Here is a 72,089-nt window from a genome sequence, read left to right on the forward strand (position 1 = left end):
AAACGTATGCTAGCACAAGTTGAGTGCCGTTGGATAGTGCAGCTGGGGACTATGACCCCCAACGGCCTCAACGAAAAACTATCTTTCGTCCCATTCTTATAGATGTACAGTGGGTGGAATACCACCATTTGTCCTCTGTTTCATTTATTTTAATTCGTGTTTTTAATCATTATTCTTTTTCTTTTGGTTTCAGTTTTTTATATAATCTTTTCACATTTACCTGCTGGTGAGGCCATTTCTAATTACCCTGATCTGGAAGAGTATATTTGCTTCAATGGGAGACTTCGTGGACTATACATCAGAAGGAAAAATGGCAGTATCCGTCGTTCTCCCAATATTTGTATAATAGAACGTATATGTTTATGATGTATAGATTAGGCCTTTATGTTAAATATATCATGAAGTGCTGTATTTGTATTGCTCATGAATTATCCTGGTGAATGGTAATGACTGACTTCAGCCAAACCACTTATGGTAGCCCGATCTAGGTTAACATACAGTTATATTTACCTATATTCCCGGTTTGCCAGCATCTTCTCCCTCTTCCAAAATGGCCGCTAGTGGTGCGCATGCGCGATTGACTCTTGGCTAAGTCACGTCTCCGGACGGCATCCCTCAATAGCGACGCCCAGACGGTTTTACGTCAGGGGGACATTTCCCCTCTCTGGGCGCCGCTAGGACAGCCGGAAGGAGCGTGATACCGCCGAAGTTGTCTGTCCGCATGCGCCGCTTTCATTAACTATAACCAACAGCAGCTGGCATAACGATATAAAAACACCTTTTGTTGCGCCACATTTATACAGCCTCACGAAGAAGCGACATATCGCGAAACGTGCGTCGGGGCTCTTTCTGTGGACACCGCACATAGGACACTGCATATATGGGTGAGTTCAATCAGGGACATATAGCTTTATTATGCAGTCATCTCATTTTCGGGCAGTTGCAATAGGGATAGGATTAGATTGTATGGTATTTCCTCTTCATTGAGGACTCTGGTCATTGACCTTAGATCTAGTACCCCCCCTGCTACCTTACATTATATATATTGTTGCCTTTGCACAAATACTGTTCGTTATTTGTATTTTGCACATTATATGGCTCCATGATTGTACCCCTGTACTTCTATATGTGTGCATTCCTTTGTGTGGTGGACGCAGTTGTCACACACCATATCCTCATATTACTGTGTTTTTAACAATTTTTTGTAGTACACTAATAAAATTTAAGTTTATAAATTATTTGATCATGTTGTTTATTTGCTGGTCCTGGGGCACCATGCTCTTTCTAATTTATTAATACATGTTGATTTGGGAGTTTTGCCCCTCCCCTTTTCCCTATTGGAGTGCAATGGGCACGTCCTGTACAAGGGATCTTACTATAAATGAGTATATCCGCAAGATTGGTATTTATTTTGGTGCCTTTTAAGAAGTATGTCAGCCTTTCTGTCCATGGGATCGCCCAAATTGGATGAGTCCTCAAAGGGTATGGCAGTCTTTTTGACGACCTTTGCCACCGGAACGTCTATCTTGGGTATTTCCTCCCATAACTTAACTTCCTCAGGATCGAATGGTAAGCGAGCCTTAAAGTCACGAGACAGTACCAGCCGACGTTCAGCCTCCTTCCACTCTTCCAGTATCATAGCTTTAATATGTTCGCTAACGGGAAAGACTGTCTGTCAACGTTACCTGAACATCAGGTCCTGTCTGGATTGTGGCTTGGATGTCTCTTCTATCTGCATCGTGCTTCTCACTGCCTGCACGAGCTCGTTCATCTCCTCAGCCTGGAAGAGGTATTTTCTATGGTCTTGGCTCCCTGAGGGGAGCTCCCCCTCTTCTTCTGAGACTGAGCCCTCTGGGTCGGACCTGTCCTCAGAACTAAACTCCAGCTCTCTCAGGTCTCGCTCCCGTCTGGCTCTTGCAGCCTGGGATGGGGCTGGACTGCCCTGAAATGCTGGACATGGAAGCCTGAACCTCTTCCCGGATTAAGGACCTCATTTTTTAAAGAAGTGAAGAAGATTGTTCATCCCTCATAACCTTAGATGTGCAAGATGCACACAAGGTCTTGCTGTGGGAGTCCGGGAGTTTCACGTGTCATATGGGGCATCTGTTAGACTTTGTAGAGACCTTGCTGGGTTTTTTAGCTGGTGCGGGGGGGGATAGCGGGGGTTCCCTTACCCTTAAATGACATAAGATAGGGAGTAAATAGGATAGGCCTGAATTTTCGGAAGTGCAGTGAGGGAAGTCTGCGCTATGCGCACTTACCCCTTCATCGCCGAGCATGTCTCCTTCCATGGCACAATTGCTGTGGTAGACAGAAGGTCCCAGTGACTCTAGACGCTGGGATGGAGCGCCCTTGCTGCTATGCGTTCCAACGCTGGAGCGCACGCACTTCCCCGCTTTACGTCACCGGAAGTGACGATTACCGGATGACGCGATACCAGAATTGACGCGGTTCCCTCGGAGTTCCGGAAGACGCCATGCAGGACTAGCACCGCCCTGGATGCCGCGACTCCCTGCCACATGGAACCGCATCCGCAGCCGAGAGCCTCCCCCTGGGAGGAGCAGCTGCCACCAGGAGCCTTGTCCCGCTCCTGGTCTTTGGAGCAGAGGGACTCCCCACCCGGAGTTTCTACTCTGAGCCACTTGGCAGGGGGAAGGGTATTGGCAAGCCACACGATCCCCGAGCTCTGGTAAGCCTGCGCAGCTTCTCTCGTGAGTCCCTCCTTGCAGGGACAGGAAAAACACTGAGGATTTGGGGGTGGGACATGACCTTTTAAACTCTCGTGTGTTTCCTGTCCCAGCAAGGGGAGGAGGACGTCCTCCATGGTGCTGTCAGGAGGGACGTCCTGGAAAATGGAGTTGAGGTAAAAAGTGCAATAAGTTAACTACTACAAGTATGAACCTTCACATGAGCAAGTAACATGCTTTACTGTGGGAATCCCACTGCGCAAAAATGCAGACCAGAAGACCTCAACAACCATCAGCTGCCCCATCAATCGCATCTGCTGCTTCTTCCTCCCCCTGTTACCGTGCCAACTATTGAGATGCAGGTCTTCGTCCACAGAACCGTGGCTTTTTTACCCACTTCTGTCACGCTTAGAGCCCGTCATCAGTTGTAATGGAAGCGTACATGCATGCTGTTTTTGTCCGATCTCAGAGAACGAGCACACCACAGCTTTCTTAATTCACCATAACATCTCCACCTGCACCTCTCTCATGGTCCAGCAGTTTGTCCGGTTCACCACTCGGCCTTCTCTTAGTACTGCAGCCAGCCCATGGTTCCGCAGCTATGGTGATCTAAAAGATGGTTTCCTCCTATGCATGACAAAGCGAAGAGGTTGAACTCTACCATCTCCAATCTGTTGGCCACAGAAATGCTGCCTTTGCGCCTGGTAGATACACATGGAATCCCCAAGGCTTGCAGGACAAACCTCTACATTTAACACTTGCTCCACTGCTCTGCCTCCGCAATCTTCTCTAGGGTCTCCACCTGCGCCCTGAACCTGTCTTAATGAGACATCCAACAGTGCAGAGTGAATCCCCACCACCTCCATACTGCGCAGCCAGGGCTCACCGCAATCACGTAGTATTAAAATTGGTATGCCTTGGAGATCGCAGTCATACAGCTGAAGAGTTGTGAATAGCTCTACAGGCTGAATTTGATCAATCGCCGTCTCGGTTGAACCTGCATCCAAGGAAGGCCGTGTCCAATAACGGTGCAAACCTGATGGCATCCCTACGGTGAGGCAAGCTCACACACGTGCCTATCATGGCTCACGTCCTTAACCTGGTGGTACAGCGTTTTCTCCACCTGGGTGAGCTGCTCCAGAAAGCACGAAAGCTGTGTGCTCATTTCCGTTCGCACCCCTCAGGTCATCGACTTGCATCGATACAGAGGTCTTTGTCCATGCCAGTTAACAGGTTGATATGCGATGTGCCGACATGGTGGATTTCGACTCTGCACATGTTGCAACAGCAAGGAGCCCTGACTTAGTATGTCATGTTGTATAGCCTGGGCCAACGCAGTACGGATGTGGCACATATCACTTTACAGAGCACAAGAGTCCAAGTCTTACATGTGGTAAACAAATGGAGAGGATGATGCAGGAGTATCTAGAACCGAATATCAATACCATCAGGGAGGGTTTGGACCCTTTCACATTTTGGTCTTCCAAAATGGAGGCGTGGGCTGAGCTCGTCTCACATGCCTTGGAGGTTTTATCGTGCCCGACAGACAGCGTTCTCTCAGTACATGCCTTTAGCGCTGCTGGTGGGGTCCTGATGGATAAGTGCAGCCGGCTGTCCCATGAAAGTGTAAACCGCCTAACTTTCCTTAAGATGAACAAGTTATAAATCTCCAAAGACGTTTGCACCCCAATCGCAGTCTCTACAGACTAGATGATATTGCATATTTTGGTGTGATGCATTAATGTCAAGTAATTGCACTCTGATATCTTTAGTGTGGTTGCTGCCGATAACACAAATTTCAGAAATGTGAAGTCATGTTTGGTCTACATCTGCTGGGTTAGCTGTAGTGGAAGACATGTCAGACCCAATTAAACCATTTCTAGTCTAGTGAGTTATTCCACTTTGGTGGTATCAGGCCCTCATTTGTTAAAAAGTGAAAACCCCAGGTTGGGTGTCCATCTGCTGGACTAGGTGTAGTGGAAGACCTGTCAGTCCCTATTATACTATTTCTATTGTGGTGAAATTGATGCAACTTCTGTGGTGTCTGCCAATAATTTTTGGAAATGTTAACAATCCTGGTTGGCTCTCCTTCATGTGTGTTGCCTGTAGCAGTAGGCCTCCGAGACAGTCAGTCCTCCACTTCCTAGGACTCAACTACCCGTGTTCCTATCCTTAAATTTTTCTGACAGTGGTAGTCTAGAAAACTGATATTTGTCCCACCTAAGTGTAGCTCAGCAAGAAAGCAGGTAGAGGTTTGGCATGTGGTATCAGAGCTCACAGTACAGGAGGCCTACACTGATCCCTCACCCACCTCGTCTTATCCGATTTGTGGTTTTCTTCACAATAGAAAGAAAACCAAAATGCTCAGTTAAAAGCATGTTCTTTACATATACTGATGCAAACCCTCAAAAAACAGGGAAATTAAGGGCTGTGATGTAGCAGAACATGGAACATGCCAAAAGGGGTGAATACTTTCTCAAGGCACTGCACTTTCCCTATTGGATACTTCTGTACTGACCATGCCCACAGTCTGTCAGACTGACTTTTGCAGGAATCCACTTGGTATTTTCTCTGATAGACTGCATCACTGTTAGGCACTATTCACATTTGTTATTTATGTGCTTTATGATTCAGTGACAAGTTGATATCTGGGCTTGATATCCTCATTTTGTTTTCTAAAAAATGTATTAATTTTACTTTTGGCATCTACACTTATGTGTTGCAGGTTTGTGGTTATTTGAGGAGGGTCCTTTACTACTCTGGTGAATTATAGGTATTCACTATTGACCCATAAACTTAGTGGAATCATTCTGACCAAATGAACAATTACACAACAACCACAGAAAAAAAAAGTATCACTGTTTTTTGTAAAATTATGTTTATTTATACAATTAACAACAACAAAAAAGTATAAAATGTACGATGCAGAATATTTCTCACTGTTGTAGCCTTGGTCCAACGTCCTGCACCGTTCCCAAGAACATAAGAATATTTCACCTGGAATATGAGAGAGATCAATTGTGAACAGTACATTGGTGCCTGGTCTGTAAAATCAATACATATGGGGAACCTGTCATTGGATTCATTGCACCTAAACCATGTGGAGCAAGAGTCCGAGCCTGAATGCACTCGCACAGGTATGTTTTACACAAACGATGCAGTATTTCAGGGAAAATAGTTTCAAAGCGGGCTGGTGGCTATAGGGAGAAAGACCCGACTAGCTCAGTGGGAGAGTGTACACAAGGAAAGACCTATCAAACAACTGAGGCAGGATGGGAAGAAGGCGGCTGGGGACATCAGACTAGTCCGGTCTCTCTCCATAGTTCTCAGCTAGATTTCCAACCAATTTTCTCTGTAACAAAGCATTCATGTACAGTCAGTGTCTGATTCATGCTGTTTGACCCACAGACAGCATGAATCTAATGGCAAGCTCCCTTTTTGAAACGGTCACATCACAGTATCATTCAGTAAGTCTTAACAGATGAACCAGAATCTGTAACTGTAGTCGACAAGAATAGTCCTATCAAATGTTTGCCTGTGTAGAGCCATCTAAAATGTTTAAAATATACACCTCCACTCCATTCATTCATTCATTCCGGGATGGAGTCCCAGAGACAACGGACAGTCCGAATAACAATGAAAGGAGCAGATGTATGCATACTCAGCGTTCGTTACTCTGTTAAAAGCTTTGTTCTTGAAATTGGTGGGCTTCTCGGAGGCAGACCCACGATACAAACTTGGCACAATCCCTTTGAGCTATTCTGTGCAGATCAATCAAGCCAAACAGAAGCAGCAAATATACAGCTAGCAAAAAAGTGGGCTATGAACAGTAGACACTAGTGAGGAGTGATCAGTTTGAACTCTCATCCAATTCTACGGAAAAAAAACCAGATTGTCCCGATTCTTAGCATTTGTTTATTTGCATTGTGTGAATTCAGCAAAACGGCAGTCAGCCAACCATTTGCTTAGTGAAGGGACAAAAATGAGAAAAAAAAACACTACTCCTATCACGACATATATCCGCTTACACACGAAAAAGGCCTCAGGAAATGTACATCGGACATCAGTGGTCTACTTAGTGCTGAAAGTCCCTGTGCAGAGTGAGGATGGTGAGGAAGCAAGGAAGAGGCTGCAGAGAGCATTACAGAGGACTGGACAGGGAGCTGCATTTATAATGGTGTGGGCTCTGGCAACCACAGCAAATTCTAAAGGCACATTCAATTCCCAGTGAACACATTTGATGCAAATGTAATTTTCTAACTAAATTGGAGCAAACTGCTAAAAATTCAAATGTCATGAATTCATGGAGACATGCCAGAGTGTAAATGGCAGACGAAAAATGACAAACGGATCATACAACTCTGTTTTGCAAAGGAATTTACATTCCTTATAAGACATCATAAAAAGGACCCCCAGTCAAACAATATGCATATAAAAACCATTTAAAAGGAACCCGTCAGCTCAGATGCAATAAATAAACAGATATAGGGATAGTCTGTAGGTCAACAGCATTAAGGTGACCGGCTGCCTGACAAAGTACGGCTACCGGTGAAAAAGAAGTCTTAATTCCTCCAAAAAACTGCAAACAGACAGTTCATAGCATTGTGAGCGGCAACTGTAAGCACAACCAGCACTTGGACTGATAGACGGCTTTACAGTACCTCTGTGCAGAGCTGGATGTTAGTCAAATGTCCGGGTTGTGCTTACAGCTGCTACCGCTCACAGTGCTGCATGACTGAATAAAATTAATTTTCTCCTGGTAGCCACTTTCTGTACGGCAGTCCGGCAACTTTTTAATGCTATTAGCCATATATTATCTGCAAGTTAATAGTGATTTTTTAAACATTGCCTAAAACAGGGGCTGTCATAAAATACAGTATACACTCGTGCATAAGCAGAGTTTTTCAGCACATTTTTTGTGTGCTAAAAACGCCCCCCTCAGTTTATACATGAGTCATTGTCCCAGGAAGACGGCGGGGAACGGGGAGCAGCTGGTTACCGAGGCAGCAGCTTGCGGCTGCAACTGAGCCCGCTGCTAAAGAGAAATGAAAATGCACTGCGCTGTGAATATTCATTTCTCTTATAGCGCGCAGTTACATCCGAAATCTACATACCTTCCCTTTGCGCCCTCGCTGCATTCTCCTTCCAGTGCCAGTCTTCCAGCCGAGCGATCATTAAGGTAATGAATATTCACCCTTCTCCACTCCCATAGGCATCGAGTGAATATTCATTACTTTAATGAGCGGTGACACGTGATCGTTCGGCCGGAAGAGCTGCTGGCGCCAGAATGAGATGCAGCGAGGGCGTGCAGGCAAGGTAAGTAGGATGTGTTATTTCTTTTTTATAGGCGCCATGCATACAATGACAGGGAGCCATGCATACAAGGACAGGAAGCCATGCATACAAGGACAGGAAGCCATGCATACAAGGACAGGGAGCCATGCATACAAGGACAGGGAGCCATGCATACAAGGACAGGGAGCCATGCATACAAGGACAGGGAGCCATGCATACCAGGATAGGGATGAGGGGACAATACATACTTGGCTTATACTCGAGTTAATAAGCTTACCCAGTTTTTCATGGCAAAATTAGGTGACTCTGCTTATACTCGGGTCTACTTATACTCGAGTATATACAGTAAGTGATACCAGTTACATCCGACTGGTCTTGGTTAACGCTCCTGCTGTGATGATGTGACAACCATGTGCAAAAGACCGCTGCAGCTAATCAGTGGTCTTATGCAGTGTGTACAAGCATCACAGTGGGTGCACTAATTGGCTGCAGGAATCCTATGCGCTTGCAGTTATCAACTGATGTAATCAGGGATTTACCAGGCAACTGCAAGTCATTTTGTAATTTTATCACAATCTCTGCTTTGAGGCATTATTGTTTTAATTCTGAAAAAAAAAACACCACTTTAGTCTGCACATGACCAACATTCTTGCTACTATAAGAAAGTGAAGTAAAACAAAATGACCAGAAATGCACAGGAGCGAAAATATGACCAGGATCTTACATCTGTTCTTCATGTGGGGCTTAAAAAAAAAATCAAATGGAGCAAAAGGATACAACAGGAAAGGATACATTTTTTTTTCATGTCAAACATCAGCTACAAGGCCATCCTTTAAGGAGAAGAATAGCAATTGTTTTTCAGTGCAAGGTCTGTGCTCGACAGAAGACGTAAAGACAAATTACAAACTGCAAAGGATCAAGGCTGCCGTAGATAAACCGTGCCACCTGCAGTATATATAGTCAAAACTACTGGGACATTTGCAAATTAATCCTACAGGAGCTTTTTTGACCTCCCATTCTAAAGGCCCCGTCACACACAGCGACGCTGCAGCGATACAGACAACGATGCTGATCGCTGCAGCGTCGCTGTTTAGTCGTTGTGTGGTCGCTGGGGAGCTGTCACACAGACCGCTCTTCAGCGACCAACGATGCCGAGGTCCCCGGGTAACCAGGGTAAACATCGGGTTACTAAGCGCAGGGCCGCGCTTAGTAACCCGATGTTTACCCTGGTTACCAGCGTAAAAGTAAAAAAAACAAACACTACATACTCACCTTCGCGTCCCCCGGCGTCCGCTTCCTGCACTGACTGAGCGCCGGCCCTAACAGCAGAGCGGTGATGTCACCGCTGTGCTGTACTTTCACTTTACGGCCGGCGCTCACAGTCAGTGCGGGAAGCAGACGGCAAGGGACCTGACGGACACCGGAATGTGAGTATGTACTGGTTTTTTTTTTTACATTTACGCTGGTAACCAGGGTAAACATCGGGTTACTAAGCGCGGCCCTGCGCTTAGTAACCCGATGTTTACCCTGGTTACCAGTGAAGACATCGCTGGATCGGTGTCACACACACCGATTCAGCGATGTCAGCGGGACCTCAATGACCAAAAAAAGGTCCAGGCCATTCCGACACGACCAGCGATCTCGCAGCAGGGGCCTGGTCGCTGGTACGTGTCACACATAGCGAGATCGCTACTGAGGTCGCTGTTGCGTCACAAAACTTGTGACTCAGCAGCGATCTCGCTATGTGAGACGGGGCCTTTAGTCTAAAGACATGAATATGGAGTGGTCCCCCATTGCAGCTGATAAAGCTTCCACTCTTCTGGGAAAGCTTTCAACAAGATTTTGGTGGTATCTGAGAATTTTTGCTCATTCATCCATAAGGTCATTTGTGAAGTCAGACACTGATGTTGGATGAGAGGGCCAAGCCTGCAATTTCCATTCAAGATAATCCTAAAAGCGTTCAATGAGGTTGAGGTCTGGGCTCTGTTATATGCCAGTCCTGTTCCCCAAACTCACCCAGCCATGCCTTCATGGACCGTGTGCTTTCTGTACGGGGACAGAACAGAAAAGGGCCTTCAAACTGTTCCCAGAAACATGGAAGCTAGAATTGTTCAAAACTTCTTCATATGCTGGAGCATTAAGATTTCACTTCACTAGAACTAAGGGTCTAGGCCAACTACAGAAAAACAACCCTATAACATGATCTCTCCTGCACCTAACTGTACACCATGTTCCAAATTATTATGCAAATGATATTTTTCTCTGAGTTTCCTAAATGGTCGGTGCAAATGACAGTCAGTCTAGTAAAAGTCATCACCCATTAGATTATACACCGAATTTTATTGAAGAAACCTCCCAATGATAACAGTATAATCTCCAAAATGAATAAAAACACAAAATGCGCTGTTCCAAATTATTAGGCACAGTAGAATTTCTAAACATTTGATATGTTTTAAAGAACTGAAAATGCTCATTTGTGGAATTTGCAGCATTAAGAGGGTCACATTCACTGAACAAAAAAGCTATTTAACTCCAAAACATCCTAATAGGCCACGTTACATGTTAACATAGGAACCTTTCTTTGATATCACCTTCACAATTCTTGCATCCATTGAACTTGTGAGTTTTTGGAGAGTTTCTGCTTGTATTTCTTTGCATGAAGTCAGAATAGCCTCCCAGAGCTGCTGTTTTGAGGTGAACTGCCTCCCACCCTCATAGATCTTTTGCTTGACGATACTCCAAAGGTTCTCTATAGGGTTGAGGTCAGGGGAAGATGGTGGCCACACTATGAGTTTATCTCCTTTTATGCCCATAGCAGCCAATTACTCAGAGGTATTCTTTGCAGCATGAGATGGTGCATTGTCACGCATGAAGATGATTTTGTTCCTGAAGGCACGTTTCTGCTTGTTATACCATGGAAGAAAGTTGTCAGTCAGAAACTCTATATACTTTGCAGAGGTCATTTTTCACACCTTCAGGAACCTCAAAGGGCCCTATCAGCTGTTTCCCCATGATTCCGGCCTAAAATATGACTCCTCCACCTCCTTGCCGATGTCGCAGCCTTGTTGGGACATGGTGGCCATCCACCAACCATCCACTACTCCATCCATCTGGACCATCCAGGGTTGCTCGACACTCATCAGTAAACAAGACTGTTTGAAAATTAGTCTTCATGTATGTCTGGGCCCACTGCAACCGTTTCTGCTTGTGAACACTGTTTAGGGGTGGCCAAATAGTAGGTTTATGAACCAAAGCAAGCCTTTGAAGGATCCTACACCTTGAGGTTCAAGGGACTCCACAGGCACCAGCAGCATCGAATATCTGTTTGCTGGTTTGTAATACTTTTTAGCAGCTGCTCTCTTCATCCGATGAACTTGCCTGACAGAAACCTTCTTCATTATGCCTTTATCAGCATGAACACGTCTGTGCTCAGATTCAGCCACAAATCTCTTAACAGTACGATGATCGCGCTTAAGTTTTCGGAAATATATAAATGTTTTCATCCCTTGACCAAGGCATTGCACTATTTGATGCTTTTCGGCAGCAGAGAGATCCTTTCTCTTTCCCATGTTACTTGAAATCTGTGGCCTGCTTAATAATGTGGAACATCATTTTTAAGTAGTTTTCCATTAATTAGAATCACCTGGAAAACCAATCACGTGTTTAAGATTGATTTCAGTGATCCATTGAGCCCTGAGACACAATGCCATCCATTAGTTTATTTGAAAAACAAAACAATTAAATCTTTGACACTTAAATCCAATTTGCATAATAATTTGGAACACGGTGTACAGTTGGCACAAAGCAGTAATGCAGGCAACGTTCTCCTTGCCTTCACTAAACACAGACTTGTGCAACAGATGACAGATGTGCAAAATGAATAATGATTTTGTCTATGTTTGCACTGCTCCTGAGTGCCATGGTGATTGCTTTTACATCCCTCCATCCTATGTGTGGCAATGTCAGACTCACGTGCAGCTTCCCGGCTATTGAAACTTTTGCCATAAAGGTCTTGCCATACAGGTTTTGAGCTGAAGTTAATACCAAAGAAAGTTTTGTTCTCTGCTTTATAGCAACTTTTCTGCATAATGCGTCTCATCACTTGGTAATCCCACTCTAACCTAATACGGTCTCCACTTCGTAGCAGAGTTGCTCTAGTCACTAAATGCTTTTCAGTAAAACCATTGGGAGATGACTGAGGAATACTTAAAAGGGTAATCTCGTGAACTATCGTTGCAATGGTGGCATCCTACCATGGTGTCGTACTCCAATTCAGTGAGCTCTTTAGAATGACAACTGTTTGTAAAGGCAGACTGCATGGCGAAGGGATGGACTTTATACACCTGTGACAATGGGATCTTTAAGATAGGTCATGAATATCTGATTGACAGGGAAGTGGCATCGAGTACCCCTGCCGATCAGCTGTTCCGATACCAGCCATATGTGTGCAGTGGCAGAGCGTACAGCTAAGTGAACTGTACAGTGCCTACGACCAGGTAGTCCACACGTGCCCTTATTCAAATTATTAGGGTGTGGACTTATCTGGCTGCAGCTACTGTACAGAAAGCTGTGTAGTTCTGCTCCGCAACTGAGCACATCTGGCCATCTCGTGAAAAAAACAGCCGGCTGAAGACGGTGCAGGGTGTCACGCACCCACCTGTGAGATGTTAATGACCCATCATAAGGATAGATCAGCAATATAAAAAGTCCAGGACAACCCGTTTAAGTGCTGTGTCCTATACTTTTCTCCATATAATGTATCAAAGGACAATTAAAGGGGTTGAAATTTAGAAAGATCTGTTTATGGCCAACAGCTTTGTTACTCCTTGGGAGTTTTCAGTCCTGAAACATACATACTATTAAAGGAAATGTAATAATTAGTGATGAGCGAATATACTCGTTACTCGAGATTCCCCGAGCACGCTCGGGTGTCCTCTGAGTATTTTTTAGTGCTCGGAGATTTAGTTTTATTCGCCGCAGCTGGATGATTTACAGCTACTATCCAGCTTGATTACATGTGGGGATTCCCTAGCAACCAGGCAACCCCCACATGTACTTATGCTGGCTAATAGATGTAAATCATTCAGCTGAGGTGATGAAAACAATCTCCGAGCACTAAAAATACTCGGAGGACACCTGAGCATGCTCGGGAAATCTCGAGTAACGAGTATATTGGCTCATCACTAGTAATAACGTTACCACAATGTAATGGACAAATGCTTCCCTATGTAACTTACAGGCATTCAAGTGGCTGATTCTTAAGACAACTGGGGGCGCCTGATGCTGAGAAATGTAAAGTGTTGCACTTGAGTCCCCCACTGTGAATGACACAAGTGTCCCAGCTGAGTTGATTGGCATTGAAACCATCAACCATATTTTAATCTCGATGGCTTCCTACTTGGAAAAGTAAATGTTCCACTTTTAATTAATTGATAGTTTTATTTTGGGAATTGACATTTAATTAGAATGAAATATTATAAATCACTTCTCTTTTCACCATTCGCGTTCCAAGATAAGACCAGTCCTAACAAAGAAGCCTTCCTCATTTCTAGTGTCCCTGAGATGTGGCCGTCATCCGGGTGCACACTACCAAGACTTGTAGAACTTACCTACACCACTATCTCTTGGTCCGTGTTTTAACAGTGTTGGGCTTTGGACGAGCCGATCGGGCAAATTGCTGGTGTTGACTTAAGGTAATAAGGAAGCAGAAGTTATTCACATATACAGACCAGTTTTGAAGTTAACTCTGTTTCGGCACTTAATGCATTTGCTTAAAGCCAGCTACTCTTATCCATCAATGTATACAACCTGCACGGAGAGATTAAAGTGCAGCACAATATGTATAGTTCTCATCTGTTCATTACAGAACAGTTCAAGCAAATCTCTCACCAGGTTATAGCAGCATAATGTAAAACCATAGACCTGGATTCTAGCATTGTGGACCTTACTGAGCTGTTTTACTTTAGCTTTAATAAAAATCAATGTTTTATCAGCAGCAGACTAATCAGCTGAGCTCTGCATAACCCCACCACAATCAATGATTGGCAGCTTTCTACCTATGCACAGTATTTTCAGAAAGCTTTCAATCAGTGATGTGGGGTGGAAAGGCTTATACAGAGGTCAGCATTCAGAAAACGTGAAACACTGACATTTGGGTTTGTACCCCTAGATTATGCTGCCATCAGACATTGTTTAAAAAACCTGGTTAACAGATTCTTTTAAGTGCAGCACTCCGGTGTAAAGTTTGCATCCTAGTAAGCTAGTATCACTAAGTAGCACTATCTCCAATTCCAGGAGTTATTTAAAGCGGTTCTCTGAGAAATGTGATAAAATAAAATACTTTTAAATATTAAACATTTCTCTAAACACCTCTATTTAGCAAAAAGTTATGTTTTATCTACGGATTTTAAAGATAAAAGGAAAGTTTGTGCTAATCTGTGCTGCCGTACAGTAGACAATATCTAGGAAGGCGGGTTATTAGTCAACGAAGTTCCAAACTTTATCATCAGGACAAACCAGAGTTGGCTGTAGTTTGATAAATTCATAATTTAATTTACAATAGTTCTGTTAGCCCTCTCAATATGTTCTGTCTAAGCCTACAAACATTATTGATTGACAGCTTATGCTGAGAATACAGAAAAATGCCAATGGAGGGCGTGTGGGGGCAGCAATAGCCAACGTTCAAGAATATTAAGAACTACATAGCAAAAACGACTAGCAGAACTGCAGGAGATAAAACAGCTGTTATCAAAACTTGCTCAAGCCCAGATAGTGATCCCCCTGGAATTAGGATCTTTGCCCCTATAGAATATACAACAGTTGTCATGGTGATCAATGATTAATTTGTGGCTCTCTGTAGCAATAACTAATCTGCAAAATGTAAAAGACAAGTTTCATAAAAGGATACAATGACCATTGGCTTGTTGAAAAGTACATATCCATGGGTGTGTTTCAAGGCCTTTGCAGCAACATCTTCATTGGGAAAGCCTATAAATGCTTGTCCCTTCATCCGTCCTTCTGTCATAAGCCGAATATCAAACCTGCAATATTGAAATAGCTGGGATGAGTGGTTGGCTTGTAAGCTGGGGTTGGCGGAATAGCTGGGGCGAGTGGTTGGCTTGTAAGCTGGGGTTGGCGGAATAGCTGGGGCGAGTGGTTGGCTCGTAAGCTGGGGTTGGCGGAATAGCTGGGGCGAGTGGTTAGCTTGTAAGCTGGAGCTGGCAAAATAGCTGGGGCGAGTGGTTGGCTTGTAATATGTGGTGTGTGGAATAGCTGGGGCAAGTGGTTGGCTTGCAAGCTGGGGTTGGCAAAATAGCTGGGGCGAGTGGTTGGCTTGTAATCTGGGTTGGTGGAATAGCTGGGGCAAGTGGTTGGCTCGTAAGCTGGGACGAGTGGTTGGCTCGTAAGCTGAGGTTGGTAGAATAGCTGGGGCAAGTGGTTGGCTTATAAGCTGAGGTTGCCGAAATAGCTGGAGCGAGTGGTTGGCTCGTAAGCTGGGGTTGGCGGAACAGCTGGGGCAAGTGGTTAGCTTGTAAGCTGAGGTTGGCGAAATAGCTGGGGCAAGTGGTTGGCGGAACAGCTGGGGCAAGTGGTTGGCTTATAAGCGGAGGTTGGTGAAATAGCTGGGGCGAGTGGTTGGCTTTTAAGCTGTGGGGAGTGAGGTGGGGATGGCGGAATAGCTGGGGCGAGTGCTCGGCTTATGACCACTAACAGGACGAGACAAGATTTGTTTTCAGTAAGAGCAAGTAACCAAGAACTAAGATCAAACACTGTTTCAGTCTCCGACAATTTATTCAACGATTTAAAAAATGAGTTGGCTAAAACATAAAATGTTTATACAAACAAACACACACATGCACCGACTAGTGCAACTTACATGTTTGCTTCAGTGCCAGATGAAAAATCAATAAATTTCCCAAATATAAATTTCAGATCCTGGTAAAGTGAAAAGCAAAAATGTTGAGAAGCGATGACGAGAATAACAATTCACATCCACAAATCAAATTATCGGCATACCTTTTCTGTAACTTGCTTTGATAAGTTTTTCACATAGAGTCTGCAATTTGGCTCTCCGGGATCATAGTTCTTAAACACAGAGAGCTTTCGCATTTCTAAAAGAGAAGAGAATCCCCCCAACCAAAAAAAACACAAAACCCTTGTTATAGATGCATTACAAGTAAAATCATACAATCATGCAATGATTAGGCAGGAGCCATATTGGGGCATTAGGAGGGCGTAAAGGGGCACTTCTGCTCATCACAGAATAGATCACTCGACTCAATTTGACCATGTAGTAAATGGTTGCCAACACTGCCTGTAACGGACAGCACTGTAACACTTAGCACTTAAGGTCGGTGCTTTGCAACACCGATACAAATTAACCTGATACTCACACGCTTTCCAATCTGCAGTGTACAAGGAGGGGAAAGCATGTCAATCTCAGGGAGGGCAGAGAATATAAGCTGAAGATGAGGAAAGCACAGTGTTTTGTCTTTTAGTTTTCTTTTTTGTTTCAGAACTGTGCTGATTCACAAGCTAGAGAAGACAGCAGTATCCTGGATATACAGCTCGTATTCAGCCTATATTACTTAGGAGACATACTCCCATAGGGGAGGAGGAGAAAAAAAAAACAAAAAAACTAGGAGCAGATTGCAAACAGGGTCTGAAAATGGATTAAGCAATAGAAATGCAGCAAGTTTTACCCAAAAGGTATTAATAATTATAAAAATGTTTTTCTATGTCATAAGTGTCCATAGCCTTTAATATCCTGGGCCATGTATTTAGTTACTTCATTTTGACTCAAATAATTTTTAGAATGGCTCATCTATACTGCTAATGAACATAAAGCTACAACAAAAATATATGTCCTGCACTATACACCTTAGTGCATGGTCGCCATACATGCTGTCACTAATACTGTACAGAGCAGGTTCAGGAGCTGAGCCTGCTCCATGTAGTGCGTCAGTGAGGCAGCCAATCAGTGTAGATAGAATGCACCACTTAGAGCCGCTGGGCTCACTGACTGGCACCGAACTACTATTGACAGATGTCAGCGCCACAGCCAATGGCAGAGACCGGCAACAGTGAGAAAGACTTGCCCTAAATGCGAGTCCAACTTTTTATACCAAACTGTACCCGGGTATGAACATTAACCTTTAACCTCTGAAAATACTGCTGTCAAGCATGGCAATGGAATTTAAGCCTTCAAGATGGCGGTCACCTAACGGAATGACGGGTTGGCAATCTGTTCCCATGGCAGTGGAGGCCCTTACTGCCACCCCCTCATGTCTGCCATGTAAGCTCTCCTATGAAGACCAGGCTGTGGCTGACAAGTTCAGGAGCCGGTGGCGAAGAAAGCCGATTTCCCTAATAAGATTTATTACAAAGTTGCTTGTATTCGCCAGTAAACATACAAAGTTTGATGAAACTTCTGTTCCCTTTTAAAGGGTTCATGTCAGACCACAGTATAGATCTCTGTGTCATCATTATACAAGGGCCGATTAACAAACGGAGTAATAGTTATTCTTCTTTCTAACAGGGTGGATTGATTTAAATCACGCCGATTTAAATCATGATTTAAATCACGATTTAAATCAAAAGATTTTTTTCTATTTAAATCGGATCGATTTAAATCACTGATTTATATCAAAAGGTTTTTTTTAATATAAATCACGATTAAAATGAGAAGTGAGAGCAGTGCGCATGTGCGCCCATAGTTACACGGACGAAACTAGGGGCAACGATCTAACGCCAGGGTGAGGGGGGGACCCCAAAGTAAGTAAAAATCTTTTTTGTTTTACTATATGGCAATAGGTAGGTGTTTAAAAGCAGCATGTCTTAATTGTATAAACTATTAATAGCCTCCACATTTTGTTCATACTGCCCCTTTAATTCCACACTTCTAGCTTGGTTTCACTTTTGGTTTAGTTTCTTTTTCCATTCAGTTGACATGCCCAAACTTGTTGGATAGTCAGCATCCTACAGAAACCTCTGGAAGAGCATGGCATTGTGAATGTTACACATATACAGCCTTTATTCTACTGAGTTAAACAACTCAGCTTTATCTCATGATGGAAGAACCTTTGGATGGTAAAATATTTTCCTCAAAAAGCAGTTTATTGAAAAAAATCCGATTTAAATCAAAAAAATCCGATTTAAATCAAAAAAATCCGATTTTTTTGATTTTTTTAAAAAAACATTGATTTTTATCCACCCTGCTTTCTAAGCTTTGTAATTGATTTTATGAAGAGTGTCTTCCAGAAGAGAAGACCCATCTTTGGTCAGCCAAATACACAGTATATCTGTCATCACACACGTACCTTCTTTAGAAACCCTTCCCTTCTCCAGCTCCCTCCTGGAGATAAATTCCTTGAGCAAATCATCCTCCTCCTCCTCATTCTCCTCCTCATCCTTGGGCTCAGTACTTGGATAAATCTTTCCAAACCCAAAAACTTCTCCATCTCTCCCAGGCTCCACTTCAGGGTCCGAAAGATAAGCAGTGGCTGGAGGAATCAAAATACATGATCTGTGAACCGGACAATTTATTAGGAAAAATAAGGACATCTGTGAGAATCAGAATTAACCCCTTCACCACCTTGGGTTTTTCCATTTTTTGTTCCCCTTCTTCCCAGAGCTATGACTTATTTTTCTGACAATATGGCCATTTCAGGGCTTGTTTTTTTTGTGGGAAGAGTTGCACTTTTGAACAATACCATTGATTTTACCATACAATGTACTGGAAAAAAAAAATCTAAAAAGTGCGGTGAAATTGCAATAAAAGTGCAATACCACAATTGTTTTTGGGGTATAGGGAAGCACTCATAGCTATCTGGCAATGACAACCACAGGGCGCCGATGGGCAGAATTTGTGAGCATGTTAAAATGCTGCTGTCTGAGATTGACAGACGCATTTAATATGTTAACAGCCATGGGTGGATCACGATTCCACCCATGGCTGTTAGGTGCACATGTCGGCTAATGATATATCAGCTGACATGTGCAGGAAAAGTTGAGGGCTCATCGCCGGAGCCTGCAGCAGACAGGGGGAAAAGACCTTAGATGCACCTATACATCTAAGGTCGGAAAGGGGTTAATCATGTATCCCCATGAGCCTGATGCTTCCACATCTAACTGAGCACATGAATCAAGGATAATGAAGTCTAAAGGCAAACTCTTCTACAGCTGGGAATCTCTGTGGAATAAGCAATGCAGAAATTCATAACTACTGCCATATATATTTTTCTAGTATTTAAGAAAATCTACATAAAAAAAAGGTTTGTAGCCATTTTCTGAGATCTGTAACTTTATTACTTTTACATCCATGGAGGTGAGTGAGGGATTGTTTTTTTCTTCCCCGAGGTGACATGTTTAGTGATAACACCTTGGGATACACATGACATTTTGATAGCTTTTATTATATTTTGTTGGAACAAGCAGAGACCGAAAAATAGAACCTTGATTTTTTGTGTGGATTTAAACAGTTTACATTTTTTTACTTTGATAGATAGGACATTTTTAGGAATCACAATACAAATATGTTTACTTTTAATAGGGAAAAAGGGGAGAATAAATCAGAATTTTTACATTTAAAGACTATTTTTTTTTCATTTTTTACTTTAATTTTAGACCTCAGAGAGGACTCATTCAGAACTTGAGCCTGTGATTGTTGGATCGCTTATAATACAAGCTTCAATATGACAGTGTTGCAGCCCCAATAAGGTTCCCAGCGGACAGGCGAGTGGTGCGAGCAATGACGACATTGAAATGCTGATGTAAAAAACTGAGCCATCTCTGGTTGCCGGAGTTGCAGGCAGATGCCAGGTACAGTATGTACTACAGGCTGCCTGGTATGAAGCAGGCGCAACCTCTGAGCCCGCTGCATGCTTTCCTTAGCTTCAGATGATGCAAATATATATCATAGGTCATTAAGGGACTAATATAAAGCAGCATATCGCACGGTTCTCCAATCCTAGGCACCACTGCCGCATTAGATTTTTTGACATCGGAAATCCTCCAACTTGCTTACCATCGGCGGCTGTGGTTATGTCAGCAGGAATGTGAATTTCCATTCTCTTTGACCAAATTGCACGTGACTGCTCAAAAACCTCAGATGGCAACAAAGGTGCGTGGGGATGGCTGGAATCAAAATAATAATGTTTATTAAATTCAGTATCTTGCACTTAGATTCATTCCTGGATATTTGGTGGTTTCCTCCGGGTTCTCCGGTTTCCTCCCACATTCCAAAGACATACTGATAGGGAATTTAGATTGTGGGCCCCATCGGGGTCAGTGATGATAATGTGCGCAAACTGTAAATCGCTGCGGAATATGTTAGCGCCATATAAAAAGATTATTATTATTATTATTATTAATAACGTTTTAGCACAATATAACATTATACAAACGGCTACCTTCTAAATGATTTTAATACCTCTCTCATACATTGAATTAGAGTCTCGCCAGGGGCACAATTACATTATCAATCATTCTATGTGCTTAATGCTAAGTTTCTACCAAAAGCAGCGGTTTATAGAGGGATTTATTCTATGAGTTATGCTTATACATATTCCGCAGCGCTTTACAGCCATCATCATCGTTGTCACATTGGGGGCTCACAATCTAAATTCGTTATGTCTGTCTCAAGGCGCTCTTTCCACATGTCATGATCGTGCCATAACATGTAGTGAAGGCACCATAAGGCACAATGGCTGTTTTAGAGGCATTATCGTGCAAAAATTCATCTATACAGATGCAATGTATAATACATCTTGCGCTGCAGCAGGCACGGCAATTTACAAAAGGAGTAGTGTCTGATGGAATAAGTAATAGTTAGACACACACTGCAGAAGTGTCCAATCTGATTCTAGTTATTAAATACGAACAGCTAACCTGGGCTGCACTGCAGGAGCCGATAGTAGGTCCTTTATCTTCATCTTTTTCCGAGGACGAGATGGTTTTTTGATCCTTGGTCTCTTAGGCAGCAGATCGGCCAGCTCTTTCAGCCGAGCAGCCCTACATGCATACAAAATATGATCAATCACAAGGGACTCAGCCAAGAAACCCTCAACCCCTTCGTACAGTCAGCGGAGGCTGCACTTAAGAAAATCTACAAAAAAAGTGAAGAAAAATTGTAGTCCAACTATGGTGACTATGATTTATGTCCTCAGAGTGGACAACTATACTGAAATGCATTTTTGTTTTTTCGGATTTGGTGCATAGAGATTTGAAACAGACCTCTCTTTATCCTCCTCATCTCCACTTTCATATTCTGACTCTTCTCTGCTGGAAACCTCCATATCGTAATCGTCATCCAACTCTGGCAGTGGAGGGTTCTCGGGGAGGTCAGGTGGAACTGGGGGGTATGGTGATGGCACTGTCAAAAGGTCCGCATGCTGTATAGGATACATCATATTAAATATACAAAGCCAAGCTTACATGTGCAAGTGTCTGCAGGTCATAAATAATGTATTTTATGAAGAAGGTAAATCGCTGGTTCTCTAGTTTTTGCTATCAGGAACAATGAGGATGGACCATGTAAAACGTACACATTCCCTATTATGTGACAACTGATACCAGAGATATGTGATGGACCTGGATATAGCGCTGGCATTAATCATACTCAGCTAATCAGCTTTATGGACGAGTCAACTGACCCAACGAGTCAACAGGTGAACTCTATGGTTAGACTAAATGGGTTCCCACTGGTAGAAGTGATTGTGCATTGCCAGTATACGTCACCAGATTCTAGTCATTTGGGATCAGGCTGCCAGGAAAAGGATCCATCCTCAGGACCAAGCTTTGCAATGTTACTTAAAAGGAAACCTGTCCACAGGCTTTTCTACCCCAAACTAATGGCATCTAAGCAACATTACTTTAATAGGCCATTCAATGTCTACTTTGTTGTAGAAGTGATTTTCCATTTTTTGCTAAACGCCTTACACAATTTTTATGCTAATGAGCTAAAAGTGTAGCGGGGATGGCACATCACTTAGTTCTCCTGCCTCTTTCTCCAACCATCGCGTTGCCATAAATGGGTTGTCATCTACTAGGACAACCCTTTCTTGAACTAAATGTTTGGCCCTGATAAAATAAAATAAAAAAAACCCAAACAAATAACGGTGCTCACCTTCATGGTGGCGCTGTTCCGGAGGTGTCATCACTCGTGTTCACGGGGTTTCTCGTGCAGCATTGTGGTGCAATCAGAGCTGGGGTCACTGTCTTCACCTTCGTATAGTTTGAAGATGAAAAGGAAGTTCAGGCTACAGCTGATCCCAGACTTCTTCTCAATCCGTACGAGAGCGATGAAACCACTTGACCGGCACTAGCACGGGAGGCGAGTTTAGTTTTTATTTTATTGGGGCCAAATATTTAGTTCAAGAATCGGTTGTCCTAGTAGTGGATAACCCCCATTAACAGGTCACTTTTGTCTGAGGTGCAGTCATCGCACAGACTAGAGATCGTTACGCACTGGATTACTTTAAGGCTTGCTCATTGGACTGTCTTAAAGATCTACATCTAACAAGTACTTGCATTGTGTCGATATGTACTCAGTGAACCGCTACTGGAAAAAGAACCATTTTATGATTAGGTCTGGTCTGTGGGCCTCCTGTGCGCGTTTTTTCTATTCATAAGTTCATGGGATATTCAAAGGACATGCCATAAATTTCAGAAAGATGTGATACCATTTTCTGCTTGTCTAGAATACCTTCATTCCTTGCTTACTACAACAGCAAATTGTAAACTCACCAAGGGAGGCTGTGCGGTCAGCATTCCAAAAGGGGCAGGCAAATTCATTTTATTCATTAAATGTAACACCTAAAAAAAAACAAAAAAAAAAAACAGAAAAAACATTTAAGTCTACGGTATGAAACCCTACACCTTACAGAGCTAACTCAATTGTGCATTCTTCCATCAGTAAATTTTCTTACATTAAAAAGGCCAATTTTTTTTTTAAACACATGATTTACATCCTTTAAAGTTCATCAGTTAAAAGTTTCTTTGAAAAAAAAATATTGTACCATGTGTATTAACTCCTTCATGACCCCAGCTTTTTTCGGTTTTGCGTTTTTGTTTTTCGCTCCCCTCCTTCCCAGAGCTATAACTTTTTTATTTTTCCGTCAATAAGGCCATGTGAGGGCTTATTTTTTGCGGGACGAGCTGTGCTTTTGAACGACATCATTTGTTTTAGCATGTTGTGTACCAGAAAAACGGGAAAAAAACTCTAAGTGGGAAAAATTGCAAATAAAGTGCAATCCCACACTTGTTTGTTGCTTGGCTTTTTTGCTAGGTTCACTAAATGCTAAAATTGACCTGCCATTGTGATTTTCCAGGTCATTACGAGTTCATAGGACACCAAACATGTCTAGGTTATTTTTTATCTAAGTGGTAAAAAAAATCCAAGCTTTGCTTAAAAAAAAAAAAATTGCTCCATTTTCCGATACTCGTAGCGCCTCCATTTTTCATGATCTGGGGTCGGTTGAGGGCTTATTTTTTGCGTGCCAAGCTGACGTTTTTAATGATACAATTTCAGTGCAGATATGTTCTTTTGATCGCCTGTTATTGCCTTTAAATGCAGTGTCGTGGTGACTAAAAAAAACGTAATTCTGCCTTTTCAAATTGTTTTCTCACTACGCCTTTTAGCGATCAGGTTAATGCCTTTTTTATTGATAGATCAGGCGATTCTGAAAGCGGCAATACCAAATATGTGTATGTTTGATTTTTTATTTTTTTTTTAATTTATTTTTTTTATTTTCTTTACTTTTGCCATGCTTCAGTAGCCTCCATGGGAGACTAGAAGCTGGCACAACTCGATTGCCTCTGATACATAGGAGCGAAGCTCAGATCGCTACTATGTAGCAGAATTACAGGGTTGCTATGAGCGCCAACCACAGGGTGGCGCTCATAGCAATCTGGCATAAACAACCATAGAGGTCTCAAGGAGACCTCTGGTTGTTATGCCGACACATTGCTGACACCCAATCAGGTGACAGGGGTCAGCGATGCGCTCATTTCCGGCCCGATGGCCAGAAGCGCTAGTTAAATGCCGCTGTTGGCGTTTGACAGTGGCATTTAACTAGTTAATAGCGGCGGGTGGATCGCGATTCCACCCGTTGCTATTGCGGCCACATGTCAGCTGTACAAAACGTCAGGGCATCTGACCTCAGACGTACTATCCCGTCCAAGGTCAGAAAGGGGTTAAATACACACACACCAGGTTACAATGCTAAAACAGCCAGCACAAAGATGGAACCCAAAGACCTGCGTCTGTGATTTTGATCCATGAACACAGACATGTGAACAGCCCCATACACAACAACCCCGATACAGCTCACAAAAGTCGGCAGATACCTGATCATTGCATGGACAGGACATTGAGGCATGGTACATAACCTTCGTATTATAATGTATAAAATACTTACCTGGACATAGAACTTGGGAACACTTAACATTGCGTGTGCAATGTTGGTCAATATGGTGCTTGTTGGCGGAGGATATAAATACTTAAGACTGGATCTTATGGGATAGACAAGTCTGAAAAAGGAAACATAATGAAAATTAACTACTTTAATATTAAACTGCAGGATTTCTCCGATTTCTACGCAAGTACAACATACAGTGGCATGTAAAAGTTTGGACACCCCGGGTCAAGATTACTGTTACTGTGAAGAGTTAAGCAGGTTGAAGATGAAGTGATCTCTAAAAGATCAAAAGTTAAAAAAGACATTTCCAGCACCAGGGGTGCCCAAACTTTTTACACGCCACTGTATATTAAAGGGGATGCCGACTTTGCGGAACAATTTATTTATTTTTTATTTAAATGCATTTATTCGAGTCTAAGAGTCCTTTTTTCCATTCATTAAAAAATTGTGCACCATTTGCCACCTATAGCCTTGGTGTTACACGGTCTACTGCTTCATTGGCAGAATACCCTAATGGGGACCGGTCATTAATTCATGCTGCCAAAATCACGGCATGAATCAGAACCTGAATACACAACTGCATCCATACAGATTTCTCAGAAACACTTTGGCATCAGAGAAGGTGGACTTTACGAGATCTTTTCCCAGCGCTGCAGCTAGTGATTGACAGGCACCTCCTGAAGTGCACACAACAGAGACTTGTCATCCACCTGCAGGGAAGGATTCTTAAAGAACATTATCTCTGAAACGCAGGACTGGTTGCAGCGGTCTGCAATCGTGCCTCCAGGCTCGGATTCATGCTGCCGCAGTTTGGGCACGGTTATCAGGCGACAGGTTCCCTTTAATGAGAATTAGGCTGCCGTCTAGGTCAGTCTAATTGGGAGTTTACGGCCGGGGTCACACTTGTGTGTGCAATGCTAGAGACTCGAGCATCAATACCCGGCACTGCCCCTGTACTGTATAGAAATACATGCAAGTGTCACCCCGGCCTTACTCTTATTCATCTTTTCGGAGCTTCTCTCATGTGAGTGATGACCACAGACCACAGCAATGTTGAATTTGTTGGGAAACAAAATGCCCATAAAAGCCAATTTATTTATTTTTTTTATTCTAAATACATGCATTTAAAATAATAAAAAAATATATATAAATGTCCTCAAAAGTCGACAACCCCTAAGCAATTAGCTGTTTACTACATATATTTTCCAATCAAAGAAGTAACACAAGGATCACAAAGTCCATGCCTTGATATGGGTCCATACTGTACCCCGATGTACCACCCCGACAAAATACCATGCAGAAATCTATTCTTAAAAAAAAAAAAAGTTACAAAAACAAGATGTTTTGAAAAATTTCAGGGAAAAAAAAATATATATTGCACTAATATTTAACTGGGGATCATTTTTAAACCCTCTAATGGCAAAGCAAGGCTCTTGCCATCTCTCACACCGGTCAGTCAGACGATGCCATACCAGTGTACACACAAGCCTGTGTAACCAAAGCCGGACCTCAACTTGGCTCATTTTGGGGGGAATCCTAGACCATCACGGTGTGACCCAGGATAAGATCGTCCCCCAATCACGGGACAAAAACACAAATATCGGCACATTTATCATCACATACCCGTGATTTGGGGCGATGCCTCTCTCGATGGTCACTTGGTCTGGAAGTTTCGGGTCTTTACTTTCATCTGCTTTTTCTCCACTGATAAAAGAGCAAACAAGAAAAAAAAAATAGAATATTATGCCTAATAGCATGTGTGGCAACGTAAAGGGAAACTGTCAATAGGATTATGCCATCACATCCGAAAGCAGCATAGACCTTCATTCCAGCAATGTGTCACTTAATGGGATGCTTGCTGCAGTTTTGATAAAATCACCGTTTTTCCTGCTGATCTACCAGTTTCATAATCCCGCCCCCCCAGCACTGATTGGCAGCTTTCTACCTATAGAGAGTGTACACAGAAACCTGCCAATCAGTGGTGGGGGCGGGGTTGGAAGGTCAAGTAGTCCTCCATTACGCAGGCCAGTACGTGTTACATAGCTGAAACCAAGGTCTCCATCGCTACATTACGTTGATCTCAGATTAGGTGTCGAAAACCTGGTGACTGTAGGCTTTAAAAAAAATATATATACATTTCGTATTTGGTAAATCCATGCTGAGCAAAATTTGTCTCAGCAGATCGATATAGAATGTTTTAGTAATACATTCAGTATGACTAGTAACTTATTCATTTAAAGGGTTTGTCCAATCTTTCGCCAAAAGTCTGCAGTCACTTTAGCTGACTGCAGACTTCTAAATCCTCACAGTGTGCACACCGTAAGATGTCAGGCTTCTCCAGTGTTGGCGGTAAAAGCGGGTATACTTTTGGCCACATTTCGACTAGACGTGCATAGGATAACTCAATGCAAGTGATTGAGTGAGGCTGCACAAGACTAGTCCGAATGTGGCCCGAAGTACGCTAATCACAGCCTTACAATCACATGGCCACCAGCCCTCAACGGCAATGCCAGAGAATGCCGACAGTGTGCGGTATGCATGCTATGAGGATTCAGAGGCTTTAGCATAAGAATGGACCTTCCCAAAATGTGATGTTATAGTACATCGCAGGATGGGTCCCCAGGTATAGAGGAAGCACCGCAATAGTGCATTGGTGACTGTTACAGCAGATATCTTACGGTTACAGCAGCTTGTGGAGCGCAATTACCTAGCACCATCACAAGAGCGTGCGTGCAACAATTCCCATCAGCCTACCATAACACCAACATAGGGAGCCGGTGGGATTCGTTTAATGGAAATTGGCACCTGCTGAATGCCCCAACAGCTGCCATCTTTGTCCTCTTATGAAGTCCAGACTGTGGCTAAGCTTTACAGAAAAATGTGATATTAACTACATGCTGCAATACTGTTTTTCTCCAGAACGTAGAGGAAACTACAAGAGATAACAGGCTCAAAAGCCCCTAAGGGGACTAAGAAGAAAAAAAAAATCTTTTTCCAGATTTCTAAAAACATAAAAATTTGAATTACCCCTCTTCTGCCATATCTGTAAAAGGCTGAACTATCAAAATATAAATTTCACCTGGTTGTTAAAGGTCATAAAGAAACCTGTAGCGTCTCCATTTTTCGTGGTCTCGGGTTGGATGAGGGCTTATTTTTTATGCGCCAAGCTGACGTTTTTAATGATACCATTTTGGTGCTGATACGATTTTTTGATCGCTCGTTATTGCATTTTAAAGCGAACCTGTCACCCCCAAAATCGATGGTGAGGTAAGCTCACCGTCATCAGGGGCTTATCTACAGAATTCTGTAATGCTGTAGATAAGCCCCCGATGTTACCTGAAAGAGAAGAAAAAGAAGTTAGATTATACTCACCCAGGGGAGGTCCCGCTCCGATGGGCGTCTCAGGTCCGGTATAGCGCCTCCCATCTTCATTCCATGACGTCCTCTTCTGGTCTTCACACCGCTACTCCGGCGCAGGCGTACTTTGTCTGCCCTGTTGAGGGCAGAGCAAAGTACTGCAGTGCGCAGGCGCCGGTAAGGTCAGAGAGGCCTGGCGCCTGCGCACTGCAGTACTTTGCTCTGCCCTCAGCAGGGCAGACAAAAGTACACCTGCGGCGAAGCGCAGAGACCAGAAGAGGACGTCATGGAATGAAGATGGGAGGCACCGGAGCGGACCTGAGACGCCCATTTGACCGCGGACCAGCAGCGGGACCGCCCCTGGGTGAGTATAATCTAACCTCTTTTTCTCATCTTTTAGGATACATCGGGGGCTTATCTACAGCATTACAGAATACTGTAGATAAGCCCCTGATGCCGGTGAGCTTACCTCACAATCAATTTTGGGGGTGACAGGTTCCCTTTAATGCAATGTCCCAGCAACCAAAAAAAGTAATTCTGGCATTTTGACTTTTTTTTCTAGTTTGGCCATTTAGCGATCAGGTTAATCCTTTTTTTTTTTTTTTTTTTTTTTTTTAAGTTTGCAATTTTCAAACTTTTAGTTTTTATGCCCTTAAATCAGAGAGTGATGTCACACAAAACAGTTAATACATTACATTTCCCACATGTCTATTTTACATCAGTACAATTTTGGAAACAATTTTATTAGAAAGTTATAAGGGTTAAAAGTTGACCAGCGATTTCTCATTTTTTCCAACAAAATTTAAAAAAACTTTTTTTTTTTTTTTTTTTTAGGGACCACATCACGTTTGAAGTGAGTTTGGGAGTCAATATAACAGAAAATACCCAAAAGTGACACCATTCTAAAAACTGCACCACGCAAGGTGCGCAAAACCACATTCAAGAAGTATATTAACCCTTTAGGTGCTTCACGAGAACTAAAGCAATGTGGAAGGAAAAAATGAACATTTTACTTTTTTCACAAAAAAATTACTTTGGAACCAATTTTTTTATTTTCCTAAGGGTATCAGGAGAAAGTGGACCACAAAATGTGTTGTGCAAATTCTCCTGAGTACACCGATACTCCATATGTGGGGGAAAGCCACTGTTTGGGCGCATGGCAAGGCTCAGAAGGGAGGGAGCACCATTTGACTTTTTGAACGCAAAATTGGCTGGAATCAATGGTGGGCGCCATGTCGCATTTGGAGACCCCCTGATGTACCTAAACAGTGGAAAGCCCCCAATTCTAACTCTACCCAAAGACCAACCCCAACCCTTTTAACTTTTATTATTTTTACCTAAGGGGGTGATAAAGGAGGGGGGGGGGGTCGATTTACTATTTTATTTTGATCACTGTGATATTTCTTATAGTCCATGAGCCAAGAACCAAATTTGACGATATCGGTACCAAGCGGAGTGACTAATTCTCTTTGGTATTTTTAGGTAGATGCATGTCTGTAGTTTATTTTTTGATATGATAGCCCTTACATATACGTAGCTTATTAACCCCTTCAGCCCTAGGCCTATTTGTACCCAAGTGCCTAAGCCAATCTGACCTGTGCCACTTCATGGGCTAATAACTTTGGAACGCTTTCACCTATCCAAGCCATTCTGAGATTGTTTTCTCGTGACATATTGTACTTCACGTCAGTGCTAAATGGGAGTCAATATATTTTACCTTTCTATATAAAAAAATGCTAAATATTCGGAAATTTTGGAAAAATCGGCAATTTTTTAACTTTGAAATTCTCTGCTTTTTACAAAAATACTGATACCCCCCATAATAGTTATTAATTTACACTCCCCACATGTTTACTTCATATTGGCATCATTTTGAAAATGAAACCTTATTGTTTTACGACGTAATAGGGCTTATAGTTTTATGCGCAATTTTTCACATTTACAGCAAAACCCACTTTTCAAAGGACCAAGTCACTTCTGAAGTCACTTTAAGGGGCTTACATAACAGAAACCACCCATAAATTACCCCATTTTGCAAACTACACCCCTCAAGCTGTTCAAAACTCATTTTTAAAAACTGTTAACCCTTTAGGTGTTCCACAGGAATTTTAGCATGAGCCAAGAACCAAATATGACGATATCGGTACCACCCGGAGTGACTAGATGTAGTATTTGTAACAAAATTTAATCCAAGTTATGTAAATACACACTGAACATGTCATGTGCATATATATATATATATATATATATATATATATATATATATATATATATATATATATATATATATATATATATATATATATATATATATATATATGTTACTCCATAATATCTTCAACATCGGACTCTGAATCTGACTGTTGTTCTACTGGCTCGTCTTCAGTACCCTTGTTCTGGCATGTCTGTAATCTGCACATGTCTGTGCACTTCAGGCCATTGCTGAGGCAAGTACACTGAGGAAGTTCACATGACCGCACACACTTGCAGGACAGTAGCTGTATAATAGCTTCTGGTGCTGGTGCCCCTTGCATCCACTTGACAACAAGCTTTCCGTCGTTATCTATCATCCAACCGCAGTCTGTTGGGTTTGCAACCCATGGCTGGCTCTGCAGACTTCTCCTCCAGATCGCAGCCTGGTAGTTTGCACGCAGTGCATGCATGAAAAGGCAGTCCTGGCAAGGAGGGAGTTGACTTGACTCTACCACTCCACGTCTGGCACAGAACAGCTGATAACGGAGCCTGTTTACCTCAGTTGTTTGGGTAGTTGGCAGGTACATGTGGCAGGTGATTTCCTGTAACTTCTCAAAAAGTTCGGTAGACACTTCCCATGAACGACCAACTTCCTGAAAGGCATCCTGGTATGTCTTGTTCATCTTCAACTGCTTGAGTGTCGTCATCTTCCCACGGCCAGCGAATGCACTGACGGTGTCACAGCCTGTAAATGCATGCATACCAATCAATGAATCACATACGCTGCCTCCCAATGTTCGGCTCAGAGTGGTGATATCCAGGAATCTTGTCCGGTTCTGTGTACCGCATTTCTGGAACAGGTGGGATGGGATTTTGTGGCACATGCCCAGACACAGGACCATGACATCAGTATCCTCCGAAGTGATGATGACCGACTTGTAACCAGATTCTGCTGCATGAAGAGCATGGAGAAGGAGGCGTGTGTCTGCTTCTTCTTGATTTGACTTAAGGTCAGCAGCCTCTTCCCACTGTTCTTTGGTGATCTTAAAGCAGAGCTGCTCACATGTGACATACAGCTCCTTCTCCTCAAGCTTCTCCCTGTGGTGTTTCGCCTTCCATTCTTCTACCAGAAACTTTATGAGACTTGCCTTGTTGGAGGAACTACTTAGAAGCTTTTTCCACTGCTGGATGTTGTGCCCATGTTGAATGTTCTTGAAATGGATCCCTGTGCCTTCATATCTGTTGACTCTTTCTGTATCTTTGATGGATGTCTCCTTGTAGACGTCAAAGACAATATCAATGCGCTTGCTCTTAGCACCCTCATGGATAGCGCGACTCATTGCTGTGCCTGCTAGCTGGCCAAATGTTGCATTGTTTCCCTTCAGTTTCTGAACCAGGCTCATCCCATCAATGATGGTTGCAGAGGGCTCGGGGATCACTTCTGCAGGACGAGCATTCCTCTCCAACTCCCTTGCGAGGGCAGCCTTGTTGGTCTTGCGGATAGACCCATCACCATTGGCAAGTGCCCATGGCAATGGACCCAGGGGATGAGTCAAGACATCACTCATTTGTAGCTTTCTGTTCTCAGCTACAAGTATCATCTGGCCAAATAGGTTTCTGTCAGCCTTCAAAATTACCTCCTTGCCAAGACCTTGTCTGCGTGTCTTCATTTGGATGTTAGAGAACGTTTTAAGTTTGTTCTTCGTCATCTTGTCATGAAACAATGTAGTTGGCTTATCGGTACCCAAACGCTCATCCTTGAATGTTTGATATGCATCCTCTCCTATACTGTATGCCCCTTGAAGGTCTTTGGCTACATCTGGTGGTGCTACAGTCGCTGTTGACAAACTGATAAGTTCACCATTATGCTCTTTGTTGAAGGGGTTCACCCAACCTGTCTCCAGCAGTTGAACGAAAGATTGGACATCGGCTTCATCTCTTCTAATCCTAGACACCTGTAGGTCTGAATGGCTGAAGTCAGTATATTGTTGGCCTACCAGGGCCCTCAGCTGCCTCAAGTACATACTGCGGTACTCTGATGTCAGGTAGAACCTGGAAACAGCTCCAACTTTGAGGCTGAAGCCTTTTGTGCCCCCTGGTGTCTGGGTGTCTTTGTTGATTGTCTCTTCAATGGTCTGGTCCACAGGAATTCGTCCAAAAGGATTCTTGCTACCGATCTGGACCGAAAAGCCACCTTGCATGAAGTATTCATGGACCTCTGGGTGTTCTATGGGCAGCCGAGACATTGTGGCATAGTAATAGGTTAGGTATCGGGCATAGTTGACCTTGTCATAGGCAAAACACCATGGTATCATCTGTCGGATTGCTCCTAGGTGAAGCATCCAGTTGCCTTCTCTTGAAGCTCGAACCAGGGCCAGCATGGTCTCGACCATGTATGTGTCAGTGTGTACGTGTATGTGTCAGTGTGTGTGCGTGTGTTGGGGCACCTCAGGGTGTCTTCAAATGTGACATAGCCCCCTAGATTTCTTCCAGTAAAATTTGCACTCCAAAAGTCATTTGGCGCTCCTTCCCTTCCGAGGCCTGCCGTTCCCCAATACTGCAGTGTACGACAACATATCGGGTGTTGTTGTGTTCGGGAGAGATTGGTGAACAAATAGTGGGGTGCATTTTTTGCTGGTACACCTCTTAAAAATAAAAAAATGAGCCTAAAATGACACCTTCATGTAAAAAATGCACTTTTTCCATTTTCTCAACCAAGTGTTTCCAACTACTGTGAAACACTGGTTGGGTCAAAGTGGTCACTATACCCCCTAAAAGATTCCTTGGGGGTGTAGTTTCCAAAATAGGGTCACTTTTTGGTGTTTCCACTGTGGGGGTACCTCAGGCAGCCTTCAAATGTGACATGGCCCCCTAGATTTCTTCCAGTGAATCCGCCACCCAAAAACCACATAGCGCTCCTTCCGTGTTGAGCTGTGCTGTGTGCCCATACTTTAGTTTACGAGTACATGTGGGGTGTTTCTATAAACTGCAGAATTAGGGTAACCAAGTTTGGGTTTGCCGTTAACCCTTGCTAGGTTGCAGGTAAAATTGGATTACAATGTAATATCTGGAAAAAAAATGAAATTTTGAAATTTCGCCTTCATTCTGCTAAAATTCCTGTGGAACACCTAAAGGGTTAACAGTTTTTAAAAATGAGTTTTGAACAGCTTGAGGGGTGTAGTTTGCAAAATGGGGTAATTTATGGGTGGTTTCTGTTATGTAAGCCCCTTAAAGTGACTTCAGAAGTGACTTGGTCCTTTGAAAAGTGGGTTTTGCTGTAAATGTGAAAAATTGCGCATAAAACTATAAGCCCTATTACGTCGTAAAACAATAAGGTTTCATTTTCAAAATGATGCCAATATGAAGTAAACATGTGGGGAGTGTAAATTAATAACTATTATGGGGGGTATCAGTATTTTTGTAAAAAGCAGAGAATTTCAAAGTTAAAAAATTGCCGATTTTTCCAAAATTTCCGAATATTTAGCATTTTTTTATATAGAAAGGTAAAATATATTGACTCCCATTTAGCACTGACGTGAAGTACAATATGTCACGAGAAAACAATCTCAGAATGGCTTGGATAGGTGAAAGCGTTCCAAAGTTATTAGCCCATGAAGTGGCACAGGTCAGATTGGCTTAGGCACTTGGGTACAAATAGGCCTAGGGCTGAAGGGGTTAATAAGCTACGTATATGTAAGGGCTATCATATCAAAAAATAAACTACAGACATGCATCTACCTAAAAATACCAAAGAAAATTAGTCACTCCGGGTGGTACCGATATCTGGCCCGGCTCATGGACTATTATTGTTGCCGGCAGATCTCAGTGGGTGCACTGTGCATGCGTCTGCCATTTTCTTCCAAGAAGACACCAACAGCCAGGGGACAGGACCGGGGGATGCAGGAGGGTCCAGGGACACCGTAGGTACCGGGGGCACCCAATTTCTCTCTCCTCTGATGTGTTAGATCATATCAGAGAATAGAGAAATTAAATGGGACTTTTTTTTTTTTGCAGTCACGGTTATTCCGTGAATAACGGTAATCGCAACACTAAGGACGGAAAAAACCAACCCGAATCAGGTTGTCCGGGGTCTCAGCTACCCCCGGTAGCCGAGACCCCAGAGAATTTCCGACGATGGGGGGGTGCTATACACTTATTTCTCAGTGCCGTTGAAAAGCGTATTGGCAGTCGTTAAGGGGTTAATATGTTAATGAGCTGTTAAGATCTATGGTCCGGACATAGATCTCCCTAAGAATCTGCCTCCAGAGATTATTTTAAACTAGCTGAAGAGCCCGGTGTTGCCTGGGCATAGTAAATATCTGTGGTTAATTATAGCACCTCACTTCTCTTATTTTCCCATCACGCCTCTCATTTTCCCCCTCACATCTCTCATTTTCCCCTTCACTCCTCTCATCCCCCCCTCACTCCTCTCATTCCCCACTAACACTTGTCATTTCGACCTCACATCTGTCATTTTCCGATCACTCGACTATTTTCCCTCACTCCTCTCATTTTGCACTCACACCTTTTCATTTTCACCTCACCTTTTCACCTCACACCTCTCATTTTCACCTCAGTATATACATGTTTGTCATCTTCCTTATATATAGTATACACCTGTGTGTCATCTCCTGTATATAGTATATACCTGTATGTAATTTCCCCTGTATATAGTATATACCTGCATGTCATCTCCCCTGTAAATAGTATAAACCTGCTGTATGTCATCTCCTCCTGTATATAGTACAGTCATATGAAAAAGTTTGGGCACCCCTATTAATCTTAAGCTTAATGTTTTATAAAAATGGTTTATTTTGCAACAGCTATTTCAGTTTCATATATCTATTAACTGTTGGACACAGTAATGTTTCTGCCTTGAAATGAGGTTTATTGTACTAACAGAAAATGTGCAATCTGCATTCAAACAAAATTTGACAGGTGCATAAGTATGGGCACCCTTATCATTTTCTTGTTTTAAATACTCCTACCTACTTTTTACTGACTTACTAAAGCACTTTTTTTGGTTTTGTATCCTCATTGAGCTTTGAACTTCATAGCCAGGTGTATGCAATCATGAGAAAAGATACTTAAAGTGGCCACTTGCAAGTTGTTCTCCTGTTTGAATCTCCTCTGAAGAGTGGCATCATGGGCTCCTCAAAACAACTGTCAAATGATCTGAAAACAAAGATTATTCAACATAGTTGTTCAGGGGAAGGATACAAAAAGCTGTCTCAGAGATTTAACCTGTCGATTTCCACTGTGAGGAACATAGTAAGGAAATGGAAGAACACAGGTACAGTTGTTGTTAAGGCCAGAAGTGGCAGGCCAAGAAAAACATCAGAAAGGCAGAGAAAAAGAAAGGTGAGATCAGTCAAGGACAATCCTCAGACCACCTCCAGAGAGCTGCAGCATCAACTTGCTGCAGATGGTGCTTGAACACATATACCACCCTCAGCACACATTTCACCACACATACACCAACCTCGCCAGACAAAAGTCGAAACACAAAAGTCACCCCTCAAAACTTGCTACATGCAAAATTCGCCACATGCAAAACTAGGCTCACGCTAAACTAGCCACACGTTTCTGCCTTGAAATGAGGTTTATTGTACTAACAGAAAATGTGCAATCTGCATTCAAACAAAATTTGACAGGTGCATAAGTATGGGTACCCTTATTTTCTTGTTTTAAATACTCCTACCTACTTTTTACTGACTTACTAAAGCACTTTTTTTGGTTTTGTAACCTCATTGAGCTTTGAACTTCATAGCCAGGCGTATGCAATCATGAGAAAAGCTACTTAAAGTGGCCACTTGCAAGTTGTTCTCCTGTTTGAATCTCCTCTGAAGAGTGGCATCATGGGCTCCTCAAAACAACTGTCAAATGATCTGAAAACAAAGATTATTCAACATAGTTGTTCAGGGGAAGGATACAAAAAGCTGTCTCAGAGATTTAACCTGTCAATTTCCACTGTGAGGAACATAGTAAGGAAATGGAAGAACACAGGTACAGTTCTTGTTAAGGCCAGAAGTGGCAGGCCAAGAAAAACATCAGAAAGGCAGAGAAGTAGAATGGTGAGATCAGTCAAGGAGAATTCTCAGACTACCTCCAGAGAGCTGCAGCATCAACTTGCTGCAGATGGTGTCACTGTGCATCGGTCAACTATACAATGCACTGTTTTTTTGCCGCCATGCATAATGCCTTTTTGTATGACCAAACAACTCAATCTTGGTTTCATCAGTCCACAGGACCTTCTTCCAAAAATAAATTGGCTTCTCCAAATGTGCTTTTGCATACCTCAGCCGACTGTTTGTGGCGTGCTTGCAGAAACGGCTTCTTTCTCATCACTCTCCCATATAGCTTCTCCTTGTGCAAAGTGCGTTGTATAGTTGACCGATGCACAGTGACACCATCTGCAGCAAGTTGATGCTGCAGCTCTCTGGAGGTGGTCTGAGGATTGTCCTTGACTGATCTCACCATTCTTCAGTTGTTGCTCTTGTAGTTTGTCTGCTTATTAATCAGATTTTTATTTTTGAAGGATAATACCAGACTTGTGTGTGTTTTAGGGCGAGTTTCATGTGTCACGTTGTGTGTGTTGAATTGCGTGTGGCGACATGCATGTAGCGACTTTTGTGAGATGAGTTTTGTGTGGCGAAATGCGTGTAGCAACTTTTTGTGTGTCGAGTTGCATGTGACAGGTTAGTGTAGCAAGTTGTGTGCAGCAAGTTTTGCGTGTGGCGAGTTTTATGCGTGGTGCGTTTTGAGTATGTGCAAGTTTTGTGTGAGGCAACTTTTGCATGTGTAGCAACTTTTGTGCATGTGGCAATTTTTCCGTGTGTGCAAGTTTTGCGTGTGGCGAGTTTTCCACGTGTGGCTAGTTTAGCGTGAGCCTAGTTTTGCATATGGCGAGTTTTGCATGTGGCGAATTTTGCATGTAGCAAGTTTTGAGGGGTGACTTTTGTGTTTCGACTTTTGTCTGGCGAGGTTGGTGTATGTGTGGTGAAATGTGTGCTGAGGGTGGTATATGTGTTCAAGCACGTGGTAGTGTGTGGCGCATTTTGTGTGTGTGTTTATATCCCCGTGTGTGGTGAGTATCCCATGTCAGGGCCCCACCTAAGCAACTGTACAGTATATACTCTTTGGCGCCATCGCTCTCATTCTTTAAGTCCCCCTTGTTCACATCTGGCAGCTGTCAATTTGCCTCCAACACTTTTCCTTTCACTTTTTCCTCTATGTAGATAGGGGCAAAATTGTTTGGTGAATTGGAAAGCGCAGGGTTAAAATTAGCCTATGACGCTCTCGGGGTCCAGACGTGTGACTGTGCAAAATTTTGTGGCTGTAGCTGCGACGGTGCAGATGCCAATCCCGGACATACATACACATTCAGCTTTATATATTAGATGACAACAGGAGTTACCAGTGTGAGACATGAAGATCAGGAGAGCAGACTGTCAGTCATTACATGTCTCGAACTGGAAACTCACGCTTTGAATTAAAATAAGCTGTTGAGGCAGATTCTCAGGGAGATCTGTTTTCAGTCCATAGATCTTAACAGCTCAATTACATATTAAGAAAAAAGTGAATTTCACTAGAAAAAAAAAAAAGGAACCGCAAATATCAAGGTATCACTTAATTCAGCTTTCTATGACCTACAGGCTAATATACAGCTCTGGCAAAAATTAAGAGACCACTGCACAGTTTCAATCAGCTTCTCTACATGTCTGACAGCCATTCCATTCCAGTGTCAGTTGAATTCTAACCAGAGTACACCTCATTCTACTTAATGTGCTTCTGATTAGGTGAACACCTGAACTAAATCTTATTTAACGAAGGAAATTATAAAAAACACTGCTGTGGTGTTCACAATCCTCTTGCAATAGGACAAGCTGGATGGCAAAACAAGTGCTAGTAATATCCCAAAAGTAATAGGAATGAAAAAATAACTTTTACCCATGCCAAAAGGAGTTGAAAAGTCTTGAGTGAGGAAAAGGAGGGCTCAATTCTGGCTTTACTAGCAGAGGGACACAGTGAGCGTCATGTTGCCTCAATCCTTAAAATTTCTTAGACGGCAGTCCATTACAACAAAGTCAAGTAGCAGACATTGGGAACAACAAAACTACAGAGCGGCAGAGGGCGAAAACGACTCTCCACTGACCAGGATGACAGTAATCTTATTCGAAAGTCACTCAACAACTGCAGGATGACATCAAGTGATCTACAAAAGGAATGGCAAACGGCAGCTGGGGTGAAGTGCACGGCAAGAATAGTTCGTAACAGGCTCCTAGAGGCAGGACTCAAGTCATGTAAAGCTAGAAAAAAGCCTTTCATTAATGAGAAGCAAAGGAGAGCCAGGCTGAAGTTTGCCAAATACCATAAGGATTGGACCATAGATGACTGGAGTAAGGTAATCTTCTCTGATGAGTCTAATTTTCAGCTTTGCCCAACACCTGGTCGTCTAATGGTTATACGGAGTCCTGCATGCAGAGGCGTACAAAGCACAGTGTCTTGCACCCACTGTGAAATTTGGTGGAGGATCGGTGATGATCTGGGGATGCTTCAGCAAGGCTGAAATTGGGCAGGTTGTTCTTTGCGAAGGACGTATGAATCAAGCCGCATACAAGGTTATCCTGGAACAACAGTTGATTCCTTCTACTCAGGCAATGTTCCCTAACTCTGAGGACTGGTTTTTCCAGTAGGACAATGCACAATGCCACACAGCTACGTCAATCAAGGTATGGATAAAGGACCACCACATCAAATCCCTGTCATGGCCAGCCCAATCTCCAGACCTGAACCCAATTGAAGACCTCTGGAATGTAATGAAGAGGAAGATGGATAGTCACAAGCCATCAAACAAAGAAGAACTGCTTACATTTGTGTGCCAGGAGTGGCATAAGGTCGCCCAAAAGCAGTGTGAAAGACTGGTGGAAAGCATGCCAAGACACATGAAAGCAGTGAAGAATCAGGATGCCTGCGTCCAATCTGCATGTGGATGTCATACTGCACATGCTTGGAGCCCCATTTTTTTTTCGTTTCACTTTCACCAGTCTCTCTCCTCTGCCCCAGAAGTCAGAATTTCACATTTCCAACCAAATCCTGATCAGGATGCAGTTCTGAGTGTTTGCAGAAAAAATACGGATGCAGATAAATTGTGTCCAAGAGGGCATGACCACAGCAATGTACAAAAACCGCCACATATTAGAAAGTAATACGTTAACTACAACCGAGTAGCAGAGGGGCCTGTTCACAAGAGCTAACAATCTGAGGAAACAGCAATGCTGAAACCAGTCTGTACTGCTTCACTAGATACTTATCCAGGTCTATAATGAGGATCTCACTTTACAGGCAAAGACCTGGAACCATGACAGTGTAAAACGTGTTTCTATAAAAAAAAAAAAAAAAAAAAAGAGCCGTTTCGTGAGCCGAAAGAGTCGGCTCTTTTTGGTGAGCGGAGCCGAATGAACCGGATCACCAAAAAGAGCTGGACTGCCCATCACTACTGTGATTACAAATCATGGTTCTTCCACAAAATATTGATTCCTGAACTCTTCCTGAGTTAAAACATTAGTATTGTTGGTTCAAAATGATTATAAACTTGTTTTCTTTGCATTATTTGAGGTCTGAGACATGATGTTGTTTAGTTTATAGAATAAAAGAACAATTTACATTTTACTCAAAAATATACCTATAAAGAGAAAAATCAGACAAACTGAGCTGTATACTGCTTACGAGAGTTGATCCTACTGACAGATTCCCTTTAAACTCCTAACACACCATGCACTTCTCGCCAGCCCATTGATTTCTATACAGTAGTTAGTTGATCTTCTCCCTCCGTCTGCTCCTGACAAGCTGCTGTTACAAAACTTGCAAAGTCATCTGCCTGCATTAGCAGTTTTCAGAGCAGGTCTTCTAATCATGGCTCTCACTACCTGGGCCTGTGTGCCTGTACAAATATATTAATAGCAGTGTAGACTCAGTACAAAGATAAATTAACTTGTGTTGATGTTTATAGTTCTAATGCTACAAATCTTCTGCTCACCAGAACTTACACGTAAGGAGGACTGTCCATCCTGCTAGAAAACCAAGAAGGGCACTGTATGAGGACTGCACAGCTTGGAGCTGCTCAAGAGGCAACTTGACAATTACCTTTAACCCCTGTCACCCCGGCTGATTTTACATTTTTGTTTTTAACTCCTCTTCTTCCAAGAGCCATCACTTTTAGTTTTTTGCCCACGTAGCCATATGAGGGCTTGTTTTTGTATGGAACGAGTTGTACTTTTGAATGACATCATTCATGTTATGTGATGCACTGAAAAGCGGGAAAAAATCCAAGCGAGTTGAAATTGCAAATAATGTGCAATTTCACTTTTTATTTTTTTATTATGCTCATTATAATATAAAACTAACAGGGCAATATGATTCTCCAGGTCTGTTTGAGTACGCAGATACCAAAAACGTATAGTTTAAGTGGTGAAATAAATAATTGAAAAAACAGGATTTTTGGTTGCTTACCGTAAAATCTGTTTCTCGGAGCCTTCATTGGGGGACACAGGAACCATGGGGGGGTGTATGCTGCTGCCACTAGGAGGCTGACACTATGCAAATAAAAAAGCTAGCTCCTCCTCTGCAGTGTACACCCCACAGACAGGAAGTAGGATATTCAGTTAGTGAGAAAGCAGTAGGAGAAGCAACGTGTAAACGAGAAAGAATATAATAATAATAATCTTCATTTATACAGCGCCAACAAACTTAAGCAGCGCTTTACAGTCTAAAAGTTTCAAACACTCAAAGAGCGTTCAAAGAACACAAACGTTAACAGTATAACAAAATAAACAGAGCTGTTCAACTTGGGAGGGTGCTGTGTCCCCCAATGAAGGCTCCGAGAAACAGATTTTACGGTAAGCAACCAAAAATCCTGTTTTCTCTGTCGCCTCTCATTGGGGGACACAGGAACCATGGGACGTCCCAAAGCAGTCCCTGGGGTGGGAACAGCAGAAAAAACTCCATTCAGGTCGGAGGAATCACCACTGCCGTCTGCAAGATCCTTTCGCCTAGGCTGGTAACTGTCGAAGCGCAGGTATGGAATTTATAACCCTTGGGAAAAGAGTGAACGGAACACCAGGTTGCCGCCTAGCAAAGTTGTAGGGCGGATGCCCTATGGTGTACTGCCCAGGAAGTGCCCATTGCCCGGGGCAGAGTGAGTCTTAATACCAGGAGGAATCACTCTGTTCTTGACCCGGTGAGCCTCCAGAATGGCAGGTCTGATCCAGAGAACAATCGTAACCTTGGAGGCCGGCAGGCCTCTTGGCGTATCGTCTGGAATGACAAAAAGACAGTCAGTCTTCCTAAAGAAGGCGGTCCTAGACAAATAGATCCTCACCGCCATGACCAGGTCTAGCCTGTTCAGCGAACGCCCCAGAGCAGGACAAAGGTGGGAAGGACGATCTTATTGAAGTAAAAGGAGGACACCATCCTGGGAAGAAAAGGCGGTGAAGGCCGTAAAACTACCTTATCCTGGTGAAGAACCAAGAAATGGGGAGACAGGAGAGAGCCACCAACTCCGAGGCGCGCCTAATGGAGGTGATGGTCACCAGAAACGCCACCTTGCGGGACAGGACAGTGAGGCCTCATGGGGAGGTTCAAGGGGGGAACCCCACTGAGCCTCCAGAACAAGACTGAGGTCCCAGGGATCCGCGGGAGTCTGGTACGGGAGAGCCGCATGCACCACTCCTTGAAGAAAAGTTCTGATCTGAGAACGGGACGTATGTAAATGTTTGTACCGTGATAGCCAGTAGCTAAGGACCTCTGAAAGGGACTTCAGAAAAAGGATGGAAAAGGTTGCTATCTGACCCTTCAGAGAACTAAGGGCAAGACCAGCATCAAGTTCTGCCTAGAGAAAACAGCCAAAATGGAAGGTTTCAACAGCAAAGCTGTTAACTTGAGCCACCAAGAACTCTGCGGCAGATGGGTCCCTGGTACAGAAGATCCGACCAGACTGGGGGCCTACAGTGGGAGTCCGCGAGACGATGGACGATCTCAGCGAACCAAAACCTTCTGGGCCAATGTGGTGCGGTCAGAATGACCGGCACCCCCTCCGCATTGATCTTCAACAGCCTGGGAAGAAAGGGAAGAACAAATTGCGACCCAGGAACGGTCAAAGTATCGGTATCCACAACAAGAGGATCGCGGACTTGGAAACAAACGGAGGAACTTTCCTAAGCAGTCGGGCCGCCAGGAGATCCGTGTCCGGAGCTCCTCATCAAAGGAAAAATTGAAGGGAGACCTCCTGAAGCAGGAACCCCTGTCCTGCCGCAAGGCCGTCGCGGCAGAGAAAACACTGCGGCCTAGTAATCCACGCCAGGGATATGCACTGCAGATAGTGCAAGTGCAGAAACCGTCGCCTCTGCCCAGAGGAGGATACTGGATACCTCCGCCATTGCCAAGAGACTGATTCCCTCCCTGGCGATTGACATAAGCCACAACTGAGGCATTGGACGTCTGGATTCTGACTGGCAGACCTCTGAGAAGCCTTTCCTAGAGACTCAGGGATAAAAGAAAGTCCCCTATCTCAAGGGTGTCGATCGGCGGAGAGGACTCTTGCTCCGACCAACGCCCCCTTCAATGACAGATGGTGAGAAAACACACCCCAGCCGGGAAGGCTGGTGACCGTCGTCACCACCTGCCTTGGGAGGACCGGACCTGGGGAATGAGAGGGGATGACAGCCACCAGTTGATGAGAGGCTATTAGAATCGGTCGGATTGGAGGATCCAGAGACAGTACAGACGTGTCCCACTGAGGAATGGGCTGCTGAATTGGTCTCAAGTGGAACAGCGCAAAAGAGAACGCTTATGGAGCTGTCACCATGCATCACAGGAACGTCGTAGCTGAACGGAAGGAAGGCAGCCGAGGACCCTGTAGAGAGCGAACTCCGTATGGAGAATTGCCCGCTTCAAGAAAAAACCCTCGGCGGTGTCGAACAACATGCCGAAGAGGACGAGACGCTGACTCGGAACAAGACAAGACTTTGTTCTGTTGGCCAGCCACCAGAAACGGGACCGGGAGTCGAGGACGATGGTCAGACTCTTCTGGGCCTGAGACTTGATGAGGATGACTTCAAGGTATGGAATGAGCACTAGGCCCCTGATCTGCAAGGAAAATCAGGACATGGAGCAAGGCATCTAGGATATCCATGGAGCACAGGAATTCCTGTGGATCCATGGAAGCCAGGACTGAACAGAGGAACTTCATCCTGAAATGCCACAGGCGGAGCCTTCTGTTCACTAACTTCAGAGACAAAATGGGCCGAACAGCGCCGCTCTTCTTCGGCACTACAAGCAGGTTTGAATAGAAACCTGTGAAGCGTACCTGCTGTGGAAAGGAAACAATAACCTCCGAACAAAGAAAGAAGGCAATGGACGCAAAGAAACCTGAGATCAGAGGAGGATTTTTAGAGGTCGGGAGCAATTCCGGGCCGCGAAGCGAACCGTATCTTGTATCCGGAGGATACCACCTCCCTGATCTAAGCGTCCTCCACCGAAGCCAGCCAAACATCCCTGAAAAAGACAGGAGATGCCCGCCCAAACTGGAAGAAACGCTGGGCCGTTGGCACGAGTTATGCTGAGGAAGATCTGCAAGGTCTAGGCCTGGTGGACCAACCATGGGAGTTGTGGGAACGCCGGGAAGGGATAGGCGTAAAGGAAGCCTTTTCTCTAGCCAGACGAGATCGCAGTCTGTGTTAGCTAGAGGAATCTTTCGACGCCACAAAACATCGAATTAATCATTTGTTCCAGCATGTAGCCAAAGAGACAGGCCCCCTGGAAGGGGAGGCCGGTAAGCGACTTCTTGAAGACAAGTCCGCCTGCTTCGTCAGATGGCCACTATATTGCTGGACGCATGCACAAGCCGCGCATCTAGGGAGGCAGATACCAAATATTACCCTGCATAGGAAATTTGGTCCGTCAGGTCAGCTAGCTCCCCCAGAGGGGCTCCAGCCAGGGTGCTCTTACAAGGCTGTTTGGTCCATCTATCTATGGTCCCTGAGACCCAGGTAGAGGCAATGACCAAGGCACAAAGTAGAAGCAGCCGTTTCAAAGGCTAATTTATCCAGCGGATCTATAATTGTATCCTTTGAACCTATGCCAAGTTGGCAGACAGTCTGGGAGCTGAATTGCCGAGGAATCAGTCCAGTTAGCGATGAGCTCAGGAGAGAAGGAATATAGGATGCCGAGACGCTTCCCTGTCTGAAAGCATCTGGTATGGCTCGCATTTCCCCTGGTAAGTACCACTACAAATTCAGTGTGTGGGGCAAAGACCTTGGAAGGTGGTTTGACCGTCTAAACGAAAACCGCCTATTCTGCGGGTTCCGTAGAGGTATCCATGATGCTTAGGGTCTGGTTGATCGCATCTGAAACTTCCTCTGCAAACATGACCAAGGAAGTCCGTTTCTCTCTCTCGAGAGAGAGAGGAGGGTCAGGAAGAGGGATCTCACTGGTCCAGACCAGAGAGCAAGATGGAGCGGGAAAGAAAGTTGTCAGACGTCCATGGGGCTGATGGTGGACGTCCTGGTCTCCTCCAACCGACAGGCGAGAGGGTGGGGAATGGAGCTGGGACCGAACCTCTAAGCACGCTTGTGTGCTAGGATCATGGTCCTGCTGTCGGATCAATGAGGATACGGGGTGGCGGTACATGCTGTACTCATAGTCCATAATGTGGGATTACAGGTGTGACTGTTCACCCTGTATCCCTTCTTGTGGCCTGAGTTGAACAAGGCTGGTCGGAAAATCCTGTGACCCACTAGCCATTGCGGTCAGTCACGGACACCAAGGGCGTGACATCCTGGTGAGGTCTGCCCCAGACTGAGACAGAAGGAAAGCCCACCCAGGGATAATCATGGGTCTCGGTCTCACCCTTGGTAGGGACTCCTGGACAGGGAGTTGCTGCAGCTGACAAGAGGAAGCAGGAGGACGGGAACGCTCTGCTTATAGGATTAGGCCTGGGAGCAGACCCACTAAATGATGCCCGAAGGTTAGGGGAACAGGAGAGGGGAGTAATAGACTGCATAGCAGAGTTACTCACAGTAATACTAGAGTCCTGTAGACTGCTCCCGGCTGTAGCTGCGACCGGCATCATGGCACAGGTCCAGGGCACCAGCGATGAGACGGCAACCTAAGGAGGATGCAGGGGACCCCGCCGGAGAAAGCGTGTGCTGGCCGATGGTAACCGTTGAAAGGGCGCTGGAAGGTGCGCCCTGCTGCGATGTAGCGGCAAGCAGCGGCGTAGAAGTCATGGGCCCGGGAGCACCAACATGGCGCCGGTGGGCAGGGAGTAAAGAGATTGTCGGGCGGGAGAAAGCCCGCCCGAAAAAAACCAGAAGTGGAGGAGCGTGGTACCGGAAGTAGGCCCCGGCAGAAGCCGGGACCTAAATTAGAGGCCGGCGCCGCCGGAAAACAGACCGCGGTTCCGGAGCAGTGCGCCGCAGAGCAGCGCGGCCGCCTGCCAGGGCCGCCAGAGGGAACGCAATTGCCAGGGTCGCGGCGCCAAAGTAGGCCCCGAAGCCGGGGCCTAAATTAGAGGTCGTCGCCAGATATAGGAGGAGACGCCGCCTTGCAGCGCCGAAGCCTGTAGGAAGTAAGTAGTGCGGCCGCATGCCAAGGCGGCCGCGCAGGCACTGCATTGCAGCCGCAGGGGGAAGTGGTGCCCCTGTAAGAGGTGACATTGCGGCCGCCGAACAGAGCGGCCGCAGGGATGAAGGGGATAGGAAGAGGGAAGCGCGACAGCCTTTACCGCGCAAGATAAGCTCGACTAGGGGCCTGGGATCCCTATTAAAATTATTTCAGCGCCGCCATAGAGGGTCGTGCAGTGCGCCTGTAGGAACTTCTACTCCCCCACACTGAGGGTGGGCAGGGAAGGATCTGGGGGATATAGGGAAATACTCACCTAAACATCCCACGTCGTCCGCTACTAACCTGAGGGGAATGAGACGTCCACGGAGCTGTGATAGACGTCCTCGTCTCCTCCAACTGACAGGCTCTGGTGGGCGAGTGGGTGGGGGACGGAGCCAGGACCGGACTTCTGAGCACGCTTGTGTGCTAGGCTCTTGGTCCTGGAGAGGGATCTATGAGGATACGGGGTGGCAGTACACGCTGTACTCATAGTCCGCATTGTGGGACTACAGGTGTGACTGTTCACCCTGTATCCCTCCGGAAAATCTGAAAAGAAACAACGCACATTGAGGTAGATAAGGGTCTAGTGAAAGACCCGTGTCCACCTCCTACTGACACTAAGCTAAACTGAATATCCTACTTCCTGTCGGTGGGGTGTACACTGCAGAGGAGGAGCTAGCTTTTTTATTTGCATAGTGTCAGCCTCCTAGTGGCAGCAGCATACACCCCATGGTTCCTGTGTCCCCCAATGAGAGGCGATAGAGAAAAATGTTTTTATATTTTTTTATTTTACAAAAACAACTTTACTTGTTTCGTCATATTCCGAAACCCGTAGGGCTTTCAATTTTTGGGATATAGTGCTATACGATGGCGTACTGTTGAAAGGACATTTTTACTGCTACCATTTTCGGGTACATACAATGTTTTAGGCTGCCTTTCTCTTCATGTTGCAGCTGCCAAACAAAGAAAAAAAAGGAATTCTGGAGTTGTTTTTTTTTTTTTGTTTAACAATTTACTGATTGGATAACTTTACTTTATATTTTATCACGGTCTCCTACGAACACCAGCTATGGCCTGGCTTTCACAGGAGAATCGTCACGAGACACAAGGAGGTCTTCATCAGACCCCCAGCTGTCATGGAAACCCATCGGCACCCAGCGATCACGTCATGGGCATGAGGAATGATGTGCCCCCCCGACAGAGCATATTAAATACAGCTGTCAGACACTGATAAAGATACATGATAGCTGATTAAACAAGCCATCGTCGGCCAGGAAGGATGCGGGCTCGGCATGTGAGCCTGCATCAAAGTCAGGGACATGACATATTACTCAAAGAGGCTAATAGTGACAAAGTGTAAGCACTATATCTCTATCTATCTATCTATCTATATATCTATATATACACACACTGTAGCACTATTATAGGAGTGCTGATCTTATAGGCCAGAATGGATTAAGGATCACCTCTTCCTCTTCTCAGAATAGGCCGGCTGGTCAGGCAGGTGAAGGCAATCCTCCTTTGCATATTCTACAATAAGTGTATGGCCGAGCACTTTGAGCTGGTGAAGAATGGATAGCGCCTGGAGACAGGAAAGGAAAGTTAGTACACGTAGCCTTCATGAGTAGTATAAAGGAAGGATGCAAACCCACAGAGTGAATATCATATACACACACACATTATACTCTCTACAATAGGGATAGGCCATCACTACATACCGTATGTACTGGAGTAAATCTTTAATACATCACATATTCCCCAAAGCTGCCAGCACGAGAGTGATTAGCAAGAAGTCTGGGAAAGATGTGAGTGGAAATCACTGCAACATTAGACTATGCAGGGTCAGTTGCTATGGAGACGGATCAGCTTGTATATGAGCTGAGGACACAAAGCAATGGGACATCAGTCATCAAAGCCGCATCCAAAGATACCAACTCAAACACCACGTGAGAAGAAAGCCCCAGAGGTATCCGGAATGATGGCGGAGAAAACACCAATCACAGGCTCTCATAGTGTCCCCTCGCTGGGGTGGCAGTCAGGTGACCCTCTCTGGCCAATTAGCACATAGTAGCACTTACCTTTGCTGCCGCATAGTAGTTTGGATATGATGCAAAAGCCACATTCCTCTGAAAGAAAAGGTAATATATTACTACAGCACCCCCCATATTAGCTCCTTCCTTCTGCATCCCCCCCCCCATATTAGGTCCTTCCTTCTGCATCCCCCCCATATTAGCTCCTTCCTTCTGCAGCTCCCCCATATTAGGTCCTTCCTTCTGCAGCTCACCCCATATTAGCTCCTTCCTACTGCATCCCCCCCATATTAGGTCCTTCCTAATGCATCCCCCCATATTAGGTCCTTCCTTCTGCGTCCCCCCCATATTAGGTCCTTCCTACTGCATCCCCCCCATATTAGGTCCTTCCTACTGCATCCCCCCCATATTAGGTCCTTCCTACTGCATCCCCCCCATATTAGGTCCTTCCTACAGCATCCCCCCCATATTAGGTCCTTCCTTCTGCGTCCCCCCCATATTAGGTCCTTCCTTCTGCATCTCCCCCATATTAGGTCCTTCCTTCTGCATCTCCCCCCCATATTAGGTCCTTCCTTCTGCATCTCCCCCCATATTAGGTCCTTCCTTCTGCATCTCCCCCCATATTAGGTCCTTCCTTCTGCATCTCCCCATATTAGGTCCTTCCTACTGCATCCCCCCCATATTAGATCCTTCCTTCTGCGTCCCCCCCATATTAGGTCCTTCCTTCTGCATCTCCCCCATATTAGATCCTTCCTTCTGCATCTCCCCCATATTAGGTCCTTCCTTCTGCATCTCCCCCCATATTAGGTCCTTCCTTCTGCATCTCCCCCATATTAGGTCCTTCCTTCTGCATCTCCCCCCATATTAGGTCCTTCCTTCTGCATCTCCCCCCATATTAGGTCCTTCCTTCTGCATCTCCCCCCATATTAGGTCCTTCCTCCTGCATCCCCCCATATTAGGTCCTTCCTTCTGCATCTCCCCCCCATATTAGGTCCTTCCTTCTGCGTCCCCCCATATTAGGTCCTTCCTACTGCATCCCCCCCATATTAGATCCTTCCTTCTGCGTCCCCCCCCATATTAGGTCCTTCCTTCTGCATCTCCCCCATATTAGATCCTTCCTTCTGCATCTCCCCCATATTAGGTCCTTCCTTCTGCATCTCCCCCCATATTAGGTCCTTCCTTCTGCATCTCCCCCCATATTAGGTCCTTCCTTCTGCATCTCCCCCCATATTAGGTCCTTCCTTCTGCATCTCCCCCCATATTAGGTCCTTCCTTCTGCATCTCCCCCCATATTAGGTCCTTCCTCCTGCATCCCCCCATATTAGGTCCTTCCTTCTGCATCTCCCCCCCATATTAGGTCCCTCCTTCTGCATCCCCCCCATACTAGGTCCTTCCTTCTGCATCTCCCCCCATATTAGGTCCTTCCTTCTGCGTCCCCCCATATTAGGTCCTTCCTTCTGCATCTCCCCCCATATTAGATCCTTCCTTCTGCATCTCCCCCATATTAGGTCCTTCCTTCTGCATCTCCCCCCATATTAGGTCCTTCCTTCTGCATCTCCCCCATATTAGGTCCTTCCTTCTGCATCTCCCCCCATATTAGGTCCTTCCTTCTGCATCTCCCCCCATATTAGGTCCTTCCTTCTGCATCTCCCCCCATATTAGGTCCTTCCTCCTGCATCCCCCCATATTAGGTCCTTCCTTCTGCATCTCCCCCCCATATTAGGTCCTTCCTTCTGCGTCCCCCCATATTAGGTCCTTCCTACTGCATCCCCCCCATATTAGATCCTTCCTTCTGCGTCCCCCCCCATATTAGGTCCTTCCTTCTGCATCTCCCCCATATTAGATCCTTCCTTCTGCATCTCCCCCATATTAGGTCCTTCCTTCTGCATCTCCCCCCATATTAGGTCCTTCCTTCTGCATCTCCCCCCATATTAGGTCCTTCCTTCTGCATCTCCCCCCATATTAGGTCCTTCCTTCTGCATCTCCCCCCATATTAGGTCCTTCCTTCTGCATCTCCCCCCATATTAGGTCCTTCCTCCTGCATCCCCCCATATTAGGTCCTTCCTTCTGCATCTCCCCCCCATATTAGGTCCCTCCTTCTGCATCCCCCCCATACTAGGTCCTTCCTTCTGCATCTCCCCCCATATTAGGTCCTTCCTTCTGCGTCCCCCCATATTAGGTCCTTCCTTCTGCATCTCCCCCCATATTAGGTCCTTCCTTCTGCATCTCCCCCATATTATGTCCTTCCTTCTGCATCTCCCCCATATTAGGTCCTTCCTTCTGCATCTCCCCCATATTATGTCCTTCCTTCTGCATCTCCCCCATATTAGGTCCTTCCTTCTGCATCTCCCCCCATATTATGTCCTTCCTTCTGCATCCCACCCGTATTAGGTCCTTCCTTCTGCATCTCCCCCATATTAGGTCCTTCCTACTGCTTACCCCCATATTAGGTCCTTCCTTCTGCATCTCCCCCCATATTAGGTCCTTCCTCCTGCATCCCCCCATATTAGGTCCTTCCTTCTGCATCTCCCCCCCATATTAGGTCCCTCCTTCTGCATCTCCCCCCATATTAGGTCCTTCCTTCTGCGTCCCCCCATATTAGGTCCTTCCTTCTGCATCTCCCCCCATATTAGGTCCCTCCTTCTGCATCTCCCCCATATTAGGTCCTTCCTTCTGCATCTCCCCCCATATTATGTCCTTCCTTCTGCATCTCCCCCATATTATGTCCTTCCTTCTGCATCTCCCCCCATATTAGGTCCTTCCTACTGCATCCCCCCATATTAGGTCCTTCCTACTGCATCCCCCCATATTAGGTCCTTCCTTCTGCGTCCCCCATATAGCAGTAGCAGCCCATTCTGTGCAGTCACAGCCCTGCAGTATCCTGCGCTTCCCCCTAGTAGGCGCACTGCTCGGCCCTGCCTGCGCCCATTCAGTGTACACGGACCCTCTGTACCCGGTGACTGTGTCTTTTACCAAAATCCCGCGCGTCCTCCCGGAACACAAGCGCACGCTTTCCGCCCCGCTCTTCTCCAGCAGCTGTCTTTGCTCCTCCGGACTTAGTTCAGCAGGGAGATGCCGCACAAGCAGCGTTTTCCTGCCCACAGACTCCATTCTCGCATTACTGGAGGCCTCCAATGTAATTCCGCGAGATCCCGCACCAATACCACCAAACATACTGCCACCTAGCGCCGCAAAGATGTCTCTACACCTGTAGCCAATCAGGGCGGAATCACTTGACTCCTGCAATACATGTTGCCAACCAGCGCCGTCATAGCGTCACTTCCGCGATCCCAGATGCCAACCAGCGACGTAATGACATTACTCCCACAATACCTGCTGCCAACCAACGCCGTAATAACGTAACTTCCGGCATCACAGCTGCCAACCAACTTCATGGCAACGTCACTTCCACATCCTGGTTGCCAACCAGCGCCGTAATTACATCAGTACTCCATCACTGCTGCCAACCAGCGACGTACAGGCTTCCCGCAGTAACCTCACTTCTGACATCCCAGCTGCCAACCAGCTTCCTAAAAACGTCATTTCCGTCTAACAGAGCTCTAATGATATCATGAACTCCTTCTCTGCTGCCAGTTCAGTGCCGTCATGATATCACTAGCGCCATGTCTGCTACCAACCAGCGCCGTATAAAATTCAGCGCAACATCGCCACCTAATGGTTGCACTAGAGAATGCAATGGAAAGCCGTACAGTGGCTGAAACTACTGCGGCGTCAAGAACTTGTGACTATGTAGTCAGTATATTTCTATGGAAGTGATAAGACACAGATATCATTAAAGGTTTCCCCTGACCCACTTCTATTTTTTACAGCACGCTGACCCTGCACATGATGTGTAATGATATGCATCTCTATAGGTTAGGCATACCTCCCAACCGTCCCGGATCCCGCGGGACTGTCCTGATTTTGACAGTCAGCCCCGGGATCCCTAGGGCGGGGACAATGCAGGGGGCGGCACCTGAGTAGCTTAGGTTTGTGGCTGTTTTTTTTTTCTTATACATGCTGGGTCTCTTCCCGACCGATCCCGCCCCCCCCCCGCCCCCTGTGTGTGCGGCGCTGCCACGCTGAGGCAGAGAGCCAGCAGCGATCAAGATGAGAGGTCAGCGACTCACTACCTCCTGTGTGTGCACGGAGCTCCGGCTTCTCCTGCTCTTAGCTGCTATCCCGGCAGAGAAGGAGAGACGGGGGAGGTGCCGGGACAGTGCAGAGCTGTGAGCAGCCGGAGAAACTGAAGAGCTGCACATGGACAGATTAGCCGCCCCTGCACCACAGAGGAGATTGTGTGTGTGTGTGATGTGTGTGTGTGAGATGTGTGTGTGTGTCTGATGCTGCATGTGTGTGTCATTGTGTGTGTGTGATGCTGCATTTGTGTGTGTGTCATGTGTGTATGAGGTATCTGGTGTGTGTGATGGCTGTGTGTGTGTGGGTGTGTGTGTGTGATGGCTGGGTGTGTGTGTGTGATGGCTGGGTGTGTGTGATGGCTGGGTGTGTGTGTGTGTGATGGCTGTGTGTGTGTGTGTGTGTGTGTGATGACTGGGTGTGTGTGTGTGATGGCTGTGTGTGTGATGGCTGTGTGTGTGTGATGGCTGTGTGTGTGTGTGTGTGATGGCTGGGTGTGTGTGTGTGATGGCTGGGTGTGTGTGTGTGTGATGGCTGGGTGTGTGTGTGATGGCTGCGTGTGTGTGATGGCTGCATGTGTGTGTGTGTGTGATGGCTGCGTGTGTGTGATGGCTGCGTGTGTGTGTGTGATGGCTGCGTGTGTGTGTGTGATGGCTGCGTGTGTGTGATGACTGTGTGTGTGTGATGACTGCGTGTGTGTGATGGCTGCGTGTGTGTGTGTGATGGCTGCATGTGTGTGATGGCTGCGTGTGTGTGTGTGTGTGTGATGGCTGCGTGTGTGTGTGTGTGATGGCTGTGTGTGTGTGTGTGATGGCTGCGTGTGTGTGTGTGATGGCTGCGTGTGTGATGACTGCGTGTGTGTGTGTGATGACTGCGTGTGTGTGTGATGGCTGCGTGTGTGATGCATTTGTGTCAAAGCTGCATGTGTTTGTGAGCTGCGTTTGTGATGCTGCGTGTGTATGTGTGATACTGTGTGTGTGATGCTGCATGTGTGTGAGCTGCGTGCCTGTATGTCATTATACAGTATGGAGAACTGTGGCCATTATACAGTATGGAGCATCATGTGTGGTCATTATACAGTATGCAGCATCATGTGCAGCCAGCATACAGTATGGAGCATCATGTGCGGTCATTATACAGTATGGAGCATCATGTGCGGTCATTATACAGTATGGAGCATCATGTGCAGTCATTATACAGTATGCAGCATCATGTGCGGTCATTATACAGTATGAAGCATCATGTGCAGCCAGCATACAGTATGGAGCATTATGTGCGGTCATTATACAGTATGGAGCATCATGTGCGGTCATTATACAGTATGGAGCATCATGTGCGGCCATTATACAGTATGGAGCATCATGTGCGGTCATTATACAGTATGGAGCATCATGTGCGGTCATTATACAGTATGGAGCATCATGTGCAGTCATTATACAGTATGGAGCATCATGTGCAGTCATTATACAGTATGCAGCATCATGTGCAGTCATTATACAGTATGAAGCATCATGTGCAGCCAGCATACAGTATGGAGCATTATGTGCGGTCATTATACAGTATGGAGCATCATGTGCGTTCATTATACAGTATGGAGCATCATGTGCGGCCATTATACAGTATGCATGCGGTCATTATACAGTATGGAGCATCATGTGCGGTCATTATACAGTATGGAGCATCATGTGCGGCCATTATACAGTATGGAGCATCATGTGCGGCCATTATACAGTATGCATGTGGTCATTATACAGTATGGAGCATCATGTGTGGCCATTATACAGTATGGGGCATCATGTGTGGCCATTATACAGTATGGAGCATCATGTGCGGCCATTATACAGTATGGAGCATCATGTGCAGTCATTATACAGTATGGAGCATCATGTGCGGCCATTATACAGTATGCATGCGGTCATTATACAGTATGGAGCATCATGTGTGGCCATTATACAGTATGGAGCACTGTGTGGCCATATTTTTTTGTTTATAACTATTGTATATGAAACCGTGTGATCGGCAGTGCTAAATGGGTGTGGTTGGGACGTGGATATGGGTGTGACTAATTATGGGTGTGGTCAGAGGCGTGGCCTAAAATTTGCCCCTTTGTCCCTCTTTCCCATCTTCAAAAGTTGGGAGGTATGGGTTAGGTAGGCCAATTTGCAGCTCAGAACTGATAATGGTCTTGATTTTACAGGTGCTGAAGTGGTGTGAGGTTTGATAATGGACCCAGTGGGATACAGAGCGGTCACCAAGTTCCTTTACCTGAAAGGCCACACACCCAAGGAAATGTCCGATGAGATGACAGAGGTTTTTGGTGTAGCCAAGAACTGCCATTGTCAATACAAATGTGGTCGGACTTCGGTGCACAAAGCTTCAATTCCAGGGTGAACCCGCTTTGCTATTGATGAACACACAATCCTGCAAGTGGAGGTCGCCATTTTGGAAAATCGCCACGTAACCATTCACCACCTAGCCCAAAATGCCAAGTTTAGTGTGGGGTCCGTGGAAGAAATCATCCAAGACCATCTTCACATAAGGTATCTGCTCGCTGGGTTCCCCGGCTGCTCACACCTTTCCAGAAGCAGGAACGAGTCGAATGCTCTCAGGCTCTGTTGACGAGGTGCCATGGAAACCAGGAGGACTTTATCAACAGAGTGATCACATAGGATGAAAGCTGGGTCCATCACTATGATCCTGAGACTAAAGTCCAGTCGATGCAATGGAAGCATCATGACTCACCACTCACAAAGAAGGCACGTACCCAACCCTCGGCAGGCACATGCTCACTGTGTTATGAGACCAGCACGGAGTAGTATTGATGGATTTCCTAGCAAAGGGTACAATGATCACTGGAGCATACTATGTTTCTTTACTGCGGGAGGCCGTCAAAACCAAGAGACGTGGCATGCTCACCAAAGGTGTCCGCCTTCTCCAAGACGATGCCCCAGTTCACAACTCACATGTTGCCCAAAGGAAGCATGCTCCTGTGGCTTTGAAATTCTACTACATCCCTTATTCACCCGACCTCGCACCATCAGACTTCCACCTCTTTCCAACAATGAAGTTATTTTTGAAGGACAAGCATTTTCCAGATGATGAGACTCGGATATCCGAAGTCACAACATGACATTTGGAGCAAGCTGTCGGCTTCTACAAGCGAGGTGTAAGAATAGATGGGAGAAGTGTGAGTCCCTAGGTGGCAACAATGTAGAGAAGGACTAGTAACTGCGCCAAGTTTCATTGCTCTCAGTCCACAGGAAGTAGGTCAGGGGACATCTTTAATGAACACTCCTCGTATATAGAAATCACTGCAAACCGTACAGAAAGTCCTGGACAATACGTAAAAATAGGACACTTTTTTCCCCTGTCCATAAAATAATAATGGATGCATCAGATGTATCCAGGGTCAGAACTATTGAGGTCGCAGATTCTGCAACCGCAACCAGCCTCATGCAGTTAGGGAGCCTGCTGACACTGCCGGTTTCAGATGAATGTGTGTCCTCAGATGCACATTCAGCTGAACCTTATTGTGGTGCAGTCGCCGGCTCCCTTCTCCGCAATAACTATACAAGAGGCATCCACTGACGTAGCTGTACCTGTTGTGTCTGGCGCATGTCATCACAGTTATGTACTGCCCGCCCCACTGCGTGAGCTATGGATCAGGAAGAGTACACTGCTCACCGTGAAAACCTAGGACAAGTAAGAAGAAATTGCACCAGGATGATGGACATTATTAAAGAAAGGGCTCAGGATGGGATATTATTACAGGAAAGGACCTATACTATAGGAACTCAAGGATTCTGATAGCGTGGGGCAATGAACAGATAGAGACGGGTTTCTTTAGTGCAAATAGTGTATTTGTACAACAGCAATAACACCCAAAACAATATACTGATAACCCACAGTGCCCTTGAAATATATACAGTAAATCGGCAGAGTTCTTAAGGCAGAGTCCTCAGCAAGGTGAGCAAAAGGTGAGTGTGACAGGTGACGTGGTGCTGATCCAAACACTGTCGGTGCAGAAAGAGTCAAATCCAGATATGAAGTCAACACAGGGAAGTCCAGAACAAGTCCACAAGTTCATACCAGGTGTGGCATGAACGTGGGTAAGTCCAGAAACTAGTTCACAAGTTGATCCCAGATTTGGCATAAACACGGGTAAGTTCAGAAACTGGTTCACATAAGTATTTTACTGGTGTTGTTTCCAACAGCTCCCACCGGGGGGAGTAAATGAAACTCACAGTCCAGAAACAAGTCCATAAACAAAGTTCCAAAAACACAGTTCTTACTAGGAGGAATGAACCAAGTGTTAAGTTCCAAGTCAGCAGACTAATGATAACAGAGAGTGTAGCTTACATATGCAGGGAATGTCCAAAGCCAGAGGTAGCGACACACTCAGAACCAGCAGCTGAGCTGAAGGAGAACAGAATCAGAATTCTCCAGCAAAGAGGCTGACACCTGACCCGGGTTTTAAACAAACGAACAGGAAGTAGGGCAGACAAAAACAGCAAACCCCATCTTAACAAAGGGCAAAATCATTCACAAGGTGACTTAGAAAACCCGGAATACTGACATTACTCACCCCCTAGAAACGGCCTCAGGACGAACCTGGACCAGGCTTGTCTGGGTATCTACGATGAAATTGAACAACCTTCAGGGGAGCATTGATGTTACTTACTGGTTCCCAAGAATCATTTTCAGGAGAGTAACCCTGCAATCTAACTAGATACTGAAGCCGGTTCCCATGAAGTCTTGAATTGATAATGTCCTGTACCACAAATTGTTCTTTGCCATCAAGCAACACTGGTGGAGGAGGAGGTACGATACGTCCCTGAAATGTGTTAAGAGAGACCGGTTTTAATAAAGAAACATGAAATACTGGGTGTACCTTTAGAGTTCGTGGCAGCTTCAGCCGACAAGCAACAGAGCTCACAATCCCAGTGATCTTGAATGGACCGATGAACTTCTGCCCCAGTTTCTGCGAAGGAACACCCAATCTTAGATTCTTGGTGGACAACCAAACCAAGTCTCCTACCTTATACATGGGTGCCGGTTTCCGAAATCTATCAGCCGACTTCTAGTAACGCTCCTGTGCTGCGGTCAGGGAGTCTTTCAAAACTTCAAGATTACGTTGCAACACTGCCACTCTGTCTTGAACTGCCGGTACTGAAGTAGCAACCGGAGACCTAGGTAAAATATTTGGATGATATCCCAGATTGGCGAAAAAAGGCGTTACCTTTGTGGAACTGCTCTGTGAGTTGTTATACGAAAATTCCGCTAGTGGAAGTAGCTTCAGCCAATCATCCTGCAAATGACTGACGTAACAGCGTAGATATTGCTCCAAGGTTTGATTGGTCCGTTCAGTCTGCCCGTTGATCTGAGGGTGGTATGCAGAAGACAAGCAAACATTAATGTGGAGCGCAGAACAAAATCCTTTCCAAAACCTAGAGGTAAATTGTATTCCCCGGTCAGAGATGATCTCATCTGGTACCCCATGCAGCCGGAAAACGTTCTGGATAACCAGATCCACTGTCTCTGTAGCTGAGGGAATACCGGTGCAAGGAATGAAATGAGCAGCCTTTGTTAAATGATCCACTACCACCAAAATAGTATTTTTACCGCCAGAGGTGGGTAACTCCACAATAAAGTCCATCGAAATAGACCCCCAAGGGCGAGATGGTATGGGTAGTGGCTTAAGAAGGCCAGTAGGTGAAACACGAGGAACTTTGTACCGGCACAAACCTCACAAGAGCAAGCATAGTCATTCACATCCTTCAAGCAGGTAGGCCACCAGAAAAAAACTACTTAAAAATTCCTGTGTCTTCTGTACCCCCCGATGACCAGCCAATATGGAGTCATGGACCAATTTGAGAATTCGAAGTCTCACAGCCTCAGGGACATAAATACAGTGATCTCTAAGCCATACACCATTCTGAAAGACAAGATTCACATTGTCAGGTGGGGCAGCAAAAAATACGTCACCATCATAGGCCAGCTTGATCTCCTCCCACAAGTCCCGGTCCTGGAGCACTCCTATGAAATTGGCATCAGACAAGATGGTCTTAGACGGGGTCCCAGGCACGGAGTCCATCGTGATAAACAAATGTCCTGCTATAATGACTGGCACTTCTCAACACATGCTACTCCAAGACTGTCTGACATAATCAGACAGTCAAAAACAAAGTGATCCAGAAAAAGATTAAATTAAAGCTTTATTGTTACAAATTAATCACATACTAAAATGTCCAAAGCACCCTAACAAGGTGGGAGGCTGAATGGCATATATCACACTAAGTAAATGGTCTAACAGAAAATGAATGGTCTAACAGAAAATACCAGTTGTATCCCAGTGAGGTGGGACTCTGGGACGCAGTATCACAGGTAAATATTACCCCTGGTCATTTTATATCTGTGCTATAAGTATGCTTAGGCAGCGGGAAATATTTAGTACAGGTGTAGGGGATACAACTGGTATTTTCTGTTAGACCATTCATTTTCTGTTAGACCATTTACTTAGTGTGATATATGCCATTCAGCCTCCCACCTTGTTAGGGTGCTTTGGACATTTTAGTATGTGATTAATTTGTAACAATAAAGCTTTAATTTAATCTTTTTCTGGATCACTTTGTTTTTGACTGTCTGATTATGTCAGACAGTCTTGGAGTAGCACGGAGTCCATCGTGTGGATTCGGGATAGTGCATCGGCTTTCCCATTATGTGAACCTGGGCGGTACGAGATGACAAAATCAAACTGGTTCAAGAACAAACTCCACCTAGCTTGTCGAGGAGAAAGACATCTGGCGGACTTAAGGAATTCCAAATTACGGTGATCTGTGAGCACTACTACCTGTTGAGTTGCTCCCTGCAAATGGTGTCTCCATTCCTTAAAGGCAGAAATGATTGCCAAAAGTTCCTTATCTGCAATATCATAGTTCAGTTCAGCAGATGATAACCTGCGAGAAAAGAAGGCACACGGGTGCAGCAAACCTTTGTCTCCGGTTCATTGTGAGAGGATTGCTCCCAGTGCACAGTCAGAAGCATCCACCTCCACTACAAAAGGCAGTGCAGGATCCGGGTGCGTCAAAATCGGAGCCGTGGTAAAACAAACCTTGAGGCAATCAAAGGCTTCCTGGGCTTGCGAAGACCATACAAACTTCTTCCCCTTCTTAGTGAGGAGAGTGATGGGACGGACAATTTCTGAAAAATTCCGGATAGAACGTCTATAAAAGTTAGCAAAACCAATGAATCGTTGTATCTCTTTGATGTTTCCTGGTACCGGCCAATCTATGATCGCCTGGATCTTGCTGGACTCCATATTCAATCCCTGGGGAGAAATAACATAGCCTAAAAATTGAATCTTGGAGCAATGAAATTCACACTTTTCTAGTTTGATGTACAAATAATTATCTCTCAAACGTCTGAGCACGGTCCTGACATGTTCCTGATGTTCCTGTAATGAATCAGAGAAAATCAAGATGTCATCCAGGTAAATTACTACATAATGATCCAGTACATCCTTGAAGATATCGTTGGCTAAGTGTTGGAAAGCAGCAGGAGCGTTACAGAGTCCGAATGGCATCACTAAATATTCAAAATGTCCATACCAACATCTGAAAGCTGTCTTCCATTTGTCTCCAGGACGTATACGGAGTAAATTATATGCCCCGCGAAGATCTAATTTGGTAAATATTTTAGCTTGGCGAACTCTCTCCAACAATTCAGGAATTAACGGCAACGGGTACCTGTTATGAATGGTTACCTTGTTTAGCTCCCAGTAGTCAATACAAGGTCTTAGCGTGCCATCTTTCTTCTTTACAAAGAATATGGGGGCTCCCGCTGGTGAAGAGGATGGTCGGATAAACCCCTTGGCTAAAATCTCATCTATATATTCTTGCAATGTCTTTAATTCTGGAGCTGACAACGGGTAAACATGGCCGAAAGGAATCACTGCCCCAGGAAGCAGCTCTATGGGGCAGTCATAAGGTCTATGTGGAGGGAGTTGGTCTGTCTTCCTTTTGTCACAAACGTCTGAGAATTCCTGGTAAACCAGAGGGAGAGTAGATATCTGTTTCGTTTCCTCCAAATTCTGGGTAACTGGAGCCATTACCGGTGGACTGATGGTAGGGCTACACTTCGGAAGGAAGGATGTCTCCTTGGTTTCCCAATTGATGCTTGGATTGTGTGACCATAACCAGGGAATTCCTAAAATTACAGGAAAATGAGAAGATATTAACATAAAGGAAAGTGTTTCCTGATGGTCTGGTTCCATCTTACACTTCAGAAGCACCGTCTCCCGGTGTACTGGTCCGGAAACTAATGGAGAACCATCCACCGTTTCCATGGTGACTGGTGAGGCTCTTAGTTGTGTCTTAATACCATGTTCCCTGGCAAGAGAAGAATCCATGAAATTTCCACCTGCTCCAGAGTCTATCATAGCAGAACTTGGTATCCACTGTCCCTCCCACAGAATCTGAATAGGAAGAGAACAATGTGAGTATTTCTCCCCTTGATCTTTAGGGGAAGTCGGCATCACTGTTAGGGGAACCACAGCATCTATATGTAAACTGGTCTCCGAAACTTCTGACTCAGTGTCCGTATTGTCATAGTCTCCTACTGCCACCAACACTTTGTTAGGTCACCTGTGACATTTAGGACAATTAATGAGGAAATGATCCGATTGGCCGCAGTAAAAACATAAGCGCTCACGAAACCGATATTCACGGCGTTCGTTACTCTCACGTTTTTGTAGTGAGTCCACTTGCATAGGCACCTCCTCAGCTTCCCGCGGGTTCTTGCTGGTAGTTTCCCTAGACAGAAGAGTAAAATTAGTGATGCGATTCACAGCTGCCCATTTCTCTTGTCTATGTTCAGTTAGACGGATATCAATACGCACACAGTTTTGTAAAAATAACAAACTCCTGTGGAGACTGAGTGAGCTAGCTCATCCTTGATTGTACTGGACAACCCTTTCCTAAAAATTGGCAATAAAGCATTGTTATCCCAGTTGGTATCCACTACTAACCTCTTCAATTCAGTAATATATTCTATGACTGAACGTTTCCCCTGGCGTAAGGAAGCAAGGATTTTTCATCGGAGGCACGGCAGTTGAGATCATCAAACATTTGCGCCATAGCTGCCAGAAAATCATCCAAATTATTTAGAAGGACATCACGACTTTCAACCATAGGATTTGCCCAAGCCAGTGCCCGTGATGTCAACAACATAATAATACATAGTACCTTAGATCTATCAGACTGATAGTAGGAGGCATGTACATAAAAAAATAATATGCATTGATTAACAAACCCGTGGAATTGACTTCGGTCACCATTAAACCGGAAAGGAGGCAATTTAGGCATACTGGTGGGTGGTGTATGCTGAACAGGTGGTGTATGCTGAGCAGGTGGTGTAACATGAGCTTCTAACAAGGTACGTAAATCTTGGAGAGCCTGACCAAACACCTGCGCATTGTGGTTAGCCCGGAGTCCATGTCTCTAATCTTATTTTGTACAGCCGCCACCTCCTGCTGCAAGGAGTTAATCATAGCAAACATCTTGTCTACCCGTGTCTCTGTCATTGCCCCAGCAGAATCCTTTTTTTGGGGCTGGAGTATCCTGTAATACTATTGTAGGAACTCAAGGATTCTGATAGCGTGGGGCAATGAACAGACAGAGATGGGTTTCTTTAGTGCAAATAGTGTATTTGTACAACAGCAATAACACCCAAAACAATATACTGATAACCCACAGTGTCCTGGAATAAAACGAGTTCTTGAAATATATACAGTAAATCGGCAGAGTTCTTAAGGCAGAGTCCTCAGCAAGGTGAGCAAAAGGTGAGTGTGACAAGTGACATGGTGCAGATCCAAACACTGTCGGTGCAGAAAGAGTCAAATCCAGGTATGAAGTAAACACAGGGAAGTCCAGAACAAGTCCACAAGTTCATCCCAGGTGTGGCATAAACAAGGGTATGTTCAGGAACAGGTTCACATAAGTATTTTACTGGTGTTGTTTCCAACAGCTCCCACCGGGGGGAGTAAATGAAGGATTACGTAGCAACTCACAGTCTAGAAACAAGTCCATAAATAAAGTTCCAAAAACACAGTTCTTACCAGGAGGAATGAACCAAGGGTTAAGTTCCAAGTCAGCAGACTAATGATAACATAGAGAGTGTAGCTTACATATGCAGGGAATGTCCAGAGCCAGAGGTAGCGACACACTCAGAACCAGCAGCTGAGCTGAAGGAGAACAGAATCAGAATACTCAAGCAAAGAGGCTGACACCTGACCCGGGTTTTAAACAAACGAACAGGAAGTAGGGCAGACAAAAACAGCAAACTCCATCTTAACAAAGGGCAAAATCATTCACAAGGTGACTTAGAAAACCCGGAATACTGACAGGACCCAGGACAGAGGATATTATTGCAAGATGGGGTCAGAATGAGTAGTATTATTTCAGGAAGAGGCCAGGACAGAGGACATTACTACAGGATAGGGGCCAGAACAAGGGACATTACTAGTTGAAGGAGTCAGGACAAGGGACATTATTACAGGAAGGAGCCCAGGATAGATGACATTATTACAGGAATAAGCACAGGACAGAGGAAGAGGACATCATTACAGGAAGGAGCACAGAACAGAGGACATTATTACAGGAAGGGGCAAAGAACAGAGGACATTGCTACAGGAAGGGGCACAGGACAAAGAACATTATTACAGGGAGGGGCACAGGACAGAGGTCATCATTACAGGAAGGGGCACAGGACAGAGGACATTATTACAGGAAGGGGCCCAGGACAAAGGACATTACAGTAAGAGGCCAGGACAGAGAACATTACTGCAGGAAACGGACCAGGACAGGGGACATTATTACTGGATGGGGGACATTATTACTGGAAGGGACCCAGGACAGAGGACATTATTACAGGAAGAAGCCAGTACAGAGAATATTACTACATGATAGGGGCCAGGACAGGGAACATTACTAGTTGAAGGAGCCAGGACAAGGGACATTATTATAGGAAAGGGCCCAGGACATAGGACATTATTACAGGAAGAGAAAAAGGACATTATTACAAGAAGGAGCCCAGGACAGAGGACATTATTACAGGAAAGTGCATAGGACACAGGACATTATTACAGGAAGGGGCCCAGGACAGAGAACATTATTACAGGAGGGGGCCAAAATGGGACAATACAGAACTGTGCACAATATTACAAGAGCCCGTACATCTGACCAACATGCTGGTGGGAGCTTTAGTCCAGATTTGCACTGAGGCCCATAGGACTCTAGTTACACCACTGCATATATCATATCAAATCTTTATAATTTATTATCATTTTCAAATGTGTCAGCTGTCCGTGATTTATTTTATAAGTTACCCAGAAATTTTATTTAGAGAAATCAACCCAGCAGACAAAAGTTGTGCAGTTGTCACAGCAACAAATCCTAATGCAATTCTGTCTTCCAATGTAATTGATAACATTCATGATTTTACATGCACCTAGACCTTCTCTACGGTTAAATAAAAATCACATCAAATTTAATAATGAAAAAATAGTGTTACCACACAGATTCGCATCAAAAGAAAAATAAACCATGCCGATCACAGCCAGTCAAAAGAGAACTGGCGGTAACAGCTGTAAAATGGGAGAGACAGACGGAAATTGACTCACCCAAAGAAGGACAGAGCCAGGGAAAAATAAACCATGAGGAAAACAGCCCTGTGCCATTGTTGGTGAAAAGAAGTGGAAGCACACAGCTGGAGAAAATGGAGCTCCATGGCATCGCACATATTAACGGGCCCGGGTGAGCTGAATGCCAAAGGAAAGTCAAGCCATTGGAGCAGGAGATGTGGCCAGGAGGACTGCAGCCACTACAGGATCTACCAGAGCCTTTGTGAAGCTTCAACATCCGGAACCAGACCCCGAGATCGAGGATCCTCTGCCGGTCCCTGAGCCCAAACCCGACTCCCCGGTGGAAGCGGTCACATCAGAGTGGCCAAAACCCTGTGGCTGGAAGGTGCAGCTGAAGGCAATATTGGCGGCCCTAGCAGTAAGTACATTTTGGCCACCTGAAGCGGTTCCGCCTCAAACTGTGGCCACAGTTCTCTTGCCCCATGTTTATGTAGAACTGTCCCCGGACCCCATAAAGGGAACCTGTCAGCAGTTTTGGTGATATAAGATACGGTCACTGCCTTTCAGGGCTTATCTACAGCATTATAGAATGCTGTAGATAAGCCCCCGGTCCGACCTGAAAGATAAGAAAAATAAGTTTCATTATACTCACCCGGGGGGCGGTGCAGTCCGATGAGTGTCGCAGGTCTGGGTCCAGCGCCTCCCATCTTCTTGCGATGTCAACCTCCTGTTGAGTCATCGCTCTCCGGCCAGGGAGAGTGGACCATCGGGCACCACTCATCTTCAACTGTGGTCCTGACGTCCCCAGTCCTATGCTCACCAGCGCCACTGAGCGAACCTGGAAAGATACCAGAGAATCCAGGTCCAGCAGTGCATCCTTCACCGCCAGTACCAAAGGCTCGGCCCTGACTGAGGTGGCCAGTGCTCCAGCCACCGTGATCGTATCCAAGGGCCCTCGATCAACAGTCTGTGTTGCACAGGCTGGAGCAAGAAATACCATGGTGTAAGGTGGCCGCAAGTGAAAATGCGGCCCAAACAAGGAAAAGGTTCAGTTGTGTTTGATGCATCGGAGAAGAGCTACTTATAAGGAATTATTCCATGTTCCTGAGGGCAGGAGGACCTAAAGTACGCAGGGAAACCCTGGTGCTGGCCAGGAAGGCCAAAATGATTTGTGTCCCCCCCCCTCCAAATTTGTTTTACGCACTTCGCTTACCCCCTTGATGAATTGTGGGACTGTGAACTCTTAAAGGGCCATCAACCCTTTTCTGCCCCTATGGACTGTGTAACTTAAAGGGACTGCTGTGCACAAAAGGGGAGGGAAGGATAGGAAACGGACAACACGAGAATTGTCAGAATTGTGCTAATTGCACCCTTGTCTTAAAAGACGGATAAGGGACTGTGTGGACTCTGCTCCAGAACTAGTGGAGCTGTTGCTGTCTTGGCCGATGGGCCTATGAGTACAATGAACTTAGACACGTTATGTCATGGTCTTCAAGTTGGTAAGACCAGGGACACGGTGACCGACTAAGGAACTGGACAATGCCCATAGACTGTTGGTAAACCGTTAATGTGTGGGCCTAAAGTCCATTGTTTTTCTTGAACATTGATCAATGATCTGCCATTCTGAATGAAAGGACCACATACGTAATGTCTTGTGCAGGAGAAGGACATGGTATGCACCCAAGGACTATTGGGTGCTTGTAGAGTTGGCCTACGGGTCCAGGAACTTGTGCTCTTTGTTATTGTGGTCAGTGTACCAGAAGAGAGGAGACTAACAGTTTAAATGTTTTACGTGATTGATGCATGCTGCGTTGTCTTCCAGGTCCCAAAATGATCAAGGATGACCATGTTTAAAAGGGGTGGAATGTAGGGATGTGGACTGTCTTACCCTGTTCATGCCCCTGAAGACAACATACACACTATGTGAATACCATCATGCTGTTTTATATGTGAAGTAACTTGTGTTTAATGTAATGTATTATGGTGATGTATAGTATATATAGTATTATATATACACTTTATTACTAGTATTAGTAGCATAATGTGAATATATCATAAGAATAAGCTTAGGACAGCATAGGATATAGAACAATTTAGCATGTAGATAGGAAATGGTTAAAGTTAGGATTAACCCAGTGGGAGGGCACTATGTCACAAGTGTGTCATGTCCTACAGGGAGATCCGGAGTTAGAAAGTCATTACATATTGTTAATCTCAGGTCATCCATTTAGCCTGAGTGTTTAGTGTCGCATATGAAATGGATTTTGTTTCCTTTGGTGCTGAAGAGGTTAACAACCTTTTTTTATGCTGGTTAGAAACATACAGCTCCATCTTTCAGCTGCTGATCTGGTCTTTCCCTCTCTATAAAAACTGGACAAGCTTTCGCCGTAATCAAACCTGTAGCCTTTTGTCTCAAGTGTCCACTGACACTCAAGATCCATAATGTTTTCCACAGATATTTACGCAAAAAATTTGTTCTGCTTGTGGAACAGTCACCTTTATTACCGCAACCGATTATTATTGGTGGCAACTTAGAATGTCAGGTAGTGAAAATCATTGATTTCTGTTTGGTTCATCGCCCTGAACAGTACCTATTACAATGGAAGGGGTATGGTAGCTTTTGCTGTATGGCTGGAGGTTGTTGGTGGTTCATTGAGAAGGTGGTTGGTGGATTTATCTGTGACTATTGCTAGGTTTTGAGTGTGTGATAATTCCCTTTCTTCTCCTTCTTTGGTTTAACCCCATCCCCCACACTCCTTGCATACCTCTGTTATATGTGTGTGTATATTTGTATGTTTGATATTTTTCGTTACCCCTGTTTGTATTACCTTGTTAGTCTGAGGGAGTATTCAGGAGCTTACTCAAGGTGCGTGGACCTGGCATTTTCACCATCAGAAGTAACCCGGGGAACAGGGTGAGCTAAGATGCCCCCAGCGTTAGGAACAAGGAAGGAGACCCTGGTTCCGGGACACCCGACAACAGAGTTGTGCCAGTTACATTAAAGAGGACCTGTCACCAGTTCAAGATTGGACAGTTGTTACTTTTATTTTTTTCCTGCCTTTCACCCGACTGTACTGTTTTGGTTTTTTTTGTGTGTGTGTTTTTTGGTTTTTAGTCCATCATACATTTATCGAGATATGGGCCTTTTTTTCTCTAGTGCTAATTTTCATGGTCTTTACCAAGGGGGCATGGCTCACACGATTCTGTGGGGGCGTGTTATGCTGCTCTGTGTTATCATCCTGTGAGCAATGTTGTCCCCTTGGTAAAGGCAATCAAAATTAGCAGAACTAAATAAAAAGGCCGATATGTCCAAGCAGAGTTTGTAAAAAGAAAAAATGGAAAAATTCAGGGTAGCAGTACGAAATTGACCTGTTGACAGATGCTCTTTAATCTCTTCAATAAACAAGATCACCATTGATGTTAGGACAAAAGGAGTTTTCACAGAAAGTAATGGAGGAAATCAGTAGGAGCCTCACTAATGTTCACAGTGAAATTGCCCTTGGTATAGCTCTGTGACCACTTCACAGTTTTCAGAAATAGTCACATTTTTAACATTTCAATGTTTTATTTCCTACGTAGGAGGCCTTAGCATTATGTATAGATTCTCAGAGATTCCACTTTTCTATTTAAGGGGTCATTTAAGGTCCGCTCTATAAACTTAGAAAAGTAAAGTGCATTTGGTCTAAATTTATGACTAAACACAGAAGCTCAGAGGCAAAAAGCCAAAATAAGTTTTCCATACTTAATGCAATCTAGAACTCCACTTGGATATACTCCTAGAACAAGCTTAAACATTTTTATAGATTTTCCTATGCAGTGCAAACAGAATATTAAAGTGCCCATAGATCTTCAGCTTCTTGCTAAACTACACATATATTTTTTTACTTCATACTTTGTGAATCCATTTTGCTACGTTTTATAACATAATTTCTATTAAATGTTTGTATTTCGTGCAGAACTGCTAATGAGCCTGCAGCCACCGACTGATATGACATAATTGTATTTCCATTCATATTTGGGACCAGCATCTTATGATGTAGGTGGATATTAAATGTACAATTAAGCTTTATGTTCAGACTGCAGCAAGCACAATTTATTACTGTCAGGTGTTTAACATAGAAATTGTACCAAACTCTGGAGGAAATCTACGGAAGGGAAAATTGGAGTAGCCCAAATTGGCATTTCAGCTTACACATCAGTGTGCATACCGTCTCTGCGGATGTTAAAAAATCCTGGCGTCATATAAATGCTAGTTTACTTTGACAGAGGTAAGGGAAATCAAAACACAATTTACCCTCATTTCATAAAGTGATGGAAAATTTATAAGAAATGGCATCACATTGATACTGACGATGATCTGACTTCTGGATTGTGATGCAGTTCCCTGCACAATGAATGTCCGGGTGCTGATCATAAAATCTCTCAGAAATCAGTTTTTCGCGTATGGGTACTTTGCACATTTTTCACGGATAGATCTCATACCTATTTTAGTCTATAGGACTGCACTAAAACATGGAACGAAGGCAAAGAAAAAATATCACATCAGATCACCCTGTCCAGATATTATTGAATCTAATAATGGTTCGGTGCACAGATAGAGACCACGGGACAGCTCTCGGGTAAAAAGGATTAGGTAGAAGGCAGGAAGACATTCAGCAACCGCAAAGGAAAGGCCTATAAAATATTACTTATTAGTAACTATTAAAATATCAAAGGGGAAAAAATAAAAATAAACACACTAGGCCTACGTGTTTCAAGCACTAAGGATCTTAACCATACTTATGATTAAGAGCCTTAGTGCTCGACACACGTAGGAGGCCCAGTGTGTTTATTTTTATTTTTTCCCCTTTGATATTTTAATAGTTACTAATAAGTAATGTTTTTATAGTCCTTTCCATTGCGGTTGCTGAATGTCTTCCTGCCTTCTACCTGATCACTAAGGGTATGTGCACACGTAGTTTTGAGCTCTGCGGATTTTTCCGCAGCGGATTTGGGAAATCCGCAGGTAAAAGGCGCTGCGTTTTACCTGCGGATTTACCGCGGATTCCACCTGCGTTTTTACATCTGTGGATTCCTATTGTGGAGCAGGTGTAAACCGCTGCGGAATTCGCACAAAGAATTGACATGCTGCGTAATGTAAACCGCAGCGTTTCCGCGCGGTATTTCCACAGCATGGGCACTGCGGATTGCGTTTTCCATAGGTTTACATTGTACTGTAAACGCATGGAAAGCTGATGCGGACCCGCAGCAAAATCCGCAACGTGTGCACATAGCCTAAAACAAGGAGACATGGCTGATTTAAATCTGCCACTGATCAATCTCACCAGTCCAAGTTTGTGGGTTCATGAAAAATTAGGCCAGCACTCGGATGCCATTCATCTGTTGTCCATTTTTCACTGAGTGTTTTCTAGGAGAAACTTGAGAAGCCTCCATCACTTTTTTTTTTGCTTACAAGAAAAGCTGATGAAACTTTGATGGTAAAAACTAACACATGGATCAAACTCTGATCAAAAGCTGATAAAAGATATGAATGAAAATCATCATTTTTTTTGCGTACAAGAGAAACCAGTGAATGAGCCCTTACTGACCTCCAGTAAATTCAAATACACTTTTGTTGTAACTGTATTATTTACTTTTCTGTTCACTTTACGGATTCTGCCAAAAATATCAGATGTAGACAGAAACCTAAATGACCACATTGTAGTGAAAGGCATGAGCAAGCACAAAAATGCTCGGGTGATCGTTACTCTACAAAAAGGTGTGGGGGCAGTGAAAATGTTCAAATGGATGGGAAAACTACTGAATGAAAGAACATCATTTGGAAGACCCCTGGAAGCATCTCTGACTCCTAGACCGCTGCGGAAAACAATGGTGTCACACTTTTACTCCACTGTAAGGCCGGCCTCACACTAGCGAGTTTTACGGACATATGAGCGCATAAACTACGTCCGTAAAATACGCATAACACATGGCCCAATGATTCCCTATGTCCCAGCTCCTATCAGCCGTATTTTACTGATCCGTATTATACGGTCTTGTACGGCCGTACAAAATTGCAGCATGCTGCGTTTATCACCGTATTGCACAAAAAAATCGCCAATGAAAGTCTATGGGGGCGAGAAAAATACGGATTACACACGGACCAGCAGTGTGACCTGCGATAAATACGCAGCGGTGTTAGTGAGAAAAGCCCGGTAATTCAATTGCCGGCTTTTCATTTCTCCTTCCCAAACCCGACATGATATGAGACATGGTTTACATACAGTAAACCATCTCATATCGTTTTTTTTTTTTGCATATTCCACACTACTAATGTTAGTAGTGTGTATGTGCAAAATTTGGGCGCTGTAGCTTGTAAAATAAAGGCTTAAATTGCGGAAAAATTGGCATGGGCTCCCGCGCAATTTTCTCCGCTAGAGTGGTAAAGCCAGTGACTGAGGGCAGATATTAATAGCCTAGAGAGGGTCCATGGTTATTGGCCCCCCCTGGCTACAAACATCTGCCCCCAGCCACCCCTGAAAAGGCACATCTGGAAGATGCGCCTATTCTGGCACTTGGCCACTCTCTTTCCACTCCCGTGTAGCGGTGGGATATGGGGTAATGAAGGGTTAATGTCACCTTGCTATTGTAAGGTGACATTAAGCCAGGTTAATAATGGAGAGGCGTCAATTATGATACCTATCCATTATTAATCCAATAGTACTAAATGGTTAATAAAACACACACACATTATTACAAAGTATTTTAATGAAATAAACACACATGTTGTTGTAATATTTTGTTAGACTCTTAATCCACCTGAAGACCATCGTCCTGAAACAAAGTTAAAAAAACAAACAACAATATTCCATACCTTCCGTCGTTATGTCCCACGATGTAAATCCATCTGAAGGGGTTAAATCATTTTACAGCCAGGAGCTGTGCTAATGCACTCGCTCGTGCCTGTAAAACCCCGGGTACTGAATGGAAAGCTGGGTGATCTGTAGTTACCTTGAGTTGCGGTGATGCGCCCTCTGCTGGATGTCCTCATATGAACTCGAGCGTGGGAACTTTTCCAAGGCTCCAGTTCATGAGGACTCAGGAAGAGAGTGGCCAAGTGCCAGAATAGGGGCATCTTCCAGATGTGCCTTTTCTGGGGTGGCTGGAGGCAGATGTTTGTAGCCAGGGGGGGCCAATAACCATGGACCCTCTCTAGGCTATTAATATCTGCCCTCAGTCACTGGCTTTACCACTCTGGCGGAGAAAATTGCGCGGGAGCCCACACCATTTTTTCCGCGATTTAACCCTTTATTTTACAAGCTACAGTGCCCAAATTTTGCACATACACACTACTAACATTAGTAGTGTGGAATATGCAAAAAAAAAGGGATATGAGATGGTTTACTGTATGTAAACCATGTCTCATATCCTGTCGGGTTTGGGAAGGAGAAATGAAAAACCGGCAGTTGAATTACCGGCTTTTCACATATCTCGCGCTGAATCAAATATAAATACAGAATATATATATATATGTGTCTCAATGACATATATATATATATATATATATATATATATATATATATATATATATATACTGTATATATGTTTTAACGAACATTTGAGCACATAAATCCATTAGATGTCGGTTTTGCAAGCCTGCGAGAAAATATCGCAGTACGGATGCCATACGGATTACATACGGAGGATGCCATGTGCAAAATACGATGACACACCCTGCCTACGGATGACATACGGATCACTATTTTGGGGACTTTTCTGCGTATTCGGCCTTAAAAAACGGACCGTATTTACATACGCTGAGTGTGAGGCCGGCCTAAGGAGTGACAATAAAACATTCCAAACCGACAAGAAATTGCATTTTGCAGGAAAAAAAAAATTAAGGAACTTTTGTCCTGTATAATTACCTGTATATAAGTCAACTTTTAAAAAGGATTAAAAAAGGATTATAATTTTAGTAAACCAAAACTGTTTTTTTAAATTAAAAAATAGGAAATTTCAGTTGAAATTATGAAGGAAGCAAAAAGTGCCAAAAATTAGGCATTCAGAGGGACTCAGATACAACCTGTATTTGGGCTCATACCCATCACTGTGAAAAAAACGGTCTGATTTCGGTCCAAAAAGGTGTGACGTGTCATGCAAGTGTCATGTGATTTTCATGCAAGTACAATCCAGTTTTTAGCACCTAGCATCCGATTTACATTCAATTTACATGCGATCTGATTGCAATTTTAACATGAGCTTTTACATAGTGCAGTTCTCTATGTAATTTACACATAGTTTTCCAAGGAAATATTCTTCGATATATGTATATATATAGATAGATAGATAAAGACAGAGATAGAGAAATAGTTTAGCTAGATATACAGATAAATACAAAAACATATATGTAAATAAGTGAGTGAGATATATAATCAGAGCTTGGTCTATGTAGGTTACTGAGCTTTTTTTTTTTTAAGTAAGTAAATTCCTTTCAGAAAAAAAGGTGTGGATCCCCAACATTTTATTAACCAGCAGAGGGAAAGCGGACACCTGGCCGTAGATGTTTATAGCCTGGGAAGGGGGTAATACCCATGGAGCTTCCAAGGATATTATTTTAAGCTCACAGCTGTGTATTTAGCCTTTCCTGATTATTAAAATGGGGACCCCCCAAAAAAATTTACGGCTTATATAG

General features: G+C 44.5%; 1 protein-coding gene across 2 annotated transcripts; it reads right to left on the minus strand.

Moving 5' to 3' along the window:
• Positions 1-5,552: 5,552 nt before the first annotated feature.
• LOC143788043 (RNA-binding region-containing protein 3-like) lies at positions 5,553-50,998 on the minus strand. 2 transcript variants are annotated; one of them, XM_077277383.1, is made up of 15 exons: positions 50,617-50,998; positions 47,692-47,739; positions 47,080-47,195; positions 26,024-26,104; positions 24,401-24,512; positions 22,728-22,796; positions 21,216-21,373; positions 20,871-20,993; positions 20,008-20,117; positions 18,302-18,484; positions 15,999-16,093; positions 15,859-15,917; positions 14,890-15,022; positions 13,592-13,659; positions 5,553-5,684 (listed from the first exon to the last, which is right to left on the minus strand). In XM_077277383.1, exons 1-14 carry the CDS (start codon positions 50,815-50,817, stop codon positions 13,600-13,602), a joined length of 1,548 nt encoding a protein of 515 aa, XP_077133498.1. In that variant the 5' UTR covers positions 50,818-50,998; the 3' UTR covers positions 5,553-5,684; positions 13,592-13,599. The 2 variants fall into 2 exon arrangements, with proteins under 2 accessions (XP_077133498.1, XP_077133497.1); XM_077277382.1 differs by lacking the exon at positions 5,553-5,684 and adding an exon at positions 8,049-8,812 and having other exon boundaries at positions 50,617-50,925.
• Between the last annotated feature and the right edge of the window lie 21,091 nt (positions 50,999-72,089).

The sequence above is a fragment of the Ranitomeya variabilis genome, chromosome 8 (assembly GCF_051348905.1).
Source record: "Ranitomeya variabilis isolate aRanVar5 chromosome 8, aRanVar5.hap1, whole genome shotgun sequence".
NCBI lineage: Eukaryota > Metazoa > Chordata > Amphibia > Anura > Dendrobatidae > Ranitomeya > Ranitomeya variabilis.

Coding starts and splice junctions, on each gene's coding strand:
- LOC143788043 (XM_077277383.1), bottom strand. CDS start 50,817: ATGTTTGGTGGTATTGGTGCGGGATCTCGCGGAATTACATTGGAGGCC. Junction 26,105..47,079: donor TATTCTGAGAAGAGGAAGAG/GTGATCCTTAAT, acceptor CTCTTTTATCAG/TGGAGAAAAAGCAGATGAAA. Junction 15,023..15,858: donor TCTGGCACTGAAGCAAACAT/GTAAGTTGCACT, acceptor TCAATATTGCAG/GTTTGATATTCGGCTTATGA.